The sequence below is a fragment of the Panicum virgatum genome, chromosome 1N (genome assembly GCF_016808335.1).
Source record: "Panicum virgatum strain AP13 chromosome 1N, P.virgatum_v5, whole genome shotgun sequence".
NCBI lineage: Eukaryota > Viridiplantae > Streptophyta > Magnoliopsida > Poales > Poaceae > Panicum > Panicum virgatum.
The window spans coordinates 16214324-16286066 of NC_053145.1; the positions used below are offsets into that span (position 1 = coordinate 16214324).

The 71743-nt window shown below is 45.9% G+C and overlaps 4 protein-coding genes and 1 non-coding gene across 6 annotated transcripts; 1 reads left to right on the forward strand and 4 right to left on the reverse strand.

Moving 5' to 3' along the window:
- Nucleotides 1-1515: 1515 nt before the first annotated feature.
- LOC120657920 lies at nt 1516-1624 on the reverse strand. Its single transcript, XR_005668449.1, has one exon. It is a non-coding gene; the product is annotated as a small nucleolar RNA R71 (small nucleolar RNA).
- Nucleotides 1625-23983: 22359 nt separating this feature from the next.
- Nucleotides 23984-25240, reverse strand: LOC120653364. Its single transcript, XM_039931122.1, has one exon. It carries the CDS (start codon nt 25238-25240, stop codon nt 23984-23986), a length of 1257 nt encoding a protein of 418 aa, XP_039787056.1.
- A 19683-nt stretch (nt 25241-44923) lies between these two features.
- LOC120655340 (subtilisin-like protease SBT3.9) lies at nt 44924-48112 on the forward strand. 2 transcript variants are annotated; one of them, XM_039933094.1, is made up of 10 exons: nt 44924-45045; nt 45146-45237; nt 45340-45437; nt 45507-45668; nt 45778-46391; nt 46486-46553; nt 46648-46914; nt 46988-47105; nt 47202-47373; nt 47471-48018. In XM_039933094.1, exons 1-10 carry the CDS (start codon nt 44962-44964, stop codon nt 48016-48018), a joined length of 2223 nt encoding a protein of 740 aa, XP_039789028.1. In that variant the 5' UTR covers nt 44924-44961. The 2 variants fall into 2 exon arrangements, with proteins under 2 accessions (XP_039789028.1, XP_039789027.1); XM_039933093.1 differs by having other exon boundaries at nt 47202-48112.
- A 2343-nt stretch (nt 48113-50455) lies between these two features.
- LOC120653365 lies at nt 50456-51314 on the reverse strand. Its single transcript, XM_039931123.1, has 2 exons — nt 51022-51314; nt 50456-50972 (listed from the first exon to the last, which is right to left on the reverse strand). Exons 1-2 carry the CDS (start codon nt 51312-51314, stop codon nt 50456-50458), a joined length of 810 nt encoding a protein of 269 aa, XP_039787057.1.
- A 6216-nt stretch (nt 51315-57530) lies between these two features.
- LOC120655341 (dynein light chain LC6, flagellar outer arm-like) lies at nt 57531-58970 on the reverse strand. The gene is made up of 2 exons (XM_039933095.1): nt 58434-58970; nt 57531-58371 (listed from the first exon to the last, which is right to left on the reverse strand). The coding sequence occupies exons 1-2, from the start codon at nt 58569-58571 to the stop codon at nt 58222-58224; spliced, it is 288 nt and encodes a 95-aa protein (XP_039789029.1). The 5' UTR covers nt 58572-58970; the 3' UTR covers nt 57531-58221.
- Nucleotides 58971-71743: the final 12773 nt, after the last annotated feature.

Here is a 71743-nt window from a genome sequence, read left to right on the forward strand (position 1 = left end):
ATAGAGGTTCGTTGTGCCTTCGGGCTTGCTCTAGTGTTTTACTCGTCCATCTGAAGGGTGGGAGACCTAGGGGCACTAGAGTAGTGACTTCATACACGAGCGTGGTGCTCGGGTATGCGGGATCCTTCGGATATGACCGTGCTCCATGGTGTGACTGGGGTAGATGGCAGGTGGTGACAGCCCTGTCCGTCTGGCGTAACAGCGGTGTTGTGTTTAGCGTACTCCCCGATGTTCAGGTTTGGTGTAGGAGTTCATGCATAGAGGTAACGGGACTAGATGTACTCCGGAGCGGGACCTTCTCCCTGTTATCCCATTTTCCTGGCACCTGCAGTTCTAACCATGATCTAACATGACCCCAGCTTTGGATAGAAGCACTAGGACACCTAACCTAGCCTAAGCTCCAGCTGACTTGATGTAGGATAGAGTAGTTCTTTGTTTTATAGTTTCTCTCCTTTATTCCTTCCTCTTGGAGTGTGGATGTGTGCTGTGTCGCATTACCCTTGCTTATTCTTTATCTGTACTTACCCCTGTTAGAATATTGCCTATTGCTTGAGGCACAATGTCATGGTTAATGTTGAGTACAATACCTTTGCCACTGCCGTCCTTTGGGACACAAATAAATAACGATACCCTTACTCTCCAGGTGAAATGCTACAATGGTATATCCGTGCGCTTGCGGATCCATCTGTAATCGTATTGATTATACCACAAGAGTGGCACCCCTTGGGTGCAGTTGCTAGGATGGGTTCGGCGCCCTCATTTCTAGTGATTGCACTAAGGACTGCCAACAGGCATTTCTGGCACTATTGCTAAGGATTAACCATTCCTAGTGATTGCGCTAAGAAATGTCAACAAGCATTTCTGGCGCCGTTGCCGGGGACGGCATGTGAACAAAGATATTGTGCCGATATTAACTTAGACCTTGTACTCAGGATATAGTCTTTACTCTTTCAGGCTAATGTCACTTTATGTCTTCTTTTATTTTTGATTTGAAAAGAAGACAGGGGTAGTGTATGACCGGTTTCTCCCTGCCGGAAAACTACACAGACAATCCAGAGAGGCTCGTGAGAAGGGCACGACCTCGCGTCGTTCCTCCTCTCGCTATCCTCCCGGCACAGGAACCCATTTTGGAAGCACCACTCGTTCTTGAGGCTATGGCTGAAAAGACTCTCCGCGAGTTCTCCGTCCCCTCCACCGACAATGTGGCCACTGGCCCCAACATCAATGTAGGGGATGTGAACTTCAAGCTCAAATCAAGCCTCATCAACATGGTGCAGGCTAGCCCATTCTGTGGCAAGCCAAATGAGGATGCAAATGCACATTTGCAGAATTTTCTGGAGCTCTGCGACACCGTTGTCATACGGGGTAATGCCGCCAACGTTGTCAAGCTTCGTCTGTTTCCCTTTTACCTCCTGGGGAAGGCGAAATAGTGGTTTTATAAAGAAAAGGACATCGACACCTGGGCCAAATGCTCCAAGGCATTTCTCGCAAAATTCTTCCCGCTGGGCAAAACAAATGCCCTGCGCGGGAGAATTTCAAGTTTCCAGCAGACAGGTATGGAATCCATCCCAGAAGCTTGGGAGAGACTGCAGGAATACATCCTGGCCTGTCCTCATCATGGCATGGACGAGTGGCTCGTCCTCCAAAGCTTCTACAATGGGCTCACAATGACATCTCGAGCCAATATTGATGCCGCTGCTGGAGGAGCCTTCCTCGACCTGACCATAGCCAAATCCAAAGCATTGGTCGAGAAGATGGTCTCCAATCAGGGGTGGAGCGATGAACGACTCCAACCCCGCACCAAAGGCATGCATACCATCAAAGAGACGGATATGATTGCCGCGAAGCTGGACCTCCTAATCAAGAATATGGAGGAAGGGAGCAAACAACCAATCCATACTCCCGTTTATGCCACGGGTTCGCACTTCACGTGCGAAGTCTGCGGTAATGATGGACATTCGGGGAACGACTACCCCGAAACCCGTGAAGACTGCACCTACCTCAACAACAACAATGGGTACCATCCACAACAAGGAGGCCAGGGGTGGAACCAGCCACGTCCACCTTTTCAGGGAGGTAATAACTACAATCCTTCTTATAATTCGAATTTCAATTCAAACCAACCTCCCTTGAGAGAACTTGTTCTTGGCCAAGTTAAAATCAACGAAAATATAAATAAAAAGCTTTTGGCCAATGACAAATCCCTGGAAAGTTTAAATGTCAAGCTTGAAACTTTGTCTTCAACTCTTAAAAACCAGTTAAGTTTCAACAAAATGATCGAAACCCAGCTTGCACAAATTGCTGCTTCGTTACCTGCTGTTGAGAGCGGGAAAATACCGGGGCAACCCGAGTCTCCCGTTGAAAATGTCAGCATGGTGTCTACCGGACGGGGTAAATCGTCCCAGAGGCCACCACGCAATAACCATGCAGGTAGGTACTATCCCCCAAGGAATGACGTTTGGGATGGCATGGTGGCAGCGGTGCAAGAGGATCCAGGGGTCCCCATGATCAGATGCTCGATCTACATCAAACACTTCGAGCGATGCCTATGCGATCTGGGGGCAAGCGTGAATATAATGCCCAAGGTAATATATGAAGCACTTGAATATCCTGCTCTTTTCCCAACAACTATGCTCGTACAGCTTGCAGATTCAACCATTCGAGACTCCTTCGTCCTTGCCGACTTTGTGGTAATGGATATGGAGGGCGACCTCAGAGTCGACCTCGTACTTGGGCGACCGTTTCTAAGGTCTGCCAAGGCAAGGATCGATGTCGGAAAGGGGGAAATCCGTTTCCGTGTCGGAAAGGAGGATATGTTTTTTAGGTTCAAGAAGAAGGAAGAGCAGCGCTTCATGATCCAACAAGACAGTGAAGGGCAAGGACTCTGGGGTGCACCAGAACCCCAGCCAGAACAACGACCCTCCGCACCTAAAAGAAAGAAGAAGGAAAAGAAGGTGTGGCGGAAGGTCGAGAGTTCGGCCTCGTCCAGTTCTCCAGGACGAGCCGACGAATGGTAAGAACGATGGAGAATAGTCGTGCACGTCGGACTTTAAACGATGCGCCCTTGCCAAAGGTAAATTGGTATTTATCTCATATTTGTTTTCCGCTTTTCAACATTTTCTTTGCACCTTATTTGTTTTTTTCTCCACTGCATGTTTGAAATTTTCAAAATTGTTTTCTGCATGTTGGAATTTTTTCTAGCACTTTACCCTTTTTACAAAAAAAATATACCAAAAATATTTTCTGAGTTTTTAATCCTTTGGGAAAAATAATTTGGACATCTTTTTGAGCAAACTTTTGGCCATGCACCATATTTCCAAAGTTCATAACCGTTGAGGAAGCATCAGGCCGAAGGGGGGCACCAGGGGGCCCACCCTGGGGCCGGCCGACCCCACAGGTCGGCCAACCCAGGGCCAATGGCTCCTGGGCCCCACCTTCTCCAATGGCTCCATAGCCGTTGTGGCTTGCCTCTTCTCTGGTGCACGTGCCATCTTCTCTTTAAATAGGGGCCGAGAGGGGTGTTGAGCTCTCTCATACTCACACACTCACTCACACTACCTGTAACACCCCGGGTGTTTGCACAGTAATTGTGTAGGTTTGCTATACATTATGTGCTTGATTTAAGTAAAAAGGATCTTTTTGTAATTATGAAAGGTTATATGTGTAATTATGATTTTATGCAAGGTCCTTTTTGCAGTTGTGTTGAATGGGTTGTGTAATTATAGTTTTAGTGGAGGGTGTTTGTGCAAAATTTTAGTGCATTTAATGCATGGTAGTCATTTTGCTTGTAAGTCTACATTTGAAGTGAAATTGCTTTGAAAAAGACAAATTTCCTGGAATTCAAAATCCCTTCAATGATTTTAATTTTAGCTCTTGAATCTTTGGTCAAATAAATTTTTGCACAACATCAAAGTTGTAGATCTTGAAAAGTTGAACAACTTTCATGTTGGGCACTTTTCCATTTGAGCTTTGGTTTAAAAGTTATTGCTTGTTTACAGAAAGGTCCCTGGAACTTTTGGAAATTGCAAAATCGCCCTTATCCCCTTCTTCCCCTCCCTGCTCTGCTTCCCGTCGCCGGCCACCGACAACGCCGCCGTGGAGCGCCTTCCCGGCTTTCCCGGCCATTACTCCGCCGTGCGCTGGCGCCCACGCGTCGCGGACGAGCTCCTCCCCCTCCTGTTGCCTCGCGCTGGAGCTCCCTGGCCGTGCCACGCGTGCCGCCGAGTCCAGAAGCGCCCGCGCCGCCGCCACCTCGCCGTCGCAGTGGAGAGCCCGCTGCAGTGGCCGCCGTCCCCTTCTAGCGAGCGCCCGGGCCCTACAAATACCCCAGAAACCAATTCCTACCGCCCTTTTTCGCTCTCCTCGCTCCCACACCGCAGAACACCGCCGCCGCCCCGCTGGAACGCCGGCGAGCTCACCCCGCCGCGGAGCCGCCACCCCAGACCCGCTCCACCCCTACAGCCCCCACCCTTAGCACCGCCTCGACCTCGCGCAGCTCCCAGGCCACTTCCCCTCGCCCGAACCTCACCGGAGCTACCTCGCCGCCGTGCTCCGAGCCCGCAAGCCGCCGCTCGCCGTCGACACCCCACCTCCGACCGCCCTAGCCTCGATTCCAAGCACCCAGAGGTGCGCCTTGCACCCGTGAGGCTCACGCACCCCTCCACCCTCGCCGCCGGTGAGCCCCTCGCCGGGAAACGACCGGTCAACCGCCGCCTCCCCTCTCTGACCCGGCCCAGGGACCTCGGGTTTAAAGGAAAGAAAACCCAGGGGGTTATTTGATTAGGCTCAGACTCAGATGAATAGTGCCTTAGGGACTGCTTTGTAATATTTTTCAGTGAACTTTGAAATTCTAGATCAATTCATAGAAAATTCGTAAAATAGCAAATCTTGATGTTTTGGAATCCTTTTGAAGATCTCTATGCAGTAGAACCATAATATGTTAGGCTTTAGTTGCAAGTTTTTGCTGTATAAATGGTTTTGTGTCACTAGATAAATAAATACTAGATGTATAGTCTTTTTCTTATCTGATTCTTGAAAGCTGATATTGCTATGAAATTTTGGTGGTAGTTTACTCATGTAACACTAGCTTTTCTATAAAAATTTCATGGTTAGTTCTCTTGTGTAACTATTTATTTGTTTTAATCTTTGTTTAGTACACTTTATTTATGGTAAATAGTTTCTGTTTGTAATAAATCATGATTTTATTTTGGCATGTTCTTTTTGAGTAGGTTAGCTTGTCCAGGAAGTTTAAGCTTCAGTTCATGTCTAGAACAGGAGTTAAAATTGAATCTTGTTAAACTGGTGTCTGTTTTGTTTAATTTATCTGAATTAATTCCGTGTATATAAAATCATGAAAAATTCACAGTAGCTAGATCATCCCTGTGTAGATCTCCTGTTAAATTTTGAGCTTCTGTTTTGCTCTAGTTTGATCTGTATAATTCAAGCTTGTGCTAGGTGTTGCCTGCATAAATGATTTGTTGTGATTAAATGGTTAAATGTCTTGGCATGATTTTTACAGGGTAGATTACTTTGTTCACGTTCTGTTTAGTGTAATTTTGGTAGATTTTATTACTTTTTGTACTCTGATTTGTTGTTTTATTTACAAACCATGACTTAATTGTATAGGAAAATCACCAACACTCATTTTATGAAGTTAGTTAACTTCTTTTGTGCTGTTGATCATGATGCCTTGTGTAGTTAAGTGTGTTATTTAACTACTCTATAAACGATTGCCCATGTTTGTTTATAATGTTGTTCTTGCATTACATATAGACACGACTGCCTTATCAGACGGGACGTACGAGCTGATCCCGGAATCTGACGGAGGTGATCTAGAAGCTCAAGTAAACACTGCGGAACTAACTGAAGCCCCGGACCAAAGTTCGGAAGAGCCTAGAGCTGAAATAGTTAGCAACTACCGAGAAGGCAAGCCCCGGACATAACCTATATTTCAAATTATTATCATTTACTGTTATTACTTACTTGTGCATTTACAGTTCTTAGGATTTGAATTGAAACCCTAGATGCATGATCCTAGGAACCTATGTACTGAACACTAGACTTGAGTTCGAGTAATTGCTAAGCTTATAGGAACGGTAAAAGTCGAGTGATTGCCTGTCACTCGCGAGCTTTATAGGAATTGCTTGTTTACTTTCTGTTATCAATATAAGGACGACGGACGGGGTTGTGTTCGAGATCATGTCCTATGTGAGACCCCGTCTGTGTTGATGAACTTGCTAAGGTCGCGGTGTGTGGTAGTGCTGGTTAAGTTTTTGAAAGTACTAGTCACATGCCGTAAATATGGTACGCGGCAAGCCTAGTAGCCGATTGGACCGGGGAGTGGATATACCTCCCACTCTCTCAGTAGGGATAGGTTTTATTATATGTTGCGCAACACTACGACTTCTAGGGACAAGGTTCGGCCTTGGAGCCCTGTAGTCGGGGAGAGTGGCACTATCCACAAGCCGGAAAGAAAGGTTAACGGTTGTTTGGGAATGACCCGACGGTATTCCAGACGTGTGTGCTAGGTTACCCTTGCAAGGTTGAATTTCGATTCAGAATCGTCCGCCTCTCACGATGAAATGAGACTGCTTGATCTCTTTGCCACACAGAGTAATAAGAGCAACAATATTCTTATTAATCTTGATGTTTGCTTAGAAGTTCCACCATGATTGGTTAGTAGATGCTTACATAGAATGGTTAATCAACTAGAATCTTGAAGCTAAAACTTGAAAGTAAGGACCTACTCTTTATTGCTTTTCAGCAAAGGAAAACCAGAGCCTTACAAAGCCTTGCATAGTCTAGCTAAGGTGGGCTACTCTTACCCGTTGTCGGTTAAGTCTTGCTGAGTATTAGAATACTCAGCCTTGCTGTTGAAACTCTTTTTCAGGTATGAGTTTTGAGGATCAGATCGCTAGCTTAACCTATCCTTGCTCATTGCCTCCTGGCTGGTCCGTAGAATGGGATACGTCTTCGGCCGGCAATGACTATGACGAGTGATACCAGGCTTGGGCTAGCTTGGTATACTTTTGGCGACGTGTTGTAGTCATCGTGTTTCATCTTCCGCTGTTTAGACTCTGAACTTATAACCATGGCTTGTATAACTGTTTTACTTAAGTTGGCTTTGTAATAAGGTTTTCAACTGGTTTGTAATCATTACTATGCCTGTGTTGTAAAAATTGTGGTTGTAATATCTCTGGACTCGCCTTCGTGCGGGGTATGCTTGTTCGATCCAAGAATCGGTGGTTGTATCGGGACGTTACCCGACATACCAAAAATTGTTCCGTTTGAAGTGCGTTTAAGCTAATGTTGCCTTTAGGGTGATGGTTTACGCACTTGAGCCGGGATAATTTAGGCGGTTCTGCCACAGCTGGTATCAGAGCTACAAGCGTACATTAGAGGTGTTGGAACCTTAAAAATCGCTTTCCATATAAAATTGGAACCATAAAGAATTTCGGAAAACTACGTTGGATTCGTTAAGAGTTGTGTTTAGAACGTAAAGTCCTAGGGAATTTATGGGAGTTACTAGGTGGTTATCTCTGTATGGTTTATGTTATCTGACTTCCAGCACTTTACATTTTTGTCAAACCATACTCACAAGCAACTCTTAATTCTTGTAACGACGCACCTACGTTGAGGTAAGATGGTAAGGATCCTCAGTCAGCTGAGGGAGTCTGACCTTCCCGTCGGTGATGCGAGCCGAACGCTGCCCTCAAGCAGTGGCTTACTTGAGGTGCTTCCAATATACCGACTATTGTTGACTATATTGGGAGTAAAGTGTACTCAGTCAGCTGAGGGAGTCTGACCTTCCCGTCGGCGATGCGAACCGAACGCTGCGCTCAAGCAGTGACTTACTTGAGCTGCTGCCAATATACCGATTTCGATCGACTATATTGGGAGTAAAGAAACTTGTGAATACGCCTCTGAGTAGCGTATGCTAACGTTGGCCATACGGCGGAAATTGTATGGCTGCCGCTTCTATAGTGAGCGGTAATGTTTGGGAACGTTTTCATGAGTGCTGGCATGAAAGGTTCATTGGATATATATATATGTTCTGTCAATCTTATGCAGGTACGCTAACCACGATTCGATAAGATAAGAACGGTTAGAATGTATCGACTAGCTATATAGGGAGAGCCGTATTTATGTATACCACCGTGCTAACCACGTAAGCCCAACCATAGTTGGCAATTGTTTATCTTGTGAGGTCGGTCAGGACGTGCATGCATATTTGGTTGATGTTTGATTGGTTCATAATAGTTGAAGTTGCTACATGAGCTTGTTAAGGAATTTCTAGTGTGAATCCTTATAAGATAAGTGTTAGTGTGCTTAAAACATGAGTGAGTGAAACTCTGATTTTAGTAGCATGTTTGTAAAATGCTTAGGTTTCCTTAGATGAAAAATATGGTTTCGAGTCATGCCTTCCTCCTAAGCCCCATCTTGTTGATATAAGGATCTTTTCATTCCTTAGAATCTCAAATGATGAACCAGTACCAATTGTGGTTTATTATTCTTTGAGTTGGAATCATATCATCTTGTGAATTAGAATCACATTTGTTTTACCGCAGTCTTCTTAAAGCTTTATTTGAGAAGTCTTGAGATAATTGCATTACTCACATTTAAATCCTTTTTGATTCAGATGGCGACTTGTTCCCAGATCTTTTGGGATGAGGAGGGAAATGCTCATACCGACTGTCTGTACTGGGAGGGTTTTCCGAGGATTCTTTGGGATTCACTTCGTATCTTCCACTACCAAGATCCACCCCAGTACACGGGACGCCAGTTCTCGGAGGATGGAATTAAGAAGAACAGAGTTAAGATGACCATTCCTCAGCACCCCACCTTGGAGTGGCCACCGATTGAGATCGAGGTGATTGGGTACCGTCTTGTGGATGCGTTTGAGAAAGCAGCTCTCAACGCTATCACCACTTTTTGTGAGCACCATCCCGAGGAGGTAGCAGCATATCCTATTGGTTTGTTTCCAGCAGTCAGTGCTGGCAATGCAGAGTGGCTGTTCAGGGTCACACACTTTGGGCACTTGATTGGAGATGTAGCGGATGAGACTATGGAGGCAGTAGTCAGATATATGAATGCTCAGTCGCACTACCAGATACTTCAGCAGCGACACATGGACCAGGTGATAGACTTGGCCCAGAGTTTTCAGCGAGGCCTACGTTTGAAGGATACTCAGATTCAGGGACTTCAGGATGCCGTTGCTGGGAGGGATCTGGCCATTGCACAGTTTGAGCATCAGGCTATGGAGCATGGTGCTGAGATAGAGCAGCGCAACATAGTTATTGGTTTTCTTCAGGGGCAGGTGAATGAGCTTCAAGCAGATTGGGCAGATGCTTTAGCACATGTTGGTATGCTCCAGGAGCAACTCGATGCCCCAGCTGAGCCTGCAGCAGCAGAGGAGGACCCAGAGGAGATTGAGGGAGTATCTGACTTAGATTCAGAGCACGCACTTGCTGAGCCTAACCCTCAGCCGGACGACTCTTCTTCCGGTAGTGCCTCTTCTGTGGGCAACCTCGACGACTTCTAGGCGTCTTAGACTTGTCCTAGATAGTTGTGTTCTCTTGTTGTAGCATATGTATATAGGGAAGATGTTATTGTAAAATAGCCTTAGGGAGGAGTACCACTTGTTGTATTATATGTGGTAAGGTTAAGCGATGTTAGGTTGTAAGAACAAGGCTGCTTTGGATGTAATATAAGTAGCGACTACCAGTTTGGAAATCATAATCTTTCTACTTAGCAAATCTCTTCATTTGTGCATTTTCACGCCGTTTGATGAATACAAGAGGTTGCAAATTTTTGTGGCATATGTGCTCATCAAATGTTAGCATGTTGAATCTATGAGACTAAATTTCAGTCCAACCCCTTCTATGATCTCTGTTGTTTAGCAACATAGCATATAGCAATGAAGAGAGAATTGATAGATTATGTTCTTTACCCGTTGCTCTCAGTTTTGAGTCTCTATACGATGGAGCATGAAGCTATCTAACAGCTGACCAGTTTTGATTTTTGAAGGTTGCACAGTTATGTGTTGGGCATATTGTGCTACGCCGCATCTAGTTAAATTTTGCTGATTTTGTTTTATCCTATGTATGATCATTGCACGTACCATTGATTTTGGAAGCGAGAAATATGTATCTAATGGATGTCTTCCATAATTACAGATGGTTGGTCATACACACGGAACGCCTGATGGCTTTGGTTGTGAAACTGGCAGTGGATCTCAGCAACCACCGCCACCCCCATCAAATCTGGCCGAGTTAATGGCCATGCAAACAGAGTTGCTTCGCCAGCTAGTCCAAGGGCAACAAAATCAGCCACGCCAACAGTATGGAGGACGGGAGGCACAACCAGCGGGTTACCAGGAATTCTTTGGTACCCAACCTCCGCTGTTCAGCAAAGCTGATGACCCATTGGATGCCGATGCTTGGCTCCGTACAATCATTTCCAAGTTTGCTTTGTTAGCAGTACCGTGTGTTGATGCAAATAAGGCCCCCTTTGCCGCCCAACAGCTTCGCGGTCCTACACGTATATGGTGGGATAATTATTGTGCGATGCAGCCTGCTGAACATATCATATCTTGGGAGGAATTCAGAACTGCATTCAGATCACATCATGTTCCGGATGGACTAATTGAAGGAAAGTTGAATGAATTCTTGGCTCTAGATCAGGGAACCCGCACTGTTCTTCAATATGCACAGACCTTCAATCATCTGTGCCAGTATGCGGGCCATCATGCTGATACTGATGCCAAGAAACGTGATCGTTTCCGTCGTGGCCTCAATACTAAGCTCAAGGAACGTTTAAACTTGGTTCAGCCCAGTACCTATAATGAGCTGGTGAATATGGCCATTACACAGGAAGATTGTATTGCTGCACATCGTGCTGAGAAAAAGCGGAAGGCACCAACGGGACCCTCGAGTGCCCAGCCACCGAGGTATCGCCTGGTGCAAAATACTCCACCCAGACCTCCACAAAGAAATGCCCCAGTGGGTAGATTTGTCTTTAGGCCGCCTCAGCAACAAGGAGGATTCAGACCTCCAGTGCCTCAGCAACAGCAACAGCAGCAATTTAGCCCAAGGCCGAATGCCCCACAATTCAATAGTGGGAATAGTAATAATCGATGTTTCAACTGCGGCAGTGCTTCTCATTTTGCCAAGAATTGTCCACAACCCAGAAGGAATAATCCAGGGCAAAACTCTAATCAGAACAACAACAACAACAACAACAACAACAACAACAACAACAACAACAAGGGCAAGGGCAAGAGGCAAATGGTGCAAGTCCGACAAGGGCGAGTTAACTTCACTACTCTTGCAGACCTTCCAGCAGGAGCACCAGTAATGACGGGTACTTTCTCTATCCACAATAAACCCGCAGTCATATTATTTGATTCTGGTGCAACGCATAGTTTTATAAGTGCCAAATTTGGAGCAAGATTAGGATTGGATTTTTGTCATACTAAGGGATCCTTTATGATAACAACCCCTGGTGGGAAGATAGCTTCCAATCAAATCACTAGATGTGTGCCAATTAAGCTGGGTAGCAAATTGATAAAGACAGACTTGATCTTGCTAAATTTGGAAGGCATGGATGTTATTCTAGGCGTGAATTGGATGACTACACATAAAGTACTATTAGATATCTCTTCCCGAGCTATCGAGATAGATTCACCACATCAAGGAGCCACCATACTCTATCTACCACAATGAGAGTACATTAACTCTTGTGCTTATGCCGCAAAAGAAATTAAACTTGAAGATATCCCTATTGTGTGGGAGTATGCGGATGTATTTCCAGATGATTTACCTGGGATGCCTCCTGATAGAGACATCGAGTTTGTTATCGAACTTCAACCCGGTACCGCCCCTATTTCTAAGAGGTCGTACCGAATGCCTCCAAATGAATTAGCAGAATTGAAAGTCCAACTCCAAGACCTTCTTGACAAAGGTTTTATACGTCCAAGTTCTTCACCCTGGGGATGTCCAGCCCTGTTTGTGAAGAAGAAAGACAATAGTTTGAGGCTATGTGTTGATTATCGACCACTCAATGCGGTCACTATTAAAAACAAGTATCATCTTCCCCGCATTGATATTCTGTTTGATCAGTTAGCTGGAGCTAAGGTTTTCTCTAAGATTGATCTTCGTTCTGGCTACCATCAAATAAAGATCAAGCCTTGTGATATTCCAAAGACTGCTTTCTCTACCAGATACGGACTATATGAATATTTGGTTATGTCTTTTGGTCTTACCAACGCCCCAGCATATTTTATGTACTTGATGAATTCAGTCTTCATGCCGGAGCTGGATAAATTCGTCGTGGTTTTCATTGACGATATCTTGATCTACTCCAAGAATGAAGAAGATCATGCTGAACATTTGCGTATCGTTCTTCAACGATTACGAGATCATCATCTTTATGCCAAATTCTCCAAGTGTGAGTTTTGGTTGGACAGTGTGAAATTCTTAGGTCACACTATCTCCAGTGATGGTATATCTGTTGATCCAACTAAAGTACAAGAAGTGATGGATTGGGAATCTCCTATTTCAGTTCATCAAATTCGCAGTTTTCTTGGTTTAGCTGGATATTATCGTCGGTTCATTACTGATTTCTCCAGAATAGCCAAGCCTATGACCGAGTTATTGAAGAAGGGAGTGAAGTTTGTTTGGAATGATAAGTGTGAGGAAGCTTTCCAAACTCTCAAAGCAAGATTAACTACCGCTCCAGTATTGTCTACACCGGACAGTACTAAACCTTTTGATGTCTATTGTGATGCTTCGGGTACGGGACTTGGTTGTGTGCTTATGCAGGACAACCGGGTTATTTCTTATGCATCAAGAGCTCTCCGGGATCATGAGAAGAATTATCCAACCCATGATCTGGAGTTAGCAGCTGTCATTCACGCTCTTAAGATGTGGAGACATCATCTTATGGGAACTCACTGTAATGTTTACACTGACCATAAGAGCCTCAAATATATCTTCACTCAAGCTGATCTCAACATGAGGCAGAGACGCTGGCTAGAGTTGATAAAGGAGTATGATCTAGAAGTGCACTATCATCCAGGAAAGGCTAATGTGGTTGCGGATGCACTCAGCCGCAAGTCACAATGCCATTGTCTATCTGTAGAACCATTCAATGAAACTTTATGCCAGGAAATGATGAAGTTAAACCTAGAAATGGTACCTCAAGGAAGTTTGAACCATATATCCCTTGAGCCTACACTTCATGATAGCATCATCATGGGGCAATTACATGATGAGGGTATCAAGGTCATCAAGGAAAAGTTATCACAAGGTGAACCAAAGTATAAATGTTTCCGAGTGGATCATAGAGGAGTTTTATGGTTTGAATCTCGACTAGTTGTCCCCAAGAATCATGAGCTTAGAAAACAAATCCTTGATGAAGCACATCTATCGAAGTTTTCGATTCATCCCGGTGGTACCAAGATGTACCATGATCTCAAACAAAATTTCTGGTGGACTCGAATGAAAAGAGAGATCGCCAGATATGTTTCTGAGTGTGATGTCTGTCAAAGAGTTAAAGCTAGTCATTTGAAAGTAGCTGGTACTCTCCAACCTTTATCTATTCCATCCTGGAAATGGGAGGACATCAGTATGGATTTTATCGTTGGTTTACCCACTACTCCTCATAAGCATGATTCTGTTTGGGTAATCGTTGATAGACTCACCAAGACCGCTCATTTTATTCCAGTACACACCACTTATTCTGCCAAGAAGTACGCAGAGATTTATCTCGATCAGATTGTTCGTTTACATGGTATTCCAAAGACGATTATTTCTGATCGTGGGCCTCAGTTTATAGCACGTTTCTGGGAGCAAATGCAGGAATCCCTTGGAACAAAATTAATTCGTAGTTCAGCTTATCATCCACAAACAGATGGGCAAACTGAACGAATCAATCAAATCCTTGAAGACATGTTGAGGGCATGTACTATTCAATATGGCAAGAACTGGGTTAAGTGCCTAGCACTGGCAGAGTTTTCTTACAATAACAGTTATCAATCCAGCTTGCAAATGGCACCATTTGAAGCATTATACGGTCGAAGGTGTCGAACTCCTTTGAATTGGTCACAAGCTGGAGAACGCAAAATTTTTGGGCCAGATTTAGTCTCTGAGGCAGAGGATCAAGTCAGAATTATCCAGGTTAATCTTAAAGCAGCTCAATCAAGACAGAAAAGTTATGCAGACAAAAGGAGAGATCCTTTACAATTCGAGGTAGGAGACTTTGTATATTTGCGAGTATCTCCTACTAAAGGTGTTCAACGCTTTGGCTTAAAAGGGAAGTTAGCACCCCGATATATCGGACCATTTGAAATTATCGAAACTTGTGGACCCGTTGCCTACCGACTTCGTCTTTCATCTCAGTTGGCTGCCATTCATGATGTCTTCCATGTATCACAACTTCGGAAGTGCACCAGGGTACCTACTGAAATCATTGAACCACAGGATATAGAGATTGAATCCGATCTATCTTATACGGAGTATCCAATCAAGATTCTTGACACAAAAGAAAGAAGTACTAGAAGGGAGAAAGTTAAAATGTACAAAATCCAGTGGAATCAACATACTGTAGAAGAAGCTACTTGGGAAACTGAAAATTTTCTCCAAAGAAACTTTCCCGACTTTCTTAGCACCAATCCAGGTACCAAGTCTTTGCATCCTTTTCTTCCTGTAATCTCGGGACGAGATTCCTTTTAGGGGGGAAGGCTGTAACACCCCGGGTGTTTGCACAGTAATTGTGTAGGTTTGCTATACATTATGTGCTTGATTTAAGTAAAAAGGATCTTTTTGTAATTATGAAAGGTTATATGTGTAATTATGATTTTATGCAAGGTCCTTTTTGCAGTTGTGTTGAATGGGTTGTGTAATTATAGTTTTAGTGGAGGGTGTTTGTGCAAAATTTCAGTGCATTTAATGCATGGTAGTCATTTTGCTTGTAAGTCTACATTTGAAGTGAAATTGCTTTGAAAAAGACAAATTTCCTGGAATTCAAAATCCCTTCAATGATTTTAATTTTAGCTCTTGAATCTTTGGTCAAATAAATTTTTGCACAACATCAAAGTTGTAGATCTTGAAAAGTTGAACAACTTTCATGTTGGGCACTTTTCCATTTGAGCTTTGGTTTAAAAGTTATTGCTTGTTTACAGAAAGGTCCCTGGAACTTTTGGAAATTGCAAAATCGCCCTTATCCCCTTCTTCCCCTCCCTGCTCTGCTTCCCGTCGCCGGCCACCGACAACGCCGCCATGGAGTGCCTTCCCGGCTTTCCCGGCCATTACTCCGCCGTGCGCTGGCGCCCACGCGTCGCGGACGAGCTCCTCCCCCTCCTGTTGCCTCGCGCTGGAGCTCCCTGGCCGTGCCACGCGCGCCGCCGAGTCCAGAAGCGCCCGCGCCGCCGCCACCTCGCCGTCGCGGTGGAGAGCCCGCTGCAGTGGCCGCCGTCCCCTTCTAGCGAGCGCCCGGGCCCTACAAATACCCCAGAAACCAATTCCTACCGCCCTTTTTCGCTCTCCTCGCTCCCACACCGCAGAACACCGCCGCCGCCCCGCTGGAACGCCGGCGAGCTCACCCCGCCGTGGAGCCGCCACCCCAGACCCGCTCCACCCCTACAGCCCCCACCCTTAGCACCGCCTCGACCTCGCGCAGCTCCCAGGCCACTTCCCCTCGCCCGAACCTCACCGGAGCTACCTCGCCGCCGTGCTCCGAGCCCGCAAGCCGCCGCTCGCCGTCGACACCCCACCTCCGACCGCCCTAGCCTCGATTCCAAGCACCCAGAGGTGCGCCTTGCACCCGTGAGGCTCACGCACCCCTCCACCCTCGCCGCCGGTGAGCCCCTCGCCGGGAAACGACCGGTCAACTGCCGCCTCCCCTCTCTGACCCGGCCCAGGGACCTCGGGTTGAAAGGAAAGAAAACCCAGGGGGTTATTTGATTAGGCTCAGACTCAGATGAATAGTGCCTTAGGGACTGCTTTGTAATATTTTTCAGTGAACTTTGAAATTCTAGATCAATTCATAGAAAATTCGTAAAATAGCAAATCTTGATGTTTTGGAATCCTTTTGAAGAGCTCTATGCAGTAGAACCATAATATGTTAGGCTTTAGTTGCAAGTTTTTGCTGTATAAATGGTTTTGTGTCACTAGATAAATAAATACTAGATGTATAGTCTTTTTCTTATCTGATGCTTGAAAGCTGATATTGCTATGAAATTTTGGTGGTAGTTTACTCATGTAACACTAGCTTTGATATAAAAATTTCATGGTTATTTCTCTTGTGTAACTATTTATTTGTTTTAATCTTTGTTTAGTACACTTTATTTATGGTAAATAGTTTCTGTTTGTAATAAATCATGATTTTATTTTGGCATGTTCTTTTTGAGTAGGTTAGCTTGTCCAGGAAGTTTAAGCTTCAGTTCATGGCTAGAACAGGATTTAAAATTGAATCTTGTTAAACTGGTGTCTGTTTTGTTTAATTTATCTGAATTAATTCCGTGTATATAAAATCATGAAAAATTCACAGTAGCTAGATCATCCCTGTGTAGATCTCCTGTTAAATTTTGAGCTTCTGTTTTGCTCTAGTTTGATCTGTATAATTCAAGCTTGTGCTAGGTGTTGCCTGCATAAATGATTTTTTGTGATTAAATGGTTAAATGTCTTGGCATGATTTTTACAGGGTAGATTACTTTGTTCACGTTCTGTTTAGTGTAATTTTGGTAGATTTTATTACTTTTTGTACTCTGATTTGTTGTTTTATTTACAAACCATGACTTAATTGTATAGGAAAATCACCACCACTCATTTTATGAAGTTAGTTAACTTCTTTTGTGCTGTTGATCATGATGCCTTGTGTAGTTAAGTGTGTTATTTAACTACTCTATAAACGATTGCCCATGTTTGTTTATAATGTTGTTCTTGCATTACATATAGACACGACTGCCTTATCGGACGGGACGTACGAGCTGATCCCGGAATCTGACGGAGGTGATCTAGAAGCTCAAGTAAACACTGCGGAACTAACTGAAGCCCCGGACCAAAGTTCGGAAGAGCCTAGAGCTGAAATAGTTAGCAACTACCGAGAAGGCAAGCCCCGGACATAACCTATATTTCAAATTATTATCATTTACTGTTATTACTTACTTGTGCATTTACAGTTCTTAGGATTTGAATTGAAACCCTAGATGCATGATCCTAGGAACCTATGTACTGAACACTAGACTTGAGTTCGAGTAATTGCTAAGCTTATAGGAACGGTAAAAGTCGAGTGATTGCCTGTCACTCGCGAGCTTTATAGGAATTGCTTGTTTACTTTCTGTTATCAATATAAGGACGACGGACGGGGTTGTGTTCGAGATCATGTCCTATGTGAGACCCCGTCTGTGTTGATGAACTTGCTAAGGTCGCGGTGTGTGGTAGTGCTGGTTAAGTTTTTGAAAGTACTAGTCACATGCCGTAAATATGGTACGCGGCAAGCCTAGTAGCCGATTGGACCGGGGAGTGGATATACCTCCCACTCTCTCAGTAGGGATAGGTTTTATTATATGTTGCGCAACACTACGACTTCTAGGGACAAGGTTCGGCCTTGGAGCCCTGTAGTCGGGGAGAGTGGCACTATCCACAAGCCGGAAAGAAAGGTTAACGGTTGTTTGGGAATGACCCGACGGTATTCCAGACGTGTGTGCTAGGTTACCCTTGCAAGGTTGAATTTCGATTCAGAATCGTCCGCCTCTCACGATGAAATGAGACTGCTTGATCTCTTTGCCACACAGAGTAATAAGAGCAACAATATTCTTATTAATCTTGATGTTTGCTTAGAAGTTCCACCATGATTGGTTAGTAGATGCTTACATAGAATGGTTAATCAACTAGAATCTTGAAGCTAAAACTTGAAAGTAAGGACCTACTCTTTATTGCTTTTCAGCAAAGGAAAACCAGAGCCTTACAAAGCCTTGCATAGTCTAGCTAAGGTGGGCTACTCTTACCCGTTGTCGGTTAAGTCTTGCTGAGTATTAGAATACTCAGCCTTGCTGTTGAAACTCTTTTTCAGGTATGAGTTTTGAGGATCAGATCGCTAGCTTAACCTATCCTTGCTCATTGCCTCCTGGCTGGTCCGTAGAATGGGATACGTCTTCGGCCGGCAATGACTATGACGAGTGATACCAAGCTTGGGCTAGCTTGGTATACTTTTGGCGACGTGTTGTAGTCATCGTGTTTCATCTTCCGCTGTTTAGACTCTGAACTTATAACCATGGCTTGTATAACTGTTTTACTTAAGTTGGCTTTGTAATAAGGTTTTCAACTGGTTTGTAATCATTACTATGCCTGTGTTGTAAAAATTGTGGTTGTAATTTCTCTGGACTCGCCTTCGTGCGGGGTATGCTTGTTCGATCCAAGAATCGGTGGTTGTATCGGGACGCTACCCGACAGACCAAAAATTGTTCCGTTTGAAGTGCGTTTAAGCTAATGTTGCCTTTAGGGTGATGGTTTACGCACTTGAGCCGGGATAATTTAGGCGGTTCTGCCACACTACCTCTCACACATTCTTGCTTGGGTTTCCATTAGATTTTGGCTCAAGTTTGGTTTCAAGAAACCTCTCTCTCTCTCTCATTTCTTTGCTGCAAGATTGATCACATATTTGGAGGAACAACTCTTGGGTAAGAATTTCATTTTAATTTCGCTAACATAACCCGAACTGAGTTGTTCTCATTCGTTCTTGTTCGCTCGTGTTGCAAGCATGAAGGGTGTAGGTCGGAAACTTTCTGGAGCTATCAAGAAGATGACAGGGTCAAACTCATCTCGTTCACGGGGTGGGTCGAGCTCCCGTCATTCCCCCGAACCTACACCAACGCCAACCACGATGGACTATGAGCAAGACGAACAAGAGGAACAAGGAGCAAGCTGAAGAACCGCAAGCCGAGGACATGGAAATAGATGAAGATGATGCACCGTACCTCGACTTGCAAGACGACTGCGAGCGTCAAGCTTACGCCATGATCAAGAATCGAAGCTTTGGTCATACCAGAGCCTTCGATCCGGACCTTCTCGAAAAAACAAGTATGGACGTTGACTTCGCTCGTGTTTGGCATGTGGTTGGATGGGATGGTTTTGTGCCCGTTGAGGAGAATGGTTCTCGTCTCCTCACCATCTAGTTTCTTTGCACTCTTCGGGAGGTGGACGATGGTGTTTCTTTCCAACTTTATGGAGTTGAATGCTATTTTAATTGGAGAAATTTCAGTCACCTCCATGGTTTTAGCGCACGCTTTCTGATTTCCCTTGCAAAAGCTTGCCGCGGTTTTGATCGACATGAGTTTTGGGGTTTGATATCGGGTCAAGTTGTTCATGGCAAGTTTGCACCTCGGTGCAATGACATTCAAAACCCAACTCTTCGTTTGATGCACAAGTGGGTGGCTATCACTCTCTTTCCAATAGATGATCCCCGACCAGTGCGGAACGATGAGTTGATGATATTATACGCCATGGTCAACAAAATCCGAATCTCCCCCGCGCAAGCAATGGTTAAGCAATGGCTCACAAATTTTCGGAAGACGGGTCCTATTAAATGCACTTCTTTGGTTACCCGCATCGCATCAAACATGGGAATCTTAGATGGGAACCCCGTTCCCTTCATTGAGGAGCCCCGTCCTATGATTGATGAGGCGTACTTGGTTCAAGGCCACACGCTCAAGAAAGGCCCGGATGACTCCTTGATTTTCTTTTCGCTTGGTTATGCAAATGAAATCCCGTTGCCAAATGCGGGGTATCATTTGTATAACTGTCGTTCGCTAACCATCCCTCTTGTTCCACAAGAGGAGAGCCGCCGGCATAGTGTTTCTGGTCTTGATGGAAGGGTTACAAGAAGCAAGGCCAAAAGGGAGGAGTTCATGCAGCAGCAACCTCAGCCTCAACCACAGCAATATGAGGCTGGAGGTTCGTCATGGCAGAGTGCCAGCTCCACCGACTGGGCACGACAGGCCTCAGGGCACCGGTCCACCAGTTCCAGCTCCAGCGGACCCCCATGACGTACTGCTTCGTCCAGAGGTTTTGCCACTCTAACTCGGCAGTTGGGCGAGCTGAACATGCGCACCACCAACATCGACGAGTCGCTGGGCTAGCACATCGAGTCAACTCAAAACTGCCAGCGATACACAGGTGAGAGGATCCGCAATCTGGAGCAGCAATAGCAGCAATCCTAGGAGGAGTGGAGGGCCTACTACCGTTGGGCTGGGTTTAATCCCAACTACTAGAGCTTGATTTGTACCTTGTCACCCTAGGTTGCAAACCCAAACTAGAGATAGTTGTAGCATGACATAGGGCTCTCTTGTGTTACTAATTAAATTTTTCTAGTTTTTGTGATTTTAGTTTTAAACCGCCCATTCACCCCCCTCTAGTCGGTGTTCTTGATCCTATAGTGTGTCGCATGGTTTCATGCCTGTCATAAACCTCTTTTTCCACTACCTGTTATGTCTATTATGATCCAAGCTCAAGGGCAAATGAAGGCCCACTTCTCCAAGCCATCTAGGGAGCGGCAACTCCCAAGAGTAACAAGTCGATGACGCTTGCTTGAAGTTTGCCTAGTGCCACAAAGCTCAAACTCTTGATGCAATGCACTAGGATGCTCTCACACTCTCAAAGATGCAACTCTAAGCAAGGAAGTGTGAGAGAGGGGAAGCTCAGCTCTAATGTATCAAGTATGCAGTCCAAATGGCCAAGAGAGCCTCCACAAGGCCGGGCATTGAGTATATACAGAGATCCCCTCAAAAACTAGCCGTTACAATCTTTTCTGCGTAATCGCAGACCGTCCGCAGTTCAAAAACCGGACTGTCCGCCCTTATAAACCAGTGAGTCGGAGTGCAATGATTGTGTGTCAGAACTAGTCGTTACAGCCCTGGCGGACCGTCCGCGTCCAAGGGGCGGACCGTCCGCGGTTATGGGTTCCAACCCACCAGACACAGAAATTGTCTCCGGACGTTTTCAAAAATGACTGACGGATAGTCCGTGCCCCAGGGGCGGGCTGTCCGCCGTTCAACCTAAATTTCCACTGGAGACATAAAACGTCTCTGGACGTTTTCTCAAGAGACCCGCGGACTGTCTGCTCCCTGTAGCTTGACTGTCCGCAGTTCAATTTCTCCGCGCTTGAGACAGGAGTGCCTCTGGACAAAAATGAGTTAGAGGGACGGACCGTCCGCCCACCTGGGCCGGACCGTCCGCCCTACAACTATCAAGCCATCTAGAGACAAAACAAGTCTCTGATCGTTTTTCAAATGTATGGCAGACCGTCCGCCCACCTAGGCCGGACTGTCCGCACTTGGGCAGTCAGCACTCAAACTGTTGATCCATTTTTCAAACTTTTCAAAACAAAGTCAACCCTCATACATGTAACTAGACATTTTGAGCAAAATAGCACTAGAGACCCATCAAGCACGAGTGCAAAGACCCCTCTTGATGGAACGGCTATCTATCCAACAAATCTGGTCATATTTCATCCACTAAACACCTTATGACCGGTAAAATTGCAAAAGGCCTACAATATACCTTTGTCTTGAGCCCAAACTTTGCACATCAACTCCAAACGTTCCATGATCATCCTTTGAACCTCATTCATCTATGGACTATCCTATGCATATCATCTCAAATGTAATTGTTAGTCCATAACCATTGTCATTAATTACCAAAACTCGAATTAGGGGCCTAGATGCTTTCACACACCCAGCCTAACCATCATATCATCACAACCGAGCTGTTGCTTGGGCATTGATGTCTCACATGGTTTGATGAAAATCATGAGAAACATAACTATACAGCACAAGCTCAAGGTCATCATATGTTACTCAGCAAGAAAACTAGGTAAAAATTAATATCATCACAGGCATTCGCAAAAAAAGAAATCAAATTTACTAACTACATTAACATCTATATATCTAACTATATTGTTTTGCTAATGAGCACTCATTTGCTAATTTACTAACTAGATGTGCTAACTAAATGGATTCAGACTAAAATTAAACTAAACAAATAATTAAACTACCTAAATTATCCAATTTATATATTACTCGGCAAACGGCATATCTCTTTCTTTATTTTTTTCAAAAAAAAGTTTGCCGAGTGCATATGTCCCCTAAACTCGGTAAAGGACTTTTTCAATCCAAATTTTTTTCCTTTCAACTCCCACCACTATTTCATGTTTGCATAACTTTGAGACAATTTTTACATTGCCAAAATGGCTAAACATTCAAATTTTAAGATTCCATGAGAAAAACTTGTTATTTCATGCGTTTCATTCTCAAATTCAAATTATATTTTATAAAGTATTTCCAAACCGTGTTAAAGTAAATTTGATTGAATGTATTTTAAATACCTTGCAAAGATCACTGACAATTCATGTTTAATCATTTTATGCGAAAAAATTTATTATTTCATACGTTCGAAACTCAACTTCAATTTAAATCAAGTTATTAGTTTAGATCAAGTATTTGACAAAATTTGATTGAATGCATTTTAAATAACTTGCCAAATTGACTCAACTATTTAAATTTCATGATTTTATGCGAAAAAACCTATTATTTCATGCGTCTCCATCTCAAATTCAAACTTAAAACATTGATAAATCAATGTTAATTTTTTAAGTGCAAAAAATATAAAAAAATTTAAAACTGACTCAAAAAGTAACCAAAAATACACAGGGCACATATTTGGTTGTTAGTTATCTATACAAAAAGTTTCGCAGTGAAAACTCAAAGCGACTGTCATTTCGACTACAAATCCTGTCAAATACTTCGCATCTCTCTGAAACTTCTTAGATCCTCGGGTTTGTAAGCAGCGTACGTTATTACTTGTCCAAAATACTGTTAATTTTTTTCACACTCTCCCAGTATGATAACATGATATTTCAACATGTCCCATGATTTTTAGACATAATTTGCTATTTTTTACTTTTTCCGAACGTCCGGGCACAGGTTTGCAGTCCAGTTTCGTGATCAAGATGTATCAAATTTGAATTTCTTTCCCCGATACATCTTAGTTTTTGATTCAATAACATGAATATCACTTTCCCTTTCAATTATTTTGAAATTTCGACCCACTTGCAATTCATATTTCATTTTGACCAATAATTTCCCGTAAACAAAATAAAATGCCAGAATATAGTAAACCAATTGATAAAGGTATCATATATCACCAGAGAATAACTTTTCAAATTAGAGGAGAGTAGAAAAAATTTGAAATTCAAAATGTATTAAAAACAAACTTTGTCGAGTGCAACAAATAAGACACTCGGCAAAGCATACTTTACCAAGTGCTGCAATTATGGCACTCGGCAAAGCTGGCTTTGCTGAGTGCTAGCAAAAGGCACTCGGCAAAGTTCTTGCTTTGCCGAGTGCCGTACGTGCCGCATTTGGCAAATTCTAACGGCTGTTAGGGCTTTCACGGCCGGCGTGTGTGGCGGGCACATGCGCCGACTTTGCCCTGTGCCTTTCCTATGGCACTGTCCAAAGAGGAGGTATGCCGAGTGCCACATATTGGTCTTGTGCTAGCACTCGGCAAAAAGGATATATATATCGTGTACCCCTTGTTTGCCGAGTGCCTGAGGGCCGACGCTCGGCAAAGAGCTTGTTTGGCGAGTGCCAGTGGTTTGGCACTCGGCAAACCTGGTGGCACACAGCACACCCTCGGTTTCCTGTATTGGTAATGAAATTCCCAACGGCTAACCTTCAGGAACTTGACGCTAGGAGTCCATGGTCCGGAAAGGTCACTCTTTCTGTTCCTGACGGTTATCCAAAAAGTGGGATAGTTTGTCTTTTAAAATTATTCTTTTCTTTCATGCATGTGTTGTAATTTAAATTGTAATTTTACGGTGCCAAAATTGACATCATACCATGTGTTACCAAAAAAATACCAGCATTTTGTGATTATCATAGTAGTTTACAAGCATCAATACCTCTCAGGGTATGAGTGACAATGCATCAAAATAATTCAGAGCCTAAGGCCGCACTAGGTAAGAACCACGTCGGCGACGAGCAAGGTCCCGCCCCGGTGACAACGTACTCAAACAAGACCACCCGGTCATCCATGGAGTACACACCCCAGGTGTTGCCGTCGTCTCGGATGCACGAGGAGCAGTACCGCTTCTTGTCGACGAAGTATATACAGTTGCTCCTGCAGCCCTCCGTCTCCGACGAGCGCACCGAGAACGACGACAGGGGGCTTACAAAGAGCGCCCGGTCGCCAGCCAGCTTCTTCACCTCCGTCCAGCACTGGCCCTCCACGTCCAGCCGGTACACCTCGAAGCCAACGATGGAGAGGTGCTCAGTGATGTTGTGATGGCAGAACGGGATCCCTCTGTGTTCCATGGTGGAGGCGAGCACTCGCCGGACGAAGAGGACCTCCCCGTCTGATTCGAGCATGTGACTCGTGGCCGTCGTTGCGAGGGTAGGGAACTGCTCGAGCAGGCACGCCACCGGAAGCTTCTCTATGACAACCGGCGGCGGCGCGGTGGCGTCGATCAAGGACACCTGCCCGTCCCTGTCCAATATGTAGAAGCGGCCGTTACAATTGACCACTGACACGATGCCGTCGGTCCGATGCGCCGCCGCCGCCACGGTCCGCTTCGACCACTCCTCGCCGCCACCAGCCCGCCACCAGAGCACGAGCTCGTCAGTGCCAATGCAGATGAAGGAGTCAGCAGCACCACCTGCGGCGGCAATAACCGGGTCCCGACGTAGCCTATCGACGTCGAGTCTCCACCGTGCACCGGTGATCGGGTTGACGAGTTGGACGCCGGTGTCGCACCAGCACCAATTCGCGAAGGCCAGCCAGCCACTCGGCATGGCGCCGACGCAGCGGAGGCCGTTGGTGTCCGCCAAGCGCACGCGGTTCGGGATCACCACTGCCGGTGGGCCCCCGTAGTCCATCGGGACGGAGACCGAGACGACGACCCCGCGGCGGTCGGACTTGTTGTCCGGCGGCAGGTACACGAACAGGTGGGGGACAGGCCTCGCAATCCGCTCGGAGATGGCGGCCGCCCAGGACTTGCAGACGGTGGCGAGACGCACCGATGCGAGCGGGCTGATGCTGTAGAGGATCTTCTCGGTGAGGTGGAGAGGGAGCTCGACGACAGGGCCGCCTGCGCCGGCCTCGCCGCTTACCTTGCCGCTCCTGGCACCACAGGCGTCGGTGCCCGAGCTTGACATGGCGGCGGCCTTGCCTCCTATCGGCTGCATCACTAGCAATGGCAACATAGAAACTCTGTGGCACGAACCCCAGTTCCTTCTCCCGGATCCTGCGAGAATAGATCGTATTTCTTTTTAGCAAACTGGCAGAGCTCTGCCTTTCATTTATAATAGGAGAGAAAGTTTATGTGCAGAGAAAGCAGGGGGGGTTAACTTACACCCAATATCATCTGTGTCTTTTGTCAAGAAAGACACGACAAACACACAAAGGAATTCAAGGCACCGTACCAGCTCGTCAAGACGATAGATGACCTACTATCTTGTATTGCTGATGAAGCTGTAGCTTGGTTTCAGGTGGGTCACATCTAGATTCGGCTATTAGTGGCTTACTCCATTCGGATCACCTAATGGCTAATAAACATTAGATAACTACACTTACATCTCCAACAGTTCTTTATTTTTTTTCGTCCCAAAACTTGTTGTTTGTCAAGTCTAGGGAGAGGAAAAAATATCTATCTCCAAGAGTTCCCTATTTTTCCTCCCAAAAATAAAAAAAATGGCCCCACAATGAATAACAAATCATTGGACACAATCGAGTGAAGACCAACAGCAGAACAATGTCCAACGCCCCCATGGCCGCAAGTAGGGGTGCAAATTGGTGACATTTAGGTGCACCTCCAACCCTCTTTAGTTCAAAATTTTGTACTAGTTTTTTTCAAATTGAGATATGGTTTTGGAGAATTAGTACCAAATTTTAAACTAGAGAGGGTTAGAGGGGCACCTAATGATTACCCATTGGCACCCCTAGCCGCAAGGCACAGGGCCAGTGCAGGGTAGCGCCAGCAGGCGCCCATGGCCAACGGCCATAGCCAACAATCAACGCAGGGCACAGGCCAAGTGCCGCAGCAGGCCGCCTTTGCCCAGCCCCAGCAGAACGCCCATGGCCAACGCTGGCCGGCGCAAACCCTAGGCCGGCGCAAATCTTACAAGCCGGATTGAAAAAACCGTTCTTGAATCTTGCCCTAGGCCGGCGGCGCCCTGCTTTTCGCGACGACCTTGCTGCGAAGAAGACCAGGCGCGGCGCCAAGAAGTGCGGGACAACAGGCGCCGGCAGAAAACTCTGTGGCGGGAAGAGGGATTGGGAATCACGGTGTGGTGCCTATATTTGAGCATAAAGATGGGTAATATGTCAATTGTTAGAAGATGGGGAGTTAGAATAGGGAACTATTGGAGAGGATTTTTTTCTTTTTTTCAAAAAAACAAGGATGATGAAGAGGAATATGAAACTATTGGAGTTAGTCCATGCCTGTTTAGATTCATAGACTAAACTTTAGATGGGAAACCATTCGAAACACATAAATAGATGAAATTAAACTTTATTCCGAGTTAGGTGGCGATGGAGGTAGACTCTGGAGTGGGGCCCAGATCTTCAGGAGATGATTATGTTCCAGCCATATAGCTCCGTGCCAGATTCAAGAAGGGCCATTGGTAAATTAAGTACAGGCCGGATTTTGCATCCCAAGGTAGATCTGAACTGACTCGTTTCCTTGTAAAAAGACCACCAATAGGTTGTTACCCTAACTTGTAACATCTTGGATATACAAGGGAGTCCTAAGTGCACCCTTGCTTAGAACACGACACTAATACAGAAATGCTAATTTGTCCCGACTGGGAACCCCTTTTGTCCCGATTTCCCAACCGGGACCGCCAGGCCGGGACAAAAGGGGGTTCTTTTGTCCCGGGTCTGGCAACCGGGACAAAAAGGACTCTTTGGTCCCGGTTGGTGTTACCAACCAGGACAAAAGGTTCTTTTTTTTCCTATTTTCCTTTTCTCAATTCTGTTTCTATTTCAATTGTACTTTTGCATTTCAATTAAACTTATGTATTGGAATTCAGTATGTATGATCTCTACTAATATATACATATATATATAGTTACTTATATAATATTTGTCCTAGACAGTTTTCATATATGAAGTAATTCACTTATATATGTATATGTATACACATATCTATATGTGTGAATTTCTTTACATATGAAAATGTCTAGGACCAATATTATATAAACATATATATATATATATATATATTATTGGAGGGCTTATATATATAATACATACATACTCATAAATAGATATATAATACCTACATCACACATATATATTTACATAGGTATATTTGTTCTTAATTACGCATATACGCGTATATTATCATATTTGATGTGATTGTCAATATTAGAGTGTCCATCATAGTAGAATTCGCCTTTTGGATCGAGGACTTGCTCAATAATAAATCCGGACAATTGTTCTTGAATCGCCATAATCTTTTCCTCTGGTATGAGTTGATCGCGCATCACCTCGACCTATGGAAAAGGGGATAATTAATTTTGACTAATTACAATACGAGTTCAAACATTAACAAGTTTTTTACTTACTTCGGCCTCCCAATCTGCCATGTCCTTTTTAGGACCTACCAGACCGTGGATGTTCTCGCATATATAGTATGCGCATAAATTAGTGCCTTATTTCGGCTTCATACACTTTAAGATAAAAGAAATTATCAGGTATTTACATGAATTTATAATAAAACTAATGAAACATGTAAAGAATCATCCAAGTGCGTACCGCAAAATCTGTCTTCACCTTCAATTCCTTGTTGAATTTACCTGGATGATTTTTAGCGAATTGTTTCCAAACCCTGTGTATGATTAGAACAATTATAGTCAAGTAACAGAGTGATTCAAAGTACCAGTCATCGAGGGAGTAGTGGTAGAATTACTTTTTCATCATGTTAAGAAGATCAATGTATTGTTCTGTAGGTCTCCTTAATGAGTCCATAACCACCATCATGCTAATGTCGACAAGTATGACCATTAGGACCCAGTGTTCACTGCAAGATTATATGGAATAGTTAGGGTTTAAACAATTCGATGATACAGAACAGAAAGAGTTAGATGGTAGAAATCACTCATTCAAAGTTGTAAGAAAACAATATCATGTGCTTGTTGTGATGAACACTTAAGTACTTGAACAAGTTTTGGAATATCTCATCGGAATTGTCACGTAGAAGCCTCCAATTACAAGTAATTGGGTCGATGAAGCCGAGGTGAGAGTATCCCTTTCTCCTGCAAGTTTGTATCTCCATTCTACATGATATCGAATAAATCAAGGGACCAGTATGTTGAGATCATGCAAAACAATACGTAAGGAGAGTAAAATACTTACAGAACCCACAAGCTGACCATAGAGATGTCGAGGTCCTCCTGATGGAATAGTAGGTAAACTTCTTCCCAGTTTATCCATACAATGGCCTCCCCCCGTAAGAAATCATCATCCTTAATCTTTGCACCCTACATGAAGTTGCATTCGGCCATCGCACGCATGTAGTGCTCGTGCAGCTTATACATTTGCGTTGGAAGCACAGACACTACTTCGAGGGGTACAAGAGATTTGCCCAGCTCATACGTCCATTTGACAACCACTTCGGCCTTTGGAATTTCTTCTCCCCCTGCAATCTGAGCCGCTGTCGGGTTTGCTTCTTTCAAAAATGTAACAAAGTCTTGTTGTTGCATCGTCTCTCCCACTACGAGAGGCTCTATTGATTGTTTCTTTTGGGCTCCGAGCTGTGGAATGTCGGATGGCGACGACTTTGATTTTCTCTTCTTTTTCTCAGCAGTTTTCATAATTGTGCGATCGTAGTCTGAAGGGGGATCTTTCAGAATGAATTTTCTCTTATTTGCTTCGCACATTCCCTTAAAAATTTTCAAATCTTGAGGATTTATCACTTTCTCGGGCTTCGGCTTCTGCTTCGGCTTGAAGTGCTCTTTAACTCTTTCTTGAGTAATCTAATCGCATTCTTCAAAACTCATGTCCCAGGGTTTAATAGGAGCCACTTTGGTTTTTTTATTCTGTTCCTTCTTCTTTGGAGGCTCCTTAGCCAGTGCAGCTACCTTCTTTGCCGGCGGCTGTTTCTGCTTCTTTGCCGGCGGCAGAAGGGGTGACCATGGAGGTGACGGTGACGTTTGAGTGTTCATCGGCGCATGAGATGATGGTGATGGAGAATGTACCGTGAACCTTGCCGAGACAGTGCTGCCATTGGGGAGTTTTGGGGAGATGACGGCCTTGGAGAGGCATGCTGAGATGTCGGTCTTGGTGTTCGATCATCCGACTTTAGGACAATATAGCGCATATCCCATAGGATGTAGCCATGAATGGCTTCTGCTAGTATCCTCTCCCTGTCGCCTCCAGGAATATCAAGCTTGAGCATCTCCCAACCCTGGCACACCTGCTCCACGCCAACTCTAGTGTATCATGCCAGAATTTGCTTCCCGTGGTACACGTCGCCTGGTTGGGTTGGCATGGCGGTACCATACACAATAGTGAACATTAAGTTCTTGATGGCAGTCTGCAGGTCACAAGGTGTCTGCTGGGTGATCTCATCCACTAAAAACTGCTGTGGGGCCGTCGCTTCAACTGCGGCCTGGATTCCCGTTGTCTCGACGGGGACGTCTGTGGAAGCGCAGCTACTTTTCCACTGAGATTGATGATCGGCTGCGACATTAGGCACCAGTTGCGCTTGTTGTTGCTGGCTCATTGCTATGCCCACTTGGCGTTGAACCTCTTCCGCCAGTCTTTGATCGTGTGAGAGGAGTTGTTCCTCTAGCCTTCGCAAGTGCTCCCGCTCATCATTTTTTCTTCTTTGCCTCGTGTGCGGCCCAGATGTTCAGGATTCCCAAGAGCATAAGTCAACTTGTCCCTCTCTCTATCCGGCTGGAACGTTCCCTCGGCCACTGCTTGTATTGCTTCATGTAGTCTCTAGGCTGCTTGCTGGATTTTTTGCCCATAGATGCAAGACCTAGTCACTGGGTCCAAGCTTCCCCCATGACCATAGAACCAGGTCCTTGACCTTTCTGGCCAGTTCATGGTCACAGGTACGATACCTCTGTCAAGCAGATCCTGCTTCATCTTCTCCCATTTGGGTATTGCGAGCTTGTAGCCTCCTTGCCCTAGAGTGTGATGGTAAATTTTCTTCAAGGCATTATCTTTGGCCTTCTGCACCTTCTCAATCCCAAGCTCGAAAGTCTTGTATTGCACAAAGGCATCCCAGTGATCCTTTATCTTTTCAAGCTCGCCGGTAAACTCTGGCGTGGTCTCGGTCTTGATATATTTCTTCGTTAAATTTTTCTTGAATGTCTGCAGCTGTTCGGCCATCTTGCTCAGGGTACAGCACTTGCATATCTCTTCTGATTTAGCTAGAACTGTGAAGTTCTTCTTAAGCTCCCGCCAGCACCATTCTTTTTCTCTTTCGGGTACCGCATCCCTTTGCTTGCTTGGATTGTAAGCTTTCCATAGCCTGAAGCTGATCGGGATCTGGTCCCTGACAATACATCTGGATTGTCTTACGAATTTTTTGACTGCAGCTTCTGGAGCAATCGGTTCACCATCTGGAGCAACTTCCGTTATAATGTACCGCCCTTCCAATTTCTTTGTCGGGCCTCGCTTCGTCTTTTTTTGCTGTGATGATGATCCAGAGGGCTATAAGAAACACACATATATTTATACAGTATTCATATAGATTCAAATGAAAATATGATTTTCAATACAAGTAAGTACAGTTGTGATATGTACATTAGCACTTTGCTCACCAACAGCGTCATCTTGCTCTGCAGCAGCGTCATCCTGAATGGATGGTGCCTCAAATCCGTCACCGGACATATTCAAATATATGTTGGTATTGCTGCCATCATCAGCTTATTCGGGGGCATCTCCTTGTGCACCACCACCTTCGGCAATCATATTCAACAGGAATTGTTCGTCTTCCGCGTCTGTTTGTTGTCGCGGGTCCATCGTAACTAAAAAATGAATACAAATAAAACCCTTAAGAAAATTCTCTAAATAATTCACATCAATATTGACTAAGTAATTCTAAGTATATCACCAAGTAATTCAATGAAATATTCACTAAGTAATTCCCATATTATGACTTTACAGAATAGATCTAGTCACAAGGATTCCAAAAAGTCCTTATTTGCCCCGGTTGAGAAGGAGACTACGTTTAGATCGGACTTCGTTTAGCTGGACGTTTCTTTGGATCGTCGTACGTTTATATGGGCGAGGATTGGATCGGACGACAACGTTTTGATGGACGAGGATGTAAGGATCACCGGGGTGTCCGACCCTAGAGGGGGAGGGGGTGAATAGGGTCGCTAATCGTTTTTTAACCTAGGGCTCACTCTAATTGCATAAGATAAACCTAACACGTCCTACACATGCTAGTTATGACTAAGGTTTATCTATGCTACCCTCTACTTACCCCAAGAGACTTGCAACCTATAGCTAATCCTAATCAAACTAACTAGGAAAGTAAAGGTAAGCAAGAGAGAGTAAATGCGGAAATGTAATGCGGTAAGTAAAGCGGTAAGGGAGAGGATATGCAAACTCCCGTGAAGACACCAAGACACACGATTTAACGTGGTTCGGTTAGGACACTAAAGTCCCTCCCTACGTCCACGGCCACTTGCTCACAAAGAACAAGTATGATGCCGAGTCTCTTCGCTTGATCACCGTCTTGCCACGCCTCCAAGGCTCCCGACAAGCAAAGGCTAAGTGACGCCAAGTCACAAAGACGAGGTCACCGCCACCGTCTATCTCGAAGCGTCACCACGGCACCGTCTTCACTATCTTGGAGCTTTAACACCAAGTAGGGGCCTCCTTCCCCGCACAAAGTGTCGTTGCCACTCCACACCAAGTCGGAGGGTCACACGACGAGTACACAAGGTTCTTGCCGCAGCAAGGCTTTCTCTCAAGCTAGTTCTCTCAAGAACTAAGCCTAAACAAGCACTAAGCACTCTCACAAGTGTGCTTAAGCCTATATGATGTACAATGAAGCTCTATGGTGGTTGGAGATGATCTTTAGCTCTTGTATACTTCCTTGAACTCCAGCACTCCCAAATGACCCGGCCTTGGGGGTATATATAGGCAGCACAAGCAAATATAGCCGTTGGAGAAAAGCTGCCAGAAATGTGCTTAACGCCGGTTAATCCGACGTACCCCAAAAGCCATCATCGGTTCAACCGGTGTATGTAAACTGCTACTTGAAAAACTAGCCGTTAGCAATTAACCGGTGTATCACCGGTTTAACCGATGCAATCAACCGGTGTATGTAAAATTAGCGTCGGTTTAACCGGTGATTGTAACTTCTTCACGTTCCTCCAAAAACCACCTCTCTGGACAACTGAACCGATGCAAGTGACCGATGCATCGTCGGTTCAACCGGTGTATGTATTTTCATCGGTCTTCGTTTGGCAATGCACCGACGTATGCATTTTCTTCAACGTCGGTTAATCCGGTGAGTGTATCTTCAGTTTCCAGCTTCTGGACAATTACACCGGCGTGTGTCTTTTCCTTAACATCGGTTCAACCGGTGTATTGAATTTCTTCACAGTCTCTTCGATTCTTGTCCTTTGGGTGGCCCTTCGGGCCTTGCTACGCCTCTCTTCTCTTTGTCATCACTTAAACCTAAAAGCCTGAGAATAGTCATCTTAACAATCACATTAGTCCAAGTGTTGTGTGTGTCATCAATCGCCAAAATATTATATTGAAATATGGCATGAGAGGCCATTTTCGCTACAGAGGATCGAATCAGCATACGTTTAGATGGACGAGGATCGAATCAGCGTACGTTTAGCTGGACGAGGATTGGATCGGCGTGCGTACACACATACACATATATACATACACACATACTACATACACATTCATATATTTACAAATTAAATATAATTTCACTATAAATTAACTCATTAAACAAATTAACACCTAATTTACATCAAATTAAATACCATAATTTACAATTTATGAAATTCACACAAAAAACTTAACACATTAAACAAATTAAATTTACTAAAATTCATTTTCAACTAATTTCATACTACATCAAATTAAATACCCTAATTTACCATTTACAAATTAACACATTAAACAAATTAAATATACTCAAATTTGTAAATTAACACATTAAACAAATTAACACCTTATTTACATCAAATTATGGTTTTAATTTGCACAAAATTCACTAAAATTTGGTCAGAAATCACTAAAATTCATAAAAATTGTAGGGTTTGGGGGCCGGGGCGACGGCGGCCCACGGCCGGCGTGCTCACATATGGTGGCGAGGTCGCGGCGGCGCACAGGCGCGGCGACGGCTGGGCTCAGCGGCGGCGCACGGGCGCGTCGAAGGTCGGGGACGATGAGGATGCAGTGATGACGGCGCCGCACGGAAGCGGCCAGCGGCCGGGGACGAGGCCATAGCGCGTCAATCCTCTTTGCACGGCGCTCGGGGAGGCGGTCCACTGGGCGGGGAAGTCCTCCTGGCGGCGCTTGGGGAGGATGACGACGGCGCACTGGGTGCGGACGTCCTCCGGGCGGCAGTCGGGGAACACGACGACGCGGCGGCAGTCGGGGTCTTGGCGCCGGGAGCTCTCGGGGCAGCGGCGCGGAGCCCTCGGGGCAGCGGCGCGGAGCTCTCGGGGCAGGACGGCGCAGAGCTCTCGGAGCGGCGGCGCGGAGCTCTTGGATGGGGTGGCGCGGAGCTCTTGGACGGGGTGGCGCGGAGCTCTCGGGACGACGGCGGCGAGGAGGAGATGGCGCAAATTAAGAAGTGGTTAAGTGTTGGAATAGGGGGCGAGAGGAAGAAGGGGAGCTATATATGGGGGGAGGGCCTTTTGTCCAGGGTCAAGCCACCACCCGAGACAAAAGGGCCTTTGGTCCCGGGTCGTGGCTTGACCCGGGACAAAAGGTATTTTTTGGCGGGCCGCAAATTCCCCCAGCCTGCGGCCCACCTTTACTCCTGGGTGGATCCATCACCCGGGACAAAAGAGGCCCGGTTTTCATCATTCCCGCCAAATGTTCCTCACTTTCATTTGTTTCTTTTTATTTCTCTTTTAAAATAGGCTATCATTTGTTAATTGAGTTAAAAAAAATTATGGATCCAAAAATTATCAAACAATATTTTTGATTTTATTTAGACTTCCTATACACAGCAAAAATGTTTCATTTTCATTCAACTGATTGGGTCCACAAAATATATAACTTTGTACATATTACATTATTTATTTTGGCCATGCAAAAATGTATTAGTTCAATAATTTTTTTCAAACTATTTTTTTCGACAGAAAATGGATTCTACCACGGCATTAATGTTTGAAAAGTGGGTTTTACATAAAATTAGGTCATTTAATGGAATAAATAAGTATAGTGTGTGTAATTTCTTGAAATAAATATAATTAGTTGAGTAATTCAACTAATTGCATGAGAATTATCCTAGAGTCTGATAATTATGTGAAAAATATAGAAAAAAGAATAATATATATACACATATATATAACACATAATGGCTAATGGTACAGTACATATATAGTCAAAATATTTGAATTGACATTACTTATTTATAGAATAAAATAAAATGTTTCAAGTACATCAAGTATCAGCAGCTACTGGTACGGTAACAGACTTTCTCTTCACAAATGTCCATTGATTATGATCACGGCGCAAGAATGGTGCATCATCATTAGCTAGCAGGATGCATGGATCAGCATTGACTTCGAAAGGTGGAATGGCAACAAAGTTATTATATTCTTCTGACAAGTCTGTCTTGTCCTCCACTCCAATGATGTTTGTCTTCCCTGATAGAACTATGTGTCGTTTAGGCTCTTGCTTTTGCTTATTTATCCCCTTCTTTGGCTTGCCGGACATGTGCTTAATGTAGAAAATCTGAGCGACATCCTGGGTAAGGACAAACGGCTCGTCTCTATACCCAAGATTGTTGAGATCAATTATTGTCGTCCCATACTGATCTTTTGTTACCCCTCCTCCAGATAGCTTCACCCATTGCAACGAAATAGAGGCACCTTGAAATTGGGACTGTAATCCAACTCCCCATATCTCTTCAATGTAGCCGTAATATGTCTCTTTTTTTCCATTATTGTCCGTGGCATCCATACGCACACCGCTGTTTTGGTTGGTACTCTTTTTTATCTTGGGCTATCGTATAAAATGTGTTTCCATTTATCTCGTACCCTTGGTATATCAAGATATTCCGAGATGGTCCCCTAGCCAATAAGAACAGTTGTTCACTTATATCCAAGTTATGCATTAGATGCTTCCGCAACCAGCTGCTGAAAGTATTCATGTGCTCACGTGTAATCCAAGCCTCAGACTTTTTCGGGAATTCGGAGAGCAGAATCTTCTTGTGTTCCTCGATATACGGGTCCACCAAGGATGATTGTTGAAGAACCGCATAATGTGCTTTCATGAATGAGAAATCATCTGTGCAGACATATTTTTTTTCTTGCCTAATGTACCCTTTCCATTTAGTCTCCCCTCATATCGCGATTTAGGGACCCCAATCGGTTTAAGGTCATCAATAAAGTCAACACAAAAGTCAATGACCTCCTCAGTTTTGTATGCACTGGCGATGCTTCCTTCTGGACGAGCTCGATTACAAACACATTTCTTTAGTACCCCCATGAACCTTTCGAAGGGAACATGTTGTGTAGAAATACTGGTCCGAGAATATCAATCTCTTTCACAAGGTGTACTAGAAGATGTGTCATGATATTGAAGAAAGATGGTGGAAATATCAGCTCAAACCCAACAAGGCATTGCACCACATCGTTTTGCAGCTTTATCAGTTTGTCCGGGTCAATTACCTTCTGAGAAACTACGTTGAGGAAGGCACATAGCTTCACGATAGTTAAACGGACGTTGTCAGGCAGAATCCCCGGTAGCACAACTGGAAGAAGTTCAGTCATAAGCACATGGCAGTCATGGGACTTTAGATTTGTTAATTTCTTCTCTGCCAAATTTAGGATTCTTTTTATATTGGACGAGTATCCAGATGGAACTTTTACACTACTCAAGCAGTCAAACATGTTTTCCTTCTCTTCCTTACTAAGAGTATAGCTGGCAGCACTTAAGTATTCTCGTCCATTATCTCGCTGTTGTGGATGTAAAGCATCCCGTTCTTCCATACGTTGCAATTCTTAACGTGCTTCTATTGTATCTTTTGGCTTTCCGTAAACTCCCAAGAATGCTATCAGGTTGACGCAAAGATTTTTCGTGAGGTGCATCACATCACTTGCATGACGAACATCTAATACTTCCCAATATAGTAGCTCCCAAAATATAGACTTCTCCTTCCACATGGGCGCCATTCCGTTTTTGTTCAGAACAGGTTGGCTACCAGGTCCCTTTTCAAAAATAACTTCTAGATCTTTTAACATGTCGAAGACGTCTTTACCACTACGGTGCATCGGCTTTGTTCGGTGGTCCGCTTGCCCTTTGAAATGCTTGCCCTTCTTTCGTACCGGATGCCTGATGGGAAGAACCGACGATGACCCATGTATACAACTTTCTTATAGTGAGTCAACCATATATTATCGGTATCATCTAAATAGTGTGTGCATGCTTTATATCCCTTGTTCAAATGTCCTGACAAGTTACTAAGAGCAGGCCAGTCATTGATCATTACGAACAGCAATGCTCATAGGTTGAAGTTTTTCTGTTTGCATTCATCCCACATCCGTACACCTTCATCACCCCAGAGCAATAAGAGTTCTTCGACGAATGGTCTTAGGTACACATCAATGTCATTTTGGGGCTGCTTTGGGCCCGGGATAAGCACTGGCATCATGATGAACTTTCGTTTCATGTAGAGTCATGGTGGAAGATTATACATGCAAAGAGTCACAGGCCAAGTGCTATGACCACTGCTCATCTCACCAAAAGGATTCATGCCATCCGTACTCAAACCGAACCTTATGTTTCTCGCATCCAATTCAAATTCAGGGTAGGTTCTATCTATTTTTCTCCACTGCGACCCATCAGCGGGGTGTCTCAACATCGAGTCTTGCTTGCGTTCCTCTTTGTGCCATCGCATCAACTTAGCATTATCTTTATTTCTAAACAAACACTTCAAATGTGGTATTATAGGCGAATACCACATGACCTTGGCAAGAACTCTCTTCCAGGGACACTCCCCCTCGACATCGCCAGGACCATCTTTTCTGATCTTGTAACGCAATACACTGCATACGGGGCATGCATCCAAATTCTCGTACTCGCCTCGGTAGAGGATGCAGTCGTTGGGGCATGCATATATCTTCTGCACTTCCAATTCTAGAGGGTAAACAAGTTATTTGGCTTCATACGTTGTGGTAGGCAATTCGTTGTCCTTAGGAAGCATTTTTTTTAACAAGTTTCAGTAATTCACCAAATTCCTTATCGGATACACCATTTGTCGCATTCCATTGCAGCAACTCCAGGGTGGTGCCAAGTTTCTTCAATCTATTTTCGCAGCCTGGGTACAACAACTTACGGTGGTCCTCTAACATCTTCTGGAACTTCAATCTCTCTGTTTCACTCTCACAGTCTGCCCGCACATTGTGCAGTGCCTGCCCCAGATCGTCGCTGGGATCATCTTATGCTACATCTGCTTCAGGCTCTTCCATGGGAATATCGTCATCGAATGCACCGATCCAGCATTCCCGGCTAAGTAGTCGTCAAAATCTTCTTCTTTATTGTCTTCCATGGTAACCCCCTGTTCTCCGTGCTTCGTACAACAAACATACTTCTCCACAAAATCATTTGCGAAAATATGGCTGTGTAGGATTCTTGAAGAGGAGTAATCCTTGTTATTCTTGCAATTAACACACGGGCAGCACATAAAACCATTCTGCTTGTTTGCCTCAGCCACAGACAAAAAATAATCCAGGCCTTCAATGAATTCGTTAGAATGTCGGTCAGCATTGTACATCCATTGCCGGTCCATCTGTATTTTAAAGGAATCGATTTAAATTCTTTACACATATCGAATAAATAAAATATATCCAACCTAAATTAAATTAAATGTAACATAACATGAATAAGTAAAAAATCTGCAATATCCATCATACATCATGATTAATTAAAAGGAGTACTTAATCCATTACAGAACTTAACAAAGTAAATAGTACAAATTAAAATACATGATGATACATCCTACTCAGGGGACCTATCAACCAATGTCTTCTTAACCGCCTCCCGAAGTCTCGACACATTACAGTCAAATTCTGCCAACCCCGACTCTTCACATCTAGCATTATATCAACATGCAACTTAAAAATTCGCACAACAACACATAGGTTTTCAACCGTCCTTGTGTGGGAACACAGAATGCTCTGATGGATTTCTTGTTGGAGCAGAAGAAGATGGTGGAGCTGGAACCTCCGAGTTTGGTGGTGACGAATCGTAACGCCGCAACAAATCCTCAAGATCAAACAGAGGTTCCTCGCCCCTTGCCACACATTTTCTATATTTTTTTCTAAACAACGGAGCGCTGCCCTATGAAAAGCACTAGGTTTCTTGGACCAACGACCTACTGGAGTTGTGCTCTTCTCTCCAGAAGGACAATGATCACCCCCACCGACGCCACTCCCTCCGGCTGCTGAAGCCATATTTTACTACAAAACACGTTTATTTTTTACAAAATTATAAATTCTTACAATTATAATGCAAATATTAATTACTATTACAATTACAATGATCAGATTAATTACTCTTACAAATAACAATGAAAACATATACAAAAGATGAAGAAATATATCTCTAATTAATTGAAAGAAATCTCTAATTAATTAAAAGAAATCTCTATAACTCCTAATTATTTTGACACCCTTCAGTTCCAGGAGAACACTCTTTTCAATATCCAGAAACCATCTAGAAGAAAAAAAAACTTTATTTCGGAAAATATATATGTCGGTAACCTCGACCCTGCGGTGATGACACTGCCTTTCGGGAGGACACGGTGCGGTACAATTACGTCACCAATAGGCCAGTCGCAACACCAACATTAACGGTTAATAGGAACACAACACTTGGCACAGACAGCATGCTCGTTGATATGCTCTCAATGCAACAACGGCCACACTGACTGCGCCAAATGTTGTGTTCGTATTAACAGCAAGTGTTGGTGTTGCGACCAGCCCATTGACGACGTCCTTATAGCGCATCGTGTATCTCCGAAATGTAGTGCCATCACCGTTGAATAGAGATTAACGACGTATACTTGTTTCGAAATAAAAAAAATTTTAAGCTTCTAGATGGTTTCAGTGTGGGCATGAACGAATACAACACTAGAGTGTGAAAATAATTCATTCATAATACAAAAAATTATATTATCAACTAAAACAAGTATACTACACTCCTTTGGATTAATTAAAACTAGAAAATCACACCTACATATACAATCTAAATGTTCAAAAAATGATCTACACATTTTCTCTATTTCTAAAGCATGAAATGAGCTACACAAGCAATGGAAGAAGAGAGAAACAAGCATCAAACCTTTAACACCGATGGATGGACGGGGGAATCAAAGATCTTCATAAATGTGGTGAAGAAATGAGCAAGAACCCCCCTCTCTCGAGCCAAAAATAGCAAGAATAAGTGAGCTGAATGGCTCGGGCAGGGGGAGAGGGAAGGGGATAAGGGGGCCAAGGAGTTTTTGTCCCGGGACAAAAAAGCCCCTGCCCCCTGCTGGCCCGGCTAGCCGTTGAACCCGGTATAAAAGCCACCTTTGGTCCCGGGCCCAAAAACAGCCGGGACAAATGCCTTGGGTCAAAGGACTGTTCTGCAGTAGTGGGAACCAATCCATCTGTAAATCCTATCAAACACCGTAGCTCCATCCACAATCCGTCGCCACCACCGGTCCGCTGCCGCCCAAAGGCTCTCCTTCAACGGCCGGGTAACACCACCGACCCCAACCCCGACCCTGAACCCCAAACCTGAAGACCCTAACCCGACTCGTGAGCGCGAGGAAGGAGGAGGAGGAGCTCGTGAGCACCAGGAAGGAGGAGCAGCTTGTGAGTTGCGAGTGTGAGGAAGGAGGAGTTGTTGGGCCGCTACAATGGGCTGAATTGCGATAAACTTGTCTCTTTATGCGATGGCATAATGCGGACGATGCATAGTCACAGCGGCGGAGGCAACAACCAGCTCCTATGTAGCCTTTCGACGTCGAGTCTCCACCGCATGCCGGTGATCGGGTTGACGAGGACGACGCGCTTGCCCCACCACCACCAGTTTGCGAAGTCCAAGCAACCACTAGGCATGGCGCCTACGCATTGGAGGCCATTCGTGTCCGCCAAGCGCACGCGGCTCGGGATCATTGCTGCCAGTGCTGATGCACCACCAGAGTCCATCGAGACGGAGACGACGATCCCCTGGCGGTCGGAGTTAATGTCCGATGGCGGGTACATGAACAGGTAGGGGACGTGCCTCGCGAGCCGCTCGGACACAGCGGCCACCCAGGACTTGCAGATGGTGGAGAGGCGCGCCGACACGAGCGGGTTTACGCTGTAGAGGATCTTGTCGTTGAGGTGGAGGCAGTGGCGTCAGTGCCTGAGCCTGACATGGTGGCAGCGTTGGCTATGGTCCATAGTCACCGGGAACGTGGAACGAGGTGCGTTCCACATTTCGGGAACACCGTTCTGGGGACGGGAAAAGGAACATTTTCGTTCCCGCAGTGTTAAATTTTATCCTAAATGTTGTTCCTCATTCCCCATTCCTTGTTCCTTGATCCGCCGTCCCGAGAACTTCGGTAACTATATATGGATTGGTCGGCTCCCCTGCACCACGGGCAATGGCCTGAGGCGGTACGGCCTCAGCTTTGGTCGGCTGTCGGCGCGAAACCTAGGTCCTGCTCCCGAATGTTGCGAGAATAGAGCAGATTTGATTTGGAAACAAGAATCCAGAGTCCATTGAGCCGATGCATGCCGCGTGAATGGATTCTGGATTGGACGGACCGCAGAGAGGCTCAATTCCTCATACGGGCGACGTATCTGACTATCTAGTCACTGGCAGCAGGGCTGGGCGGAAGAGTGTGCGGCCCGTGCGGCCGCACAGGCACCTAGCCAAAAGACCTACTAGCTTGCCATGTTGCCCTCGAGTCTTGGCAGTTGTCGATTCATCTTCACACAATCACGACTCGGGCTCGAAGCTGACAAAGTGACAATAGCGGTTAGTGATGACAATAGGAGGCAAACAACAATTACGACGCCGCGCGATAGCCAGGCAGTAGCACCTGGGAATATAGATGAACAAATAGGCTGGGTCAAATGGGCCGCACTAGACACGACACGAAAAAACCCTTCCCTAACCCAGCCCACGACCAATATGGTCAGTGCCGACCCCACCCGATGCATAGGGTCGTGCCTGGGCCTGGACTCAAACCCATAATGCTAACCCTAACTCGACACGACTAATGGGTCTGATCCGATTCGACACAACTAATTATGTTAGTAGCACAATTTGGTACATTAATAACCCATACTTCCCCACCCAACCCTAAATTTCTAGCCATTTAAAGCACATATCCCCCCCCCCCCCCTCTCTCCCCTGTACCCTCTCATCTCCCTCGCAGCCCCTTCCCTTCCGCTGCCGGCGACGGTGAAGGCAGCAGCGCCCGCACGCGAGCGATGCCGGCATGCGTAGGCCGGGGCGGCTGGCGAGCGGTGACGGCGCACGCAGGTTGCGGCCGCACAAGCCAGGACGGAGGTCGTGCTCGATAGGCCTGCGAGCGGCACGACGCGCGCAAGACGGGGCGGCCGGCGATCGCGTGCGGGCTGGGGCGGCCAGCGAGCGGCAACGGCGCACCACGCAAGCGAAGGCTGGGGCGGCCGGCGAGCGGCGGCGGCACGCACAGGCTGCGGGCGGTGAGCGGCGACGGAGGTCGTTCTCAATGGGCCGGTGGGTTGGTGTGCTCGATGGGTTATATGGGCTGGCCCGACACGATCCAGCGACCTTCATGTTGTGGTTGGGCCGCTGGCTCAGCCCATGAACTAGCACAACAAGACACGGTTAACTTAGCGTGGCTAAATGGGCCGTGCCAAAATCGGATCCGTGTCGTGTTGGGTTGGGCTACCCATTTGACCATCTATATCCGGGAAGACAGGCGACATGATATAGAGATCACTTGAAGTCATATTTTCCGCACTGGCCCCGCTTTATTATACCGGCACGGCCCTGACTACTGCTAGGCTCCAGGCGTGTCCTCCTGCGCGGCTGCCCCTGCGTCACGTACGGCCGGTTGCCCACTCCACGCCGCCGCCACCGTACCACCGCCTTCACCCTGCCGGATCGGAGCAGACCAGCTGCAGGCCGCCGCTGCCGCTGCCGACTCCTTCCTCGTCTGCCCCCATGGCCTCTTCTCTTCCTGCATGCGACGCTCGAAAAAGGAAGGCCCAGTCGTTGGCTCCGGATGCTGCGCCTGCCTCGTCGCGGTCCGTCCGATGACCGCGCCATCCACGCGTCGCTTCGCGCGCGAGAGCAGGTATGCACAGAATCCGGATGCAAGGATTTTCTTCCCCTTTACAAGCAGTAAGTTTGATAAAAAAAAAAATCGTTCCAATATGTCGACTCCGATCCGGCTCCGTCTTCCGAGTCCGGCAGCCGCCCGTGAAACACGATTCCGTCTCCCTAACCCTAGAGCTGATCAAAACTCACGACGATAAAAGCATCGACATCCCGAAGCAAATCAAAAGGGCCTGTCATTATCCTTGTTTAACTTGACATGATGCGCGACAGCGCCGCCCGTGTTCGGAATGAAGCGCAAGTTCTCGCCGCCACTCGCCGCCGACCGCCGCCAAAGAAACAAGAGCAGAGCTCGCGGGGGCGGGGCGGGCGCCGGCGCCGACGACACTGAGCTCTCTCTCCTCCTCACCGATAAGTCCGTCCCGCACCTGCTCGTCACTGAGGTCTTCCACACGCCGCGGTCTCACAAACCGACCAGCAAGTCCGCCTGCGCCTTCAATCGCCGCGGGGCCATCCTTTGCGTCCCGTTGGACGGGTCCGCGGCCTCGACCGCCGGTGCAGCGCGGCCGCCGTCGGCGGCGATCCGTCGGCGCGGCCCCCTCGCGGATCTCTACCGCCGGTGCCTGTCTTTCATCGGCGCCACGCCGCGTGGCCGCCTGGCCTTCGCGGGCTCGAGGGGCGTCTTCCTCGTCAACCCGGTCACCGACGCGCTGCAGGGCTTCGACACCGTGGGCTACTGCCAGAAAGCCCTGGTTGCCGCCGGCGGCGGCGATGGCTGCAACGTGTTCGTCTCCCTTGGCGCCTTGCTCAGCCCGCCGGCCCTCTGGCGCCTGGCCGACGACGGCGAGCGGTGGTCCCAGTGCGCGGTTGCGGCGACCGCCGAGCAGGCCGGCGACATCCTGTCGGCGGTCAACTGCAAGGGCCGCTTCTACCTGCTGCACGACGACGGGTGCGTGTCCAAGGTCGACCCCGGCGAGCCGCCACCGCTTCGCATGGAGAGGCTCCCGGTGGCGAGCCTTGCCGGCCACCTGTCGCCACCGTGCAAGACTCTCGCCGCGGAAGGCCACCTGCTGGAGTGCCACGGGGAGGTCCTGTTCGTCCGGAAGCTGCTCGCCGTCAGGGAAGCCGCGGCGCCGTTATGCGCCCACACCGAGTTCGTCGTCGGCGTGGCCGGCTTCGAGGTGTACCGGCTGGACGTGGCGGAGCGACGCTGGGCGAAGGTCGAGCGGCTGGCCGGCGGAGGCGACACGGCCATCTTCGTGAGCCCGGAGTCGGCGTTCGCGGTGCGCGCGTCCGAGGCAGCGGCGGCGGGGTGCATGGGCAACTGCGTCTACTTCGTCGGCGAGGGGCGGTGCTGCTACGCGTGCCGCGCTTACGGCGGGAGCACCTGGGGCGCGTACTCCATGGAACGCCGGGAGGTTTTGTTCGAGCACACCGTGGCTAGCCGGGGAGGACGCACGGAGGCGCTCTGGTTCTTGCCCAGTGTAGTTTAATTGTAGCTAGCCAAGCGACAGAGTATATGATGTATGTACGAAGCGGATGCTGTACATGTACTCCTTACACCGTGTAAAAAGTTTTTTTACTGTTGGAGGTGCTAATATAAACCGCTAATAATATACTTCCTCCATTCATTAAAAGGGTACTCATATACAGATGTATCGATTTTTTCCATGAAAAATATTTTCGTAATATACTGTTTTGCATTACTGTTGTTTTAAAGTTTGTGGATCAAATAAAGCAGCATTTGTAGACTTTCGTCGATGTCTAGATCTGCATATGTTCAAGAGACGGAGCAAGTAATTAAAGAGTATCAGAAGGGATCTATGAGATTTCTTTCGGACTATTTCGTTGTTTCAGGTGGAGATTCCTGTCAGAATAATGCGTGTTTGTTTCATCTGCCAGACGAAGAAACACAGGCTGAAACCGCATCAGTCTCCATTTTGACAATTTCGTTCAAGAATTTCGCCTTCCAAATTAAATTAGTTCCCGACACAGACACGCAACCGGCGACTGCATCATGTTGATGTCCATTGCCCAGGAAGAAGCAGCAGAAGCTTCTCTTTACGGTCACTGTCCAGGAAATTAAAAGAAAACTCTAAATAAGCTCGTTGCATTGCATCCTATCTGAATTTCATATTGAACATTAGCATTATATATATGTATCTGTCTACTTCGGTTGTTCTTCAAGCGTGTGATGGACCTGATCAACAAAGAGACGCTTCATTTCCGTTTTCAGACGACGATAAAGGACCTGATCTGGTCGTACTTGTAATAACCTAACAACGCGTGTGAAGAATTAATTAGGATGCACGTCACTTTTGCAGCTCGTGGTTGTTATGTGGCTGCTATATATGCACTTGTGCATCTTGCATGAGAGGCACAACCAACCACATCTCAAACACAACACAACAACTCCGTGAAGTCTGAGATGGATTTCCGATCAGTTTTCTGTTGCGCATTGCTACTGGTGTCAGTAGTACTGCTTCCCGTTTCAGCTGATGCTTCGAGCAAAGTAAGACATAAGCTTCTGTCCAACTGAAACTTTGCTTTATCTGCTCTGGTTAGACACATGTCCTGATACTGTTGCTTCAAAATTTGCATCAACATTCCAGCTCTACATTGTGTACATGGGCCAGAAGAAGCACGATGATCCATCGGTGGTCACCGCGTCCCACCACGACGTACTCGCATCTGTTCTTGGGAGGTACTGTTATTAGTTCTTCTAAATCTGCAACGTCTGCGTCCTCACCACATGCCACAAATGATTGCTCACATTATTCTGCCCTTCTTGTCGACGCAACAACAGTAAGGATGAAGCCCAGAAATCCATGGTCTACACCTACAAGCATGGATTCTCCGGCTTTGCGGCGATGCTCACGGAATCCCAAGCCAGGACTATTGCCAGTAAGTAATGCATGATCCATGGTCTACACCTAATGCATGATCAGCGCAGCTAATAAGATCTCGATGTAGGTCTACCTGGAGTCATCACTGTTAAGGCTAACACCCATTACCAAACCCACACAACTCGGAGCTGGGATTTTCTTGGCCTCGACCACGACCAGTCGTCACCGTCAGACCTCCTCAAGAAAGCAAAGTACGGTGAAGACATCATAGTTGGAGTAGTCGACACAGGTTTGTAATGTCAATTGTTACTACTAGTGATGGATTTACAAATAGAATGTATGTTAGATTATGAACAGAGATCATGGGTAGCTAATGGAGATTTCTGAATGTGTTACAGGCATATGGCCTGAATCAAGAAGCTTCGACGACAGTGGCTACGGCCCTTTGCCGGCGAGGTGGAGAGGCGTGTGCCAGACCGGCGACGCGTTCAACGCCACGAGCTGCAACCGAAAGATCATCGGCGCCCGGTGGTACGCCGGCGGCATGAGCGCCGAGGTGCTCGAGGGCGAGTTCATGTCGCCCCGGGACCTGGGCGGCCACGGCACGCACGTCGCCTCGACGATCGCCGGAGGCCAGGTGCGGAACGCGAGCTACGGCGGGCTGGGCGCCGGCGCGGCGAGCGGCGGGGCGCCCCGCGCCCGGCTGGCCGTCTACAAGGCGTGCTGGGGCCCGGGCAGCTGCGGCGCCGCCGCGGTCCTGGCGGCCATCGACGACGCCATCCGCGACGGCGTGGACGTGCTGTCGCTCTCGCTGAGCTTGCGGGACCAGGAGATCCCCGGGACGCTGCACGCCGTGGAGAGAGGGATCACCGTCGTCTTCTCCGCCGGGAACGACGGCTCCGCCGCGCAGACGGTGTCGAACGCCGTGCCGTGGGTCCTGACGGTCGCCGCCAGCACCATCGACCGCTCCTTCCCGACCGTGATCTCGCTCGGGAACAACGAGAAACTGGTGGTAAGTTCAAATCATAAAAAAAATTGATTGAACAGATTGAGATCATAAGGTTCTTGCTCAATTGAACTCATCGATCATGTGACACTATTCTCAGGGTCAATCGCTCAACTACAATTCAACGGTGAATTCCGACGACTTCCACACGCTTATTTCTGCGGGCAGGTAATGAAGAACGCTACCTGCAACTTGTCAAATTTGGCAGTTGCGTCGAGCCTTTCTGAAACTTGCTTGACTCTGAACGATTCCAACCTGGCAGTTGCGACGAAGGGGCGCTGTCATCGGCCAACGTCACCGGCGCGGTCGTGCTGTGCTCGGCGCCGTGGCTAGCGTCCTCCACGCTGGCGAAGCAAGGGCTCGCCGGCGCCGCGGCCCGCGTCGCCCAGGCGGGGGCCAGGGGCCTGATCTTCGCGCACCAGAGCAGCAACATCGTCGACATCACCGACATCTGCAGGCGCGCCATGCCCTGCGTGCTCGTGGACTTCGAGGTCGCGCACAGGATCGCGTCCTACGCCGACAGCGCCCAGTAAGCGGAGAAGCACCATGCGTCCGTCCGTGTTCCTCCGGTTCCATGCGAGGCTAATGCTCGGGCGATGCAGGATGCCGGCGGTGAGGATCTCGCGGACCTTCAGCGTCGTCGGGAGCGGGGTGGCGTCGCCGAGGGTCGCCGCGTTCTCGTCCAGAGGCCCCAGCGCGGCGTTCCCGGGCATCATCAAGGTGACAAGCTCGTGCCACTATGGGTCTCCATGTTCACACAAGTGATTGTCGTGCTCCCAATTAACATGGTGATGCTGTCCCGTTCCGATGCAACAGCCTGACATAGCTGCGCCCGGAGTGAGCATCTTGGCAGCGGTGGGCGGGTCGTACAAGTTCATGTCCGGGACGTCCATGGCGTGCCCGCACGTCTCCGCCGTCGCCGCGCTGCTCAAGTCGGTTCACCCGGACTGGTCACCGGCCATGATCAAGTCGGCCATCGTCACCACAGGCACGCACGCACCCAAAGTCCCAAACTGCACAATTCCTTGTGTTAACACGATCACTTCATCAGTACTAACCTGGTTGCCATTGACATTGGTATGCAGCATCCGTGGCCGACCGCTTTGGCATGCCGATCCAGGCGGAGGGGTCGCCAAGGAAGATGGCCGACCCGTTCGACTTCGGCGGAGGCCACATCAACCCGGACAAGGCGGCCGACCCCGGCCTGGTCTACGATGTCGATGCTGGGGAGTACACCAAGTTCTTCAGCTGCACCCTTGGCCCCAAGGACGCCTGCGAGAGCTACAAGGGCAAGATCTACCAGCTCAATCTCCCGTCCATCGCCGTGCCCGACCTCAAGGACACCGTGACAGTGTCGCGGACGGTGACCAATGTCGGGCCAGTGGACGCGACTTACCGAGCAGTGGTCGAAGCTCCGGCAGGGGTGGACGTGTCGGTGGAGCCGCCGGTGATCAGGTTCGGCGGAGGCGGCGGCAAGAAGGCGATGTTCCGGGTGACGTTCACGGCGAGGCAGAGGGTGCAGGGTGGCTACACGTTCGGGAGCCTGACATGGCTAGGTGGTGGCAACCACTCGGTGAGGATTCCGGTCGCGGTCCGGACTGTGATCCAGGACTTCATCGCGGATTCGTCGTAGACTGATCCACTGTTACTGTCAATGTTGTCTCTGCAAGCACAGCTTACTAGCACATGAGGTTATTATTGTGAATAAATTTTTTCGTTACTTTTTATGGACCGGGGTCCTGTCCTAGTAGATTGTTTTCGTGCAGAAACATAAAACATTTTTTACATAAAGAAATATATCCCAGCCTCGAGCACTCATAGGTGAGTATCTATAGCCAAACAAACACAACTTGCAGTACGCAGCGAACAGCTAAACCAAATCAAATATTAAAGCAGAAACAGACTAAGCCGCGCTCCATCGCGACCACTGAATCCTTCTGAAATTCCAACCACCCTTTGAACTGAAATGCAGCACCACTCCTAGTAATTGGCAGGTCTTCAGAAATTATTTTGCTTCCTCTTCATATAGCAGAGACCAGTACCTTGCTCAGAAAGTCCCCCTAAAGATGACCGGCAGGTACGAATTAGGCAAAATTCGATTGAAAACAGCACCATTTCATGTTAGCCAAATAGCCCAACACATGGCAACAACCCCAACTAACATTGGTTTTCTGCATTTATGAGAGAACCCTACCAGCCAAGAACCCAGCAGGTTTGAAACACTAACTGGAGGCTGAATTCCAAAAGTGAACAGCATAGCAGACCATAAGAATTTAGCCACATGACAATAAAAAAATGATGCTGAATGGTTTCTTCAGAACTACAAAAACAGCATCTACTGTCACCTTTCCAGTTTCTTTTAGCAGTTGTCTTTTATGAGAGTAACACCTTCTGTAAGGTACACATGAAGATTTTAATCCTAAGTGGTATTTTCGGCTTCCAAATAGGAGAAGCTACAAGAACCTGCTCAACTATCATCAAGTCATTATACAACTTAACTGATAAGACAGTTTTTACCAATTTCCACTCCCAACTATCTTCTGGATCGGTTAGGCTCACATTAACAAGCAGAGCAACTAATTCTAGCCACATTCTTAGCTTATCTCCCACCAGAGCTCTCCTAAAAGAGATGTTTAGTGGGTTGGTGCTTAGCACACAGAAACATAAAACATATGCCTCTTGCTTCAAAAAATCAAACATCAGTATAGCTCTAACAATAATTAAAAAAAACTACAGTCTAATGAGAACCATACTTGTTCAGGAAGTTGAATACTGAACTCAAACAAGCGAACTCGGTTTTCAGTCTAAAGAACTAAAAACTACGTTCAGGTCCAAATGGGCTCTTGTCAAGCATCAATATAGCACTAAACACAGTTACACCAACTCTAAACCATTAGTCATCACAGTCATGGTCATAAACAACTACACAAAAAGGAAAGAAGGTCCCTGACTGGCCATTGTAGCTTACATTAAAAGGAATTAAATTCCACAACAGAATACTGACAAACATGTCAAAGCATCAGCCTTATAGGCTATAACATCCCAAAAGTGGAAGATTTAGGTTGGAAGATTTGTAAACTTGCAAGGTACTACCATACTTCAAGCTCAGCAGTGATTAGTTAATTTGTATCCACTGGTAATGGAGATTTCCCACAAGCACAATCTGAAAAGCACCAGGAACACAAGTTAAATTAGTTTCATAGCTTACTATATACAGCTTCGAAAAATAGTAGTGATGCCGACAGATTAATATTTACAAGAGATCATAGTGAAAGAACGTAAAAAACAAAAGTACTAGATCCCAAAAAAATTTATTCCCAGAACTAATAGGTGTGCATATCAATCAGAACAAAACTTAAGTCTTGCAAAGAAATAATGTGCCTCCACTGGCAGGTGCAATTTGCTGCTAGTACCATCTAAAGTTCGCCATGCCTAAAAGATAAATTGTTCCATATAGCCATTGATCCATATATAATATAGAGTTCTAGGATCGAACAGTAGGAATTGTTCACTGCAAATATCTAAAAGGATGGTAAAATAATGTGCTAGCTGAAAGGGCCATTAAGAGTGACCGTGCTAATGGGTTATCAGTAAATTCAAAGGTATACATGCTTGGGTGTTAAGATGTGAGAAAATTTTTCCAATATCAAGAATCGTACCCATGAACAGATTGAACCTACAGAAGATTAGGGTGAGATAGAATTGTTATACCTTCAGTTCTCTCAAGTATATGTACCATTTATTTCCACTCAACAAGAATCTACAAAACACTATCAAAACAACATATACAGGCTGTACAATGCAGGATTACAAACTATCTGAGGGCTAGAACCATACCCGGTGTGTAGAAGCTCATGAAGGGTATCATAGGATATTGCATCCCAGGCCCGCATACCTTCCTCGCCTTCTCTGAGCTGAGGTCGATAGCAAAGACACCAACAACTGTGTCCACGAAGATGACACGGACACCCTCAGCAAAAGCAACCGCCATAGGTGCTACAGGTTTTTCCAGAAGGCTGTCGGCTGGTAACAGAGTCCGTAGCTCGATCACTCTGTATCGTTTCCATCCTTCAACTCCCCCGGAATCTGCCTTCCTCGACCACAGTCCACAGGTAAAGGCTGGTGGAACCCCTGACGCCAGCAACCCCAAGCGAACCGTCCTCAATTGGCACGATGAAGATGCACTTGCCGCACGATTCCGGCGGTTCGATCACAGACAAGTGATGCTTGACCAGGTCGTACTTGAGGATCCTAGCACCCATCTGATTCTTAAGCATGAAGTAGATAGCGTCTCCAACATGGGCGGGGCGGTTCAGGCTGAGTAAGTCTGCGACACCTACGCGAACAGAAGCGGACGTGCTCCAGGAACCCACTTGCGACGAGTACACGCACACATGCGCGAGCCGGTTGGAACACGTAGACGCCCAGACGACGAGGAACGGGCCGCCTTGGCAGTCGCGGTGGTCGCATCCGGCGGCGGCGCAGAGCACCGCGACGGAGAAGGGCCCGCTCGGGACGTCGGGCTCGCAGAACTTCTCCCGGGCACCGGTGACTGGGTCCCAGACAGTGAGGTCGCCCCCTGCCCCCCTGCATCTTCTCAAGGAGCACACGCCCATGGCGGCAGTCGAGGGGGAACCAGGGGCGGCAGTCGAGCATCGGCTGGGGGAAAGGGGAGGCTGGCGTGGTGGGGGTGAAGAAGGGGATGATCCTGCCGCGGAAGACGTATGTGTAGAAGAATCCGAGCAGGGGAGGGGTCCGGTGGAAGCGGCGGTACCGGCGGAGGAAGGCGGCGTCGGTGAGGAGGCGCTGCCAGAGCTTGCAGACGAGGGAGGCGCGGAAGAAGCAGCCGGGCTCGTCCGGCGGGAGGCGGAGGAGGATCTCAGCGACGGCGTCGTCGGGCAACTCCGGCGGCGGGAGATGCGGCGCCATGGCGCGGGGGTTTTGGGTGCGGAGATCTGTGTTGGTGGGGGGGGGGGGATTGGGGAAGGGGAATGGGCGATCCGATGCGTTTTTTATATTTTTATATTTTTCAAAATCGTTTTTTATATAAATATATTTTCAATTTCAGAATTTACAAATTTGTACCCCTACCGCCCGGCAGGGGGCCTGCCCCGCCCTCTGCCGCCCCTTGCCGGACGGTAGGGGCTTATATGTAATTAAAATTTCTGTTTTATTGCATGGAGGTCCCTCCCGCCCGGCAGGGGGGCGGCAGGCTCAATATAAAAGCCGAGGTCCCCCAGGCCCCCCACACTTGCATTTGCAGCAAACAACATCCATAGAGGAAAAAAGGAGAGACGTGGGATGAGGGAGTTGCAACAGCGAAACCCTGCCAGATTTTGGATCCGACCGCAGGTAACCAATATTTCTCAACTTTGTCATTCTAATTTTTTTGTATTTTTAATTCTATAATTAGTGTTTTTTATAATTGTAACCGCTTAGGGTTCGGATTAGTAGTTATAATTGAAGCCGTACCATGGTTTTAGAAACTAGTTTAATTAAAATTAAGTCTTTGGATGGCCAGATATGTCGAGCAAGGTGGCGTTTCAAGTTCATTACGGTGATTTCTATAGAATTACTCGTGATTCCTATGGAGTAAATCTATCATCATTGGAACGAAAACAGTGCAGTCTAGATAAACCCCTAGAGAGGAGTTTTGGTTCCATACGCAAGTGGCTTCACGGGAAGTTCAATGTGAATCCAAAGACTCATTTGCTTACGGTTCATACTGTGACTTCCTGGGAAACAAATGGGGATTTCTGGGAGTTGACGCTTATAAGTAGTACGGAAGAATGGAAACATTACATGCAGCCAGCTCTTCAAAGAGGGTGGCCTCTCACAATGGTAATTCAGATTCACCAGAAGGTCTGTGATTTAGGTGAAGGATCAACACACACAATATATGAGATGAATGAAGAGTTGGAAGAGAATAAAGAAGAAGAGAACGTACAAGCTACAGAACCAGAACCAGAACCACAAGGTTTAACAGATGAAGGCGAGCGGATACTTGGAATTGTGGAGGACATGGAGAAAGAAGACCAGGATGCACAAATAATAGAGCAATGTGGGGACTCATCGGACGATGAGGACGATGAGCGTTTCCCAGTGCTAGGTGAATGGCGTGAAGAGGGTTTTGGGAATCCAGTGGTACAAGATATTAGATGTCCGGAGTTTGAATACAGAGTGAATGAGGTCATACAAGGGGCAAAGTATCGTACCATTGAAGATGTAAAGGATACTGTGAACGTCTGGGCTATATCTCTGAGAAAGGAATTCAGAGTGTTGAAGTCTAGCAGCAAAGAATACGAGGTGAGGTGTGCAGATAGAGACTGTACATGGCGATCGAGTGCATGCCTACAAGGGGAAGTTCAAAACACACTGGGAATGTTTAATTGTTACACCACATACTTGTAGATTGGCAGGTGTTGTGGGACATCACCGTAATATCACATCTACTTTCGTGGATAAAAAGATGTATGGGGTGATTCTTGACAAAATGGATTACTGAACCTGCATTGATAATTAGGGACATTGAACAGAATTTCCAGTATGTGATCAGCTATGCAAAGACTTGGCGGGCTAAACAAAAAGTATTTGAGATGCGGTTTGGCACCTATGAGGCTTCATATGACAACCTACCTCGTATGCTTGAAGCTATTGTGCACAGAAATCCTGGAAGTGCTTATGATACATACAGTGTACCGAGCTTGTCAAGGGGGCCAAGCATTTTGCTGCAAGCTTTCTTCTGCATTGGTGCATGTGTGAGAGCCTTCATTTAGTCCCTTCCTGTTCTGTGTATTGACGGCACTTTTCTGACAGGGAAATATAAGGGAACAATATTGACGGCGATCGGAATTGATTTCAACAAGCAGATAGTTCCCATCGCCTTTGCCTTTGTTGAGAATGAGAACACAGAAAACTGGTACTGGTTTCTTGAACGTCTGAAGATTCACGTTGTTGCTGGAAGGCCTAATATTTGCCTTATCAGTGATAGAAATGCAGGTCTACTTGCAGCTATAAGGCAGCTCCAAGAAGGTAGTCAATTTTCACCTCCTATATGGCCAGATGTTGTCAATAAGTTGTGTGTGAGGCATATGGCTGCTATTTTTATGAGCGGTTCAAGAATAAGGATCTGATGAATTTGTTCAAGCAATTGTGCACTCAGAATCAGCAGAGGAAGTTCGATGCTTTGTGTGGTATAATTGATGACATGAGCGTTGAATTGCTTAAGAGCCAGGCCTCATCATCCAGCAGGGGACGTTCTATAGATTCAGTAGTTGGACATGCTAAACCATTTTCACAGTGGATTGATGGTGCGCCTAAAGAGAAGTGGTCACTTCTGTATGACACAGATGGGAGACGTTATGGGATCGAGACGACCAACCATGTTGAATGTTACAATATGGTAATGCGTCGTGTTCGTGGATTTCCTCTTGTTGGCATTGTTGAGTTTATCATGTATGGATGTATAAGGTATTTTAGGGAGCGATACGCATCAGCCGCTTCCTTACTTAATGATCTAGGAGTGCATTTTTGCAGAAGGGTCAATGAGTACATGGAGAAAAAAATTGAAAAGGCTCGATTTCACTTAGTCATATCGATGGGCACAAAGGAGCAAAGATTTGAGGTATCATGCAGGGACAGGACCGGACAGGGTGTCCGCAGACAAAGGATAATTCAAGAAGTTTTGATAATCATTGACGGGAGGGTGTTCTGCCGATGTCAGAAACCAAAGGTGGATCACTTACCATGCTCCCATGTCATCGCGGCTTGTTCTGTATCTGGGTTAGATGCTGCGTCATATGTTTCTCAATATTTTACAAAAGAAGCCACAGCACAGACTTGGTGTCATGTGATATACGGCAACGGTATTCTAGGCCCATTCACTCAAAAAAATCCCCCATCCAATGCTCATCCCTGATGCAGCTACGAAGCGGGGCATAGGCCGACGGCAGACACGTCGTATCCGGAACGGAATGGACGAGTCCGAGGCTGGAAAGAAGAAAAAATGTTGCAACTTGTGTGGATCAGACGGTCACACATACAAGAAGTGCCCACAGCTTTCAGTACCCACTGTTGCTGCCGAGGCTGGACCTTCCGGGAATCCGACAGATGGATCGGCTCCACCTACAAGAATTCGCCGCATCTAGTTGTACACGTAACAGCTTGCAATGTATTTGTGTGTACGAAACTAAGTATATTATGTATTTGTCTCGAATTTGGTTGTAACGAATGAAACCTTCAATGTAATATGTTATGTGGTATTTTTTTAACGTTCTATTTATATTTCGTTCATTGTATCTTATGTGGTATTGTATCATAAATATAATCATTACAATCAAACATAGCAAACATATAAGTATTGCAATTAAAGGTACAGGCGTCCCGTCACAATTTACATCACAATCTAAAATCGATGTCCATCATATGTTACAGATCATGTCATGAAATCATCTAAGTCGTCATCCCAGTTGACAGATGGTGGTGCTGTAGGTGGTGCACCATTACTTGACGAACCTCTCGACTTTCCTTTTCTCTTTTTTCTGGTTCTAGGTTTATGTACAGGGGGAGGAACATCAGGTGTTCGAGGCCATGATTTGGGGGGCACGAAGTCATCCATATCGTCATCCCAGTTAACACAACTAGGTGCTCGAGGTGGTGCATCATGACTTGACGAACCTCCGGTCATCTGTTCTTGCGGAGGCCAAGAACTATCACCCGAAGATCTTTTCCACCTCATTCGTCTAGTTTGCGGCATAACTCCACCGAAGATACATACCAATTTACAGAAATTTGGTAATGATTTGTTAATCAACTCCGTGTCCTCGGGGTAATCCTAGCATATAATTACACAATAATTTTACTATTTCGTAAATATGAATTACAAATGACGAACGGGATTAGAACTGAATAAGAGTTACCTTAATGTGCATCTCATACACATCTGACCGCATCCATATCTTACAAGTAGTTTGTAAGAATGCAATAACATAAGGATGGTTCGCTAGTTCACATACCCTCATGTATATCTTCCGACGTTCTAACAAGTGTTCCTTTAAATCTTGCATTGTAATACCTCGAAACAATGTCAAATCTTTAAACTCAACTAATTTGAACAACACCATCTCTATCGTACCATCCGCTAATGGATCCAACTTCTTACTGATTACAAAATGTGTCATGATCTCAAGAAATATACTAGATTTTTCTTCGGTCCATGAAAATCCAACAGAATTGGAGGCAGCCATTGCCTTATGCTGCAATAACAATAAGGAACTGTCATTCTAAGTTTACTATTCTATATTTCACTATCCAAAAACTAAATCTATTCTAATTCATAATTATTTTAGAAACAAGTCTATAATAGTTGAGAAATATTGGTTACCTGCGGTTCGGATCCAAAATCCGGCAGGGATTCGCTGGTGGAATTACCTCCCTCACCCCTCCTCTCTTCCTCTCCCCTCTCTGGATCTCGTGGGCAGAAAATGAGGGCGTAGAGGGAATGGGCGGATTTTTATATTTGGGGCGGGAGCCTGCCGCCCCTCTGCCGGGCGGCAGGCACCAGCCAAGGACCTCTGCGCAAACAAAATTTATTTTTATTTATATATAGGTCCCTACCGCCCCCTGCCGGGCAGTAGGGGTATAGAACTGTAAAATCTAAAACCAAAAATATATTTCTGTAAATTTTTTTTGAAAAATATAAAAATAAAAAAAACGCGTAGCACAAGGGTCAGGGGACTTGAGAGTGGGCCAGTGAAGCGGCCCGGTGCTGCTTGGGCTGGGCCACCTTGGTCTTGCCCAACCAGGCTCAGGAAGGGATCTGGGCTTGGGCGCACGGATGACTGTGATATGGGGACAAAACAGGTCGCACTCCGGTACGTCGTCAGTCTATGAGCCTTTCTGGACGGACTCCAAGGATAAGGTGGAGACACGGGAAGAAAGAAATAAATGAGAAGAATGAAAAATAAAAAATAAAGGTATTATGATTATTTCATATTTTTTTGTATTTTAACAGCTAGACGAATATTTTACCAAACATTTTTCTAAAACTTCTTCACCAGACAAACCGCTCCACTAGAGACGTGGAGCCGGCACCGTTTTTAGAGGAGCCACAGCCCAACCAAACAAGCTCAATATTATGAAACCAGGGATTTTTCTCCCTTTGGCTTTCTAGCAAATAAGAAAGATCGACCCGTTATTGTAGTCCATTTCTAAATTGTAATCGTAATAGGATAAAAGGGTTGTGAAGAAAAAAAATCATACTCATTTCATCCTAAAATATAAGTATTTAGATTTTTGACAAACAAAATATTTTAAATTTGACTAAAATTATAAAAAAGAATAATAACATTGTGAATGTCAAATATAATTAGATTCATTATAAATATATTTTAATAGTTACTTATTTAAAGTGTTAGATGTTAATATTTGATATTCTCTACAAATTTAGTCAAATCTAGACCATTTTAACTTAGGATAAACTAAATTATCCTATATTTCAGCATCTCACATCCATCCCGAAGAATATCAGTTATCACCAGTACTGAGTACACCGACAAATGACAAATCCCGCCCACCAGCATCCAAAGATATTTTTCCCCCAAGAATTGAGGCAACAACGCTGAACAAAAAAGTTCACTGCAAGTTGCAAAGAAACTCCACGTCCTTTTTTTATGGTGAAACTCCACGTCCTGATCATTATAGAAAACTAGGGCATCTTATCATTCATTGTCGTGTTTTGGTCTGAATCATCCGATGGCGAGGACCCAAAGCCAAGAAACACGGCCTCAGCGGTCGCAAAAGTAACTCCACGTCCCAAAGTTGGTCGAATCCTAAAGTGACTAAAGTTTAGTCACTTTGCTCTAGGAGGTGGGATCCAAACAGGATCTTAAGCCACCAAGAACAACAAGCAGGTCCATGTGTCATAATCAAAGCTGGAGCTGCTAAACTGGGGTTCGTTGGAGCTATTATTTGGGATTTCAGGAAATAGGAGTACCACCCCTATTTAGCATTTGGTGCTACTGTCTGAAGGCTGGGCCGATGCTGTGTAGACAAGCATACATATTCAGACACTCTTAAAATGACGATCAGGAGGATAAGCATTCATATTCAAAGAGTTCCCAGCTGCTGGAGCAATAGTTGTTGATCGTTACTAGTTGGTTCCAGCAGTGGTTGAAGCTTCAGCTTCAAGAGGATAGCCACGACGCCCAAAGGAAGTTGCTTTCGTCGGCACGTCGCCGGTAGCGGTGGCGATGACGCAGAGGTTCTCCTCTCGCTTTCGCGGCGGCCACTCTCCATCAGAAGAGAAAACCAAATGAAAGACCCCCGTTATGGGGCCCGTTTGTCGCTTTAGCAGCAGGAAAAGAGGCAGGATAGGTGTCACTACTGACCTGACTGACAAAATGCTGTCATGTCAGGAATCAATATCCAAAGACTTTTTTACTCAAAAAATAATATCCAAAGATATTTTCTTTTCTCTTCGCTGAATCGAGGGAGAATGCTGCGAACAAAGAAAAATGTCAAATCAGGCAGGAAACCAAGCGATCAGGCCCATCCTGGATGGAGTCGACGAGAAATGAAGAACATGGAAGGCTGAGGCTACATTCCAGAAACGAGAGTGGTTCTGAGTGATCTATGTACCAGTGTGGACATAATCGAGCTTTGGGCGTACAGTGATGCAGCAGCGCACGGTCTGTGGAGGACCACGCCTCCTGCCGCGCGGGGCCTGCAATCCGTCGCCGGCGGGCATCGAGAACAGCAACGGCTGCTGCGGCGGCGGCCGTGCGGCGGCGCCGGGCGACGATGGGAGCCTGAGGAGACTATCTATCCATCCATCCATTCAGGATGATGCAGCGGCGGCCTTGAAGAGCAGGAAGGAGAGGCGCTCGAGGGAGAAGTAGATGAAGGTGCCGCTGGTGTGGGTGAAGAAGCACCCGAAGTTGGCGCCCACCACGCACTGCCACCCGACGCCGTACCGCTTGTCGAACTCCTGCAAAGGAATCCTTCATTCAGGCATCGAATGGCAAGAACGGCGAGAGAAAGAGGGCTTGCCGTCTTGATGTGGCCGGCGATGGCGCGGCAGTCGGCGACGTCGAAGAGGTCGAGCGCGCGGGAGGCCGCCGAGGTCGCCGCCGCCTGCATCCGCGCCGGCATGTCCGTGTCCTGCACCCGCGCCTTCCCCTCCAGCATCCTCCTCCTCCTCCTTCCCGGCCGGGCTGCCGATCCTCCCTGCCTCTGTCTCGCTCGAGCACCACTCCGCGAGATCCGGCTGGCCGGCTGGGCAATAAATGAAGGTTCTTGATTCCGTGGGGGCAGCGACGGCGGAGCGAATAAATGGAGGGGGACGACGGGGAGTCGGCCTGGGGAGGGAAGGAATCTCGAACGAGCCGCGGAGAGAGGGTGGCGGGTGGGCTCGCTGCTATTATTGCTCCTCCCCGGATTCCGGAAGGCACTTGCGTGCGTGTCCCTCTCTATGTTATCTTTGGTTCTTCCTGCCAGATTCTCCCTCCCGTGTCCCGTCCACGCTCGGGGTGGCGGTGTGCCGGTGTGATCGTCGTCGTCGTAGTCGTAGCGGCACTGGCCGCCGTCCGAGGCGAGAGAATAGCGCAAATGTGCTAAGACGTTTTGGAGGCCCAAACGCTGACAGAGACACACACAGCCAGCAGCCCCACCCGGCATCTTTGGTGGTGGAAAAAAACAAACAGATTTTAGCTGATTTTTAATAGTATATGTTGACGCAAATCTCGATCAACACAAGAGAGCACTGGAGCGTGCGAGTCGCAAACGGACCGAAGGGCAGCGTGGCCGCACAGACCGGTTGAGCAAACCGGTCAGACCGGTTTCTAGGGTTTTCGCCGAATCGGCAGTCTTGATGGATAACTATCACACTTACGTGATGAAGAGTGCCAAGGTTTATGAGCAAACCAGCAAAGGATAACCAGCGCGCTTAGACTAGTTTACGAGCAAACTAGCAAAGGCCGTCGAATCTCTCACCCGTGAGAGACCCCGTCAGGGCGGGAACATCGCCAGACGTGCCCTAGGTTGACCAGCAAGTCTTAGGACGCCATCTCTGGTCGTGGAGATCAGGAGACAACACAGCATGGAGAGGTTGGAAGAGAATTAGGGTTTGTAGAGAGGTAAAAGTTGATTTGTTCGTAACCCTTTATATTTATAGGGTGGGGTGGTCTGTACCCATTAAGAGCTGAAACCCTTATAAATCTCGTGTCAAAATACAACTCCTAACACAGATTGGCTGTTTCGGACCGGTCTGACCGGTCAGACCGGGGTGCAGATCTTCCGAGAGGCATAACTTGCTCATCCGGAGTCCAAATTAGACGTTCTATATATGCATTTCGATCGTCTCGACGAGATCTACGCAATGGTGAAATCCAATTGTCAATTTGACAAAGTTGTCCATACCGGTATGACTGTTTTTGTATGACCGGTCTGATCGGTTCGCCCATATTGTCCAACAAACTCGGTATTTGCCAATTTTGGGTGTCAACATATGCCCCCCTGTTTCTTGGTAAAGCTTGCATACCAATAAACATTTCTTCAAGCCAAAATTGCACTGAAACAATGAGAAGCACCGGTGCGCCAATCACATCTTGTCGTCAATGATGAAGGAACTCGACCAACCATATATCTCGATATTGCTCAACAATAGTTTCATATTTCTGCTAATGTTCATGTATCTTCAGTGAGATGACGAGCCTGAGTATACATCACCTTGGCTATAAGTATTTGAAATATCGTTCAAAATCATTCTCACATCCTCAAATGATCATGGATGCACAAATTGACCAAATTATGATCAAGACTAATTTGATCTTTTCATTGTCTTCGAGAATTAAGATTGGGATCATATCTATACTAAAGATAGTATCCACCAGTCTCACATCCATGAATCAAAAAACTCTAGCCGCAATAAAAGAAACTTGTTTGGCTTGCTTATTAGTGCAAAATATTGCAATCGGCCTTATAAATGAATATGCCACAATGACAGCGTAAATGACCAAGATTGGCAAGAATTAACCTTTGGCTTAATGCCTTAACTCGGCTGCATCTTAATTTTTAAGCCACCGTAGCTAACTTATTGTTTCCTGTAGGAAAAACGGTTAGACCGGTCTTACAAGCGGTCAGACCGGTCTTGGATTCCGGTCAGACCGGTCTCCTGAGCTAGTTGGACCGGTCTATCCAGAGAGCATACTTTGGCATCCACAAACATCAGCCTTTTGATATGAACTTAACCTTTTCTAATCATATAGCCAGATGTTTGAATTGTCAAAATATCAGCTCTATTATTGACATGTCCAGATGTATGATAAATGATGACTTCATCAAAGTAAGATATCACATCTAGACATTCTCATAATAAGCATTTAGTGATCCAAATAAGCATTACTTTAACTTAGGTACTTACTGCACCTATTAATATTGAACCACCAAACATTTTTGGATATTTCACACCTATGGATTTCAAGCTCGAATACAAAACTTCATATTCGACTTAATTATTGGTGTAAAGTATTTAAACCGGCTATATGTCTCAAAATAGCATCACTTGATGAAACAAAAACAACACCAATGCCTTAAGAACTCTTTCAAGCCGATTCAACAAAGTATAAAATCCATAGGGAAAAATACACAACTTATAAACATCTTGCCCCCCGAGCATTAAAGCCACATAAGCAAACTCTTATCGGGAAGCTTAATGCTTTTGGACGATGATCAAAGACACTCATCGGCCATATATGATGCCAAAGATGATATAAATTATTGTCCATAGGAATTCATCCATAATAAAATATGTATAGCCGAAATAAAGTATAGAGAGATATATGAATTCAAGAATTAAAACCATCTCTAGAAACTAAATATTTCGGCTTTTGAAATTAATCAATATGCATAGCAATTTGGTGATAACCCTCCATGATATAAAGACCCATATGGCATCCGAGGATCAAAATTAAAACATGAGGGGTAACCAAACATATTATAGGATGAATTCCAAGACATAGGCATATATGACACTTGTAGATCAGATGGATGATGCACTAACCAATAATTTTTGACAATTTGGTGCAAACCTCATATTTGAAGATAGTGTTCTGGACCTTCTTTTTTCCTTCAATTGTGTTGCACCCTTTGTGTGAACATCATTCTTGTCTTGAGTTTGAATACTCCCTTTAGAAACCCACGTCATACCTTTTTCTTTCAGCTCTTGGGCACTAAGTCTCTGGAGCTTCCTCTTTCGCCAACTTGATGAACCGAGTAAGCATCTCGGTTGTACTTCAGTTTTGGACAGCAGCACTTCCTTCCTGATTTTTAGCTCTTTCAACTTATTTTGTTCAGATTTGACACTCGGAGGATCATCACTCAATTTTCCTTCCCTTTGCCATCAATAGCCGAAGTCCTCAACACATCAATCAGCTTTTCATCAATTTTATTCAGATCTGAACTTGTATCTTTGCAGCCATCTGTGACACCCCGGCCCAGAGCTTAATAGAATTAACAGGATACTCATACCAACAAGTTGCAACTTCTTTTCCGGAAGCCGGTCTCCAAAGAACTCCGAGGTTAAGCGTGCTTGGCCCGGAGTAATTTGGGGATGGGTGACCGACCCGGAAGTTCTTCCCAGGTGCACACGAGTGCGGACAAAGTGTGCAGAAAAGACTGGTGTTGGTCTGTGAGGACTGTCTATGTCCTAGAAAGCAGCCAGATGTAAGCGGGCCGGGTCTCAGGGAGGCGGAACGTTACAGAATGGTATCAGAGCCAACTCTCGCGGTTTCACGGGCACGTACGGGCGTAAGTGCGGAGGTATGAGCACGGGCGCGTGGGGGCGCAGATGCCACCGGCATGTGCACGGGCGCGTGGCGGGTCAGTGCGCGGGCATCTGGGATGCGCCATTGGCACTGGACGCACGGACGTGGCACAGTGACCGTTGGCACTGGACGCACGGACGTGGCACATGGGCTGCTGGCACTGGACGTACGGGACGTGGCCAAGAGAGGACGTTCCTGGCTTGGGATTGACCGACGAGGACGTCGGTCTCTTAAGGGGGTGAGCATGTGACACCCCGGCACAGGGCTTAATAGGATTAATAGGATACTCATACCAACAAGCTGCAACTTTTTTTTTTTCCGGAAGCCGGTCTCCAAAAAACTCTGAGGTTAAGCATGCTTGGCCCGGAGAAATTTGGGGATGGGTGACCGACCGGGAAGTTCTTTCCGGGTGCACACGAGTGAGGACAAAGTGTGCAGAAAAGACTGGTGTTAGTCTGTGAGGACAGTCTATGTCCTAGAAAGCAGCCAGATGTAAGCGGGCCCGGCCTCGGGGAGGCGGGACGTTACACCATCCCTTTTAACCACATAAATTTGCTTGACAACATTTTGCTTGTTTTGAACTCTACACCGATCCTTTGGCTTGAAATGGTCATTATCAACATGTGATTGTCCTGCAGGCACTGATTCTCTTGTAGCTGCATACTCTACATGATATGGTCTAAAATATGAAGGAGTATGTGCCCACGAATCATCCCACCCCCATGATGAATAACGATTAAAATCAGTGGGATGTGGAGCATATGGAATTGGCATTGATGGTCCAAAAGGGGAATATGATGCTGCTGAATAAAATTCTCTCCCTTGCCAATTCCAACTCCAAGAATTATGTTTAGGAGGCATCTTTGATGATTTATCATCATTTAACCGATTAGTGCATTTGGCTTCATTCTCTTTTAGATATTTAGCCAGAAGTTCGTCGAAACTAAGTTTCAGCTTCTTGCCCTTGTGCTTACACCGGTCTTTACCCCCATTGGTCTTAGAACGCTCTGATTTTAGTTTTTTTGGGCATCCATGATCAGAACCGGTCTGACCGATTTGGGCAACCGGTCTAACTTGTTCGGTACCGATCTGACCGGTTTGGGTCTGACCTCTGTTGCCAGCACAACAGGAGTGACTGGTTCCTGTTCTGATTGTGAAGAACCTGCTTGCCCTCCAGTGCCTCCTGAAACTTCACTAAGGTCATCGTCCTCGAGTGTATCCTCAACTTGAAATTCGTGGACGATGTCTTTCTCATTGTTCAAGGAATTAGAATCCTCCTTGTCACCAAAATTTTCATTGATACATGAATTGGCCGATGTTGGCCAATTTTGTAACTTCGTATCCTCAGGACCAATTGAACCAATTGATTTCAATTGGTCATTCTACTGTGCATGAGCAAATTTCAATCGTCCGGAGTTAATGGACGATTGTATAATTTGGCGAAATATATTGCAATTCTGAGTACCGTGACCAAATGAATTATGCAACTTGCAATATTCTTGCTCCTTTGCATCAAGAGATGACAGCAAGACTTTGTGATCAAAAGGTTTAATAAAATTCTTCTCTAGCAACATATCAAATAAATCATCACACAAAGTCAAATCAAAAGTATATTTTATTTTCTCTAACCGATGCTTTTGTGGAGAAGGTTTCAAGGCTGAGCAAACGAACGGTTCAGATTTCTCATTGATCCATTCGGCTATACCTTTCCTTGTGTGTCTCATATCCGATGCTTTAGAGCTTATCATAATATCATCATCGGATTTCACAATGCTTTTCGGTTTTAGTTTCTTGCTTTCAATTCCATAATGACCACAAGTAAACCATTTAGAGAAAAATTTCGGCAATTGATGGAGCGATTTTAAATGCCAAAACATTACTGTTATCAGCCTTTCTAATTTTCACAATGCATTGGCCGATAACATCTGAAATTATTATGCTGCTAGCAAGTAAATTACCCTCCTCAATCGATCTTCTAGGATTACTCACAATGATTTTGCTACTAGATGCATCAACTGAAACCATATGATCTGATTGGAAATTAAATAAATTACTTGTGCAGCATACCTTGTCAAATATTTTGGAGAGACGTGGAACTTTAATATGAATGATATCATGCTTTTATTGATGGCAGCCCACAATCACATCTTTCATGGACCAGTCAGACCGGTTTATAGATCCGGTCAGACCGGTTTATAGATCTGGTCAGACCGGTCTTTCCAAAGTTGCTGAAAATCTCCTTCTGCTGACATACCAATGACCCATCGTTGCCTCCATTGCTATGCCCTTTGACAATGCAAGTTTCTTCACTGCTCAAACTTTCCTCAGCCAGAATATGTTGCTCAATAACGCGATAATCATTATCAAAATGCACAACACATTCGGCTTTAGAAAAAGCCAGTATAACTATTTTATTGGATTTGTCATGATTTTGTACAGCTAGACTTGTTTCTTGTGATACAATAAATTCAGAACAATCTTTATTTGATTCGGTTCCCAACATAACCGAATTATTATCCATATCCGAATTATTTTCTTTTTCCTCATCGTCCAATTTATCGTATTCACAATCAACACGTGGGCTGGACTGATGAGCTTTACAACATTCTTTGCCTCTCTTAAATTTGTTCTCTTGGAGCAAAGCTCAAATGTGAAGTTGACTAATGTAAGGATCATCAAACCTTCACGCTTTTCTTTAAAATGAGGACATAAACCGCCTAGAGCCAATCTAGCCAAGTCTCTTTCAGAAATTGACAAATTAAAACATCGGTCTTTAACATCTTTAACATCGGACATAAACACGAAGGGGCTCACAGTGCAGTGGCAAAGGCCACTGGTCGGGGTGCTCCAGCCTAGGGTTCAAACCCTGGGTGCCGCACCTAATTAAGCTTTAGGGGTTTCCCTTAAAGTATTTCTATCAAAAAAACATCTTTAAATCTTATGAAGTAATCATCGACAGACTCATCTCTGCCTTGCTTAACCGATGATAAATCTGTCAAGGTAGCTTTGTTACCTCCACTATAAAAGTGATTGTTAAATCTCTGTTCTGATTCGTTCCAAGCATGGACCGAATTTGAAGGCAAAATATTTACTGCACTAGCGAATGAAGGTGCATGTGAGGTTGCTGAATTTTCATTAATTCGGCTTGGGCTAAAAATAAAACTTGATGCCGAATCATTAGAATTCAAATCTACATGTGGTGCTGAAATTGTAGATGCAACTTCTGCTCTAATAATATGTTGCGCAGCATATGGAGCTTGAGAATAATTGGTCGGATAGCTAAAATCATCATGGCCAATTTTCTCATTCGTCGGCATACTCCGTGATGGAGTCAAATATTGTGAATTTGCTGCCAATGAATTAATATATAAAACACCTTGATGAATAGTACTAAAATTATTAGTATACGGTGCCTCATAAAGATTGGCCGAACTCACCACATTAGTTTGGCCTTGATAATTTCTCATCGGCATATGAACTTGTTTCGCTACCAATGTATGGAAAAGTTTATGTTGAATGTTGCTAGTAGCATGAAAATTCAAAGCATGCATATTATTTGACATGGGCCTTTGCATGTAGTTTTCAAAATTATTATGATATGCATAATAAAAAGCATTATCTAAACAATGACTAGCCGATGCAATATGCATACTATCATTATATCTAGCAACATCAACATGAGAATTTGTGGTACTAGCACAATAATTATTAGAAACATGTGATGTATTTGTATGCTGTACCTCAGGCGTGGTGTTGTAATATTGCTGTGGAGCATAAGAATAACCGCCATGTATGCTCAATAATTAGTTTTGATGCTTCTGGTCTTGTGATCAATAAATCCAGATATCCTTGATAATCCAAACAATCAATAACTAACCCTTTGCTTCTCTTTTGATCTTTGATGTGCAACAACAAGCAAAGTTGAATGAAATTGGCTTGAGTAGCTTGATGCAATACCAGAAGTATGTAGATGCGATCGGTCTAAAGGACCAGATGCAAGAATAATGGCGAACCAAAATTAGTAGATCATTTAGGTAATTGGCTAGGGTTAGATAGAACGGTTAGATGAACCAGATCTTTCTTCCCCAGTGGAGTCGCCAAAATTGTGTTGACGCAAATTGCGATCAACACACAAGAGCACTCGAGCGTGCGAGTCGCAAACGGACCAAAGGGCAGCGTGGCCGCACAGACCGGTTAGACCGGTTGAGCAAACCGGTTAGACCGGTTTCTAGGGTTTTCGCCGGAATCGGTCGTCTCGATGGATAACTATCACACTTACATGGTGAAGAGCGGCAAGGTTTACGAGCAAACCAGCAAAGGATAACCAATGCGCTTATGTGATGAAGAACGACTAGTTTACGTGCAAACTAGCAAAGGCCGTCGAAGCTCTCGCCCGGGAGAGACCCTGTCGGGGCGTGAACGTAGCCGGACGTGCCCTAGGTTGACCGGCAAGCCTTAGGATGCCATCTCTGGTCGTGGAGATCAGAAGACGAATAGCATGGAGAGGTTGGAAGAGAATTAGGATTTGTAGAGAGGTAAAAGTTGATTTGTTCGGTTGGATGTGTATCAATCGGTCGTGACCCTTTATATTCATATCCGAGGGATCCCGCATACCCGAGCACCATGCCCGCAAATGAGGTCACTACCCTAGCACCCCCGGGTCCCCCACCCTTCGGATGGACAGGTAAGATGCTAAGGCAAGCTCGAAAGCACAACAAACCGATATTCTTACCCAAATCATCTTATACTTAGGCACGACCAAATGCTTCTTACCTTGATTTTGAATAAGTTGGCCTTTGTTCTTACCTCTTACCTTACTCCTGTGGAGCTTATAGCTTCACCTCATCTTTGGCGGTTGAGAGTCAGAATGGTATCATAGAGTGCTCATATTTCTTTCTCTTTAGTTCAACCGTCAACCCGGAGGTTTTGTAAAGTTTGTCAAAAAAAATTTATAAAGTTTCTCGGATGATCTCTCGGATCGCTCAATGTGTATGATTTCTTACCAAGGCTTTTTATTGTGCCTTTCTTCCTCAACCTATCTCTAATGGCTATTTTTGTGGACCTGTAGGTATGGAGGATTTGAAGGCATACATGCTTCTCATATTTTTCTAAGTCAAAAACCGGATCCAAAGGAGAAACAAGTCATAAACCTTGATCAAGATGTGCAAGTGTGTGGATATTTTTGGTGGATGGTGTATGAACTCCTTTGTATGAACCATCTCTCTTTTTCTTTCTTTTTGGATAAGGGGCTATCTTTTCTCTCTTTCTTCTTTTTTTTTGACATGCCTAAGCATGTGGCATACCTTCTTTGGGTATGCATCTTTTATTTTCTTTTTGCATAGCCCCATATCCTTGATATATTTTTGAGAGAGAGTGGTGTCATACATGGACATGGAGTTTTTATTTTGTGGATGAATGTTTGCTTACTTCTAGTGTAGAAGCATAGCATGTGGTGTAAATGTGTACGTGATCTTGATCATGTTAGTATGAAATGAATCTCACTTAGGGTCATAAGAATTTGAAAAAGCTCAATGAGATAGCAAGCTACATATGTGGAAGGTTTTGCAATAAAAACAACATATGGCTTTGGATAAGAATTTCACATCATCGAGGAACTTTATTGTTTTTTTTGTGTGTTTTCAAAATTAAATACTCCGGATATCAAGCATCACATAAGAGAAGATCATAGCAACTCTATTTAACCAAATCATAGCTCACAACAACTTAGATTTGGATCATGGTTTTCGCTATCCACAAGTTTCAAGTTTAAGGTTTGAACTTTTTAAGCCAACAAACCCAAAACTAGGTACAGCATAAAGTTGTAACTAAGCATATGAAGGAAATTAACAGAGCAACTATTCATCACCTCAACAAGGAAAACTTACACCATGCTTACTACACATATTGAAAGAAATATTTTTGGTGTTTTCTAAGTTTTGCAAATTTTTATTTGTTTTTAGTTATGCAAATTTTTATGGATTTTCTGATTTTGCAAATTTTTAAGGGTTTCATGCAAGGTTATAAAAGCAGTAAAGATAAATGATACAAGTTACCTCTCGTGAGTGGTCATCCCCCAAGCTAGCTTCAGGCTCACTACGGCTGCTCGGGGTTGAAACCCGTCTAGCGGCAGTATGCCCTCCACTCCTCCTGTCGCTGCAACTGCAACTACTCCATGTCGTGGAGTCTCTCGCCAGTGTGACGCTGCCATGCTTGGGATGTATCAGTGTGTTGGTGCAGTGTCTCTTGTATGATGTCGTTCTGTACCTGCAGCTCACCTAGCTACTGGGTGATGGCGCCGAAACCTAGGGACGAGGCCGTCCGTTTGATGAGGTTCGGGGCTCCACTAGAGCTGGAACTGATGAACCGGCAGCCTGGTGCCTGTCGTGCCCACTCCTCAGTGCTGGCACTGTGCCATGACGAACCACCGGCCTCATGTTGATATGAGTGCTGTTGCTGCTGAGGTGGTGGTGTCGGTTCTGCTTCTCTTCTGGTCATGCTCCTTGTCATCCTGCCAGGCAAAGCAGAAGATCTATGCCTACGACCTCCTTCTCGTGGAACGAGAGGGATGGTTAGCGAATGGCAATTATACAAATGGAATTCCACATTGGGCAGCAGAATCTCATTTGTAAAGCCCAAGTAAAAGAAAATCAAAGAGTCATTCGGGCCTTTCTTTAGTGTGTGACCTTGGATCAAATAAGCCTAATCGATATACGCACGGTCGCCCTCAATGAAAGGAATAGAATTCCCCTCTAAGGCACCGATACGTATAGCGATACGAGTAATCAAAGAAGTGCACTCAATAAGACCCGTCATCTTGAAATTCGAAAGCCATTGCTTAACCAAAGCTTGCGCGGGGGAGATTTTGATCTTGTTGACCATGGAATAAAGAATGAGCAACTCATCGTTGCGCACGGGTTGGACATCATCTCTTGGAAAGAGAGTGATGGTCAACCACTTGTGCATCAACTGAAGAGTTGGATTATGAATGTCGCCGCACCGAGGTGCAAACTTGCCATGGTCAACTTGACCCAAAATCTGGCCCCAAAATTCATGACGATTAAAACCGCGGCAAGCTTGATCGAGAGAAATCGGCCAGCGTTTGTTGAAATCGAGGTGGCCGGCAAAAGTTTTCCAAGAAAACAAATACTCTTTCCCGAAAAGTCGAAAATAAACCCCATTTTCCACCTCCCGAAGAGTGCAAAGAAATTGGATGGTGAGGAGTCGAGAACCATACTCCTCAACGGGAACGAAGTTATCCCATCCAATTGCATGCCAAACGTTAGAGAAGTCTTCGTACATACATGTTTTGATGAGGAGGTCCGGATCGAATGCTCGAGTGTGGACGAAGCTTCGGTTCTTGAGGATGGCGTTGCCTTGTCATTCACGATCATCTCGCAAGTCGAGGTAGGGGGCATCTTCTGCGTCAATCTCTATGATCTTGGCTTGTGGTTCGGCTTGCATCTCTTTGTATTGTTCTTCTTCCTCATAGTTCATCGTGCTTGGTGTAGGCGTAGGTTCGGGTGTGTACGAGCTTGAGCCACTGTTGGCGGTCAATATCATGAAATATAGGTCATAACCATGCCATAACCATTATTACTAATGAGTTCCACAAGTTTTGGTGCATATTTGATCTCAGGAACAACATATCCAAAATTGACCCAAAACGGACACTGTTTGGACCGGGAGGCCTGGATCCGGCCGACCGGTATACTTTCTATGGAATCTTGGCATGAGATTTTACCAGTATCATCCAGAGGGAAAAATCAAGCCATTCCAATGGGTGGTTTCCCAGAATGCACGAGTTAGAATCGGAAGGCTTGAACCCTTAGGCAAAATGGAGGAATTATGTGCCATGATCAGAGCACAAGATAACTACCCATCCAGGAGTGATCTCCAGCCATTGAGGAGCGTGTCAGTGCAACGGAGGGCCAAAATCCTTCCAGAACCAGGCCGCCCGGCCCAAAGAACATCGGTTTGACTAATGGCCTTTTGCACCGACCTCCAGGGAGCATCAGGGGCGTCGAATCGAAGGTGGTGGGCAGATGGCGTGACTCCTAGGCCGGCCGACCTTGGGGAGACCGGCCGGCCTGACTTTGTCACGCCACGTGTCCAGCCTTCGCGTGGAAGTTACGACGCCGACCTCCTTGCGTAAAGTGCAGGCGACCTCAGAATAACCGCCTTGGAAGCACTATAAAAGGGAGCCTCCACCCCTCATTCTACACACACCATTTGGAGAAGAGAAGAGTCCCAAGCAAGATGTAGTCCCACATAGTAGAATAGGGAGAGTGTGAGGTGAGAGTCTTGGCGAAAACCAAAGTAAAGGAGCGGTTGTCAGACCCGGGATAGCGGGACTGCTTATAGACATAGAATGTTCTAGAGTAAGGGATAGCTCATGGATGTACCCTACCTCTTTTGTAACTACCTGAATAGGCATAGAACTAGCTGCAGTACAAAGGAAACTATCCGATTATGTTGTAGTAGAACTCCAACTGTACTCGGCTAGGACTTTCCATGTAACCCTGTCCCCCGGGATATATAAGGGTGGGCAGGGACCCCCTCCAAACAATCATCAACACCTAAGGCAATATAAACCACCACACAGGACGTAGGGTATTACGTAAGTCGCGGCCCGAACCTGTCTAAATCTTTGTGTTCCTTGCACCATCGACAAACCCTACTGTTAAGGCTTGGCGGTAAACACCGACAGCTAGCGTGCCAGGTAGGGGATTCGGCGAGTTCACCAACGAATTCGATGGCCGGATCAAGCAACGCCAACAGCGTGCCTGATGGCATGACTTTTGTTTTCGGTTCCTGGGCTTGCACGGCTGACGGAACAAGAGGCTTTTCCAGCCACCTTGTCACGCCTAACTCTCCTAAATCGAAAACCCGCTCCCGACTCGCCGACATCCGTGAGTCCGCGGGTCTCGAGAATGAAAGAGTTCCATCCGAACTCGACTCGGACAACCCGGAAAACATGTCAACTCAAAACTGAACTCCTAGTTTGGTCGAGTTCGACATAAATTCTGATTCCAAAAAGCCTCACTTTTTCAAAACTCTTGGAAAATACCTAGCTCATCTCAAGACAATCAAACGCCCTAAGATCGAAAACTCAGAACTACTCACCAGAGTAGATCAAGTTTCACGATCAATTGAGGGCTGCATAAAACTTGCAGAAACCGCTCTCAGCTCATCTGCGCCACCGCAGAACCCTAAAGCACTAAACCCACTACAGAAGAGGTCGGGCGATATGCTCTCAGGTGTCGATCGGGTAAATCAGAAGCTTCCCAACTGCATTAAGGTGGCTGAAAGCACTCTGCAAAACAAAGGGCAGAAATCGGGAGGAGGAATCTGCGGGGAGCTGGTGAGACAAACCCCCGGCTTGTTCGGATGGGACCGTCTATCTCCAGGATACCTCAGAGCCCTTCACCGAAACCTGCTCATACTTTGACTCTGAAACCAGTCGAGTACAAGTTCGATCAGGACTTTGATCGCTTCATGAACGGTCTCGAGAACTTTGAACCATTTGACGATCTTGAA

Bases quoted from the DNA above. Each gene is read 5' to 3' on its own strand.
- LOC120653365 (XM_039931123.1), bottom strand. From the start codon at position 51,314: ATGGCGCCGCATCTCCCGCCGCCGGAGTTGCCCGACGACGCCGTCGCT. The intron at 50,973-51,021 runs GTTCCCCCTCGA...GAGAAGATGCAG, and splicing joins ATGCTCGACTGCCGCCCCTG to GGGGGCAGGGGGCGACCTCA.
- LOC120653364 (XM_039931122.1), bottom strand. From the start codon at position 25,240: ATGCAGCCGATAGGAGGCAAGGCCGCCGCCATGTCAAGCTCGGGCACC.
- LOC120655341 (XM_039933095.1), bottom strand. From the start codon at position 58,571: ATGCTGGAGGGGAAGGCGCGGGTGCAGGACACGGACATGCCGGCGCGG. The intron at 58,372-58,433 runs GCAAGCCCTCTT...ATTCCTTTGCAG, and splicing joins TCGCCGGCCACATCAAGACG to GAGTTCGACAAGCGGTACGG.
- LOC120655340 (XM_039933093.1), top strand. From the start codon at position 44,962: ATGGATTTCCGATCAGTTTTCTGTTGCGCATTGCTACTGGTGTCAGTA. The intron at 45,238-45,339 runs GTACTGTTATTA...ACGCAACAACAG, and splicing joins CTCGCATCTGTTCTTGGGAG to TAAGGATGAAGCCCAGAAAT. The intron at 46,392-46,485 runs GTAAGTTCAAAT...CACTATTCTCAG, and splicing joins GGAACAACGAGAAACTGGTG to GGTCAATCGCTCAACTACAA.